The sequence below is a fragment of the Prinia subflava genome, chromosome Z (genome assembly GCF_021018805.1).
Source record: "Prinia subflava isolate CZ2003 ecotype Zambia chromosome Z, Cam_Psub_1.2, whole genome shotgun sequence".
NCBI classification, from domain to species: domain Eukaryota; kingdom Metazoa; phylum Chordata; class Aves; order Passeriformes; family Cisticolidae; genus Prinia; species Prinia subflava.
Window position 1 is genome coordinate 30,600,514 of NC_086283.1, and position 60,948 is coordinate 30,661,461.

The 60,948-nt window shown below is 41.8% G+C and overlaps 3 protein-coding genes across 7 annotated transcripts in view; all 3 read right to left on the reverse strand.

The window, feature by feature from the left end:
* The window catches only part of TAL2 (TAL bHLH transcription factor 2), an 11,764-nt gene extending 9,183 nt beyond the window's left edge, over positions 1 to 2,581 (reverse strand). The window contains exon 1 of the mRNA XM_063422131.1: positions 2,173 to 2,581. The gene's annotated coding sequence lies outside the window, so the exon portion shown is untranslated. The remainder of the gene's footprint in view (positions 1 to 2,172) is intronic.
* Positions 2,582 to 19,173: 16,592 nt separating this feature from the next.
* Positions 19,174 to 33,772, reverse strand: FKTN (fukutin). Of its 3 annotated transcripts, none has more exons than XM_063422661.1 (9): positions 33,548 to 33,772; positions 32,643 to 32,702; positions 30,533 to 30,736; positions 28,768 to 29,045; positions 27,905 to 28,037; positions 26,143 to 26,272; positions 24,889 to 25,022; positions 24,543 to 24,657; positions 19,174 to 20,869 (listed from the first exon to the last, which is right to left on the reverse strand). In XM_063422661.1, the coding sequence occupies exons 1-9, from the start codon at positions 33,650 to 33,652 to the stop codon at positions 20,748 to 20,750; spliced, it is 1,281 nt and encodes a 426-aa protein (XP_063278731.1). In that variant the 5' UTR covers positions 33,653 to 33,772; the 3' UTR covers positions 19,174 to 20,747. The 3 variants fall into 3 exon arrangements, with proteins under 3 accessions (XP_063278731.1, XP_063278730.1, XP_063278732.1); XM_063422660.1 differs by having other exon boundaries at positions 24,530 to 24,657; positions 33,548 to 33,765; XM_063422662.1 differs by lacking the exon at positions 27,905 to 28,037 and having other exon boundaries at positions 24,530 to 24,657; positions 26,143 to 26,285.
* A 111-nt stretch (positions 33,773 to 33,883) lies between these two features.
* FSD1L (fibronectin type III and SPRY domain containing 1 like) lies at positions 33,884 to 60,168 on the reverse strand. 3 transcript variants are annotated; one of them, XM_063422352.1, is made up of 15 exons: positions 60,047 to 60,118; positions 57,019 to 57,083; positions 55,507 to 55,602; positions 54,484 to 54,615; positions 53,842 to 53,943; positions 51,358 to 51,380; positions 48,255 to 48,376; positions 46,485 to 46,694; positions 46,038 to 46,136; positions 44,617 to 44,743; positions 42,899 to 42,931; positions 39,683 to 39,780; positions 39,010 to 39,261; positions 38,588 to 38,676; positions 33,884 to 37,207 (listed from the first exon to the last, which is right to left on the reverse strand). In XM_063422352.1, exons 2-15 carry the CDS (start codon positions 57,019 to 57,021, stop codon positions 37,091 to 37,093), a joined length of 1,503 nt encoding a protein of 500 aa, XP_063278422.1. In that variant the 5' UTR covers positions 57,022 to 57,083; positions 60,047 to 60,118; the 3' UTR covers positions 33,884 to 37,090. The 3 variants fall into 3 exon arrangements, with proteins under 3 accessions (XP_063278422.1, XP_063278420.1, XP_063278421.1); XM_063422350.1 differs by lacking the exon at positions 57,019 to 57,083 and having other exon boundaries at positions 60,047 to 60,168; XM_063422351.1 differs by lacking the exons at positions 42,899 to 42,931; positions 57,019 to 57,083 and having other exon boundaries at positions 60,047 to 60,168.
* Between the last annotated feature and the right edge of the window lie 780 nt (positions 60,169 to 60,948).

Sequence of the window (60,948 nt, forward strand, 5' to 3'; positions counted from 1 at the left end):
CCAGTGTGCAAAACCCTGTTCCACACTGATATTTCTCACACCTCGTTGAATCACTCATTCCTGCCTCCCCCTCTCTGCCACAAAAAGGCAGGAGGGCAGCTGTGAATAGCAGAAGATGTTTGCCCTGGCAGTGCATGTAGGGAAGTCCACATCCTCCTTCCTGGAAGGAGGGAGCTAAGTGAGGAGTGGGACCAAATGCTGAATGTCTTCCAGCTCAGCAGAGGGCAGTCTGCAGCAGCTCACGCTGTTAGAGCAGTTGTTGGGAGCAGAAAGGGGAAAATCCAGGTCTGCGAAGGACATTTGCATCATGGGGAATGTAGATATTTATTATGTTTGAACATTGCCCCCCAAACAATATTTGCTTTTACATTCTATCCAGGTCTGCTCTGAGGCTGCTGGCAAATCTGTGACTGCAGCCAAAGTAAGACTGAAGGTCCGATCACATCAAGTGCCAAGGAGTGTCTTCCTGTCAAAGCTCAAACCAGGTGCTGACCGCCTTGTGCCTGCTGTGCCTCAGACCAGAGGTCACCTTGAGCACAGAGGAACGTGGCCACCACGGCAAAATGTAGCTTCTGAAAGTGAGATACAAACCACTACAGGACAAGGAGCACAACCCCATTTTCCCTTGAATGCCTTGCCACCAACCTCTGTGCGGCTGCTCCTGAAAGAAACAGCAGCACAAAGATCATCCTTGCCTCAACCACCTGCATTTAGTCCACAAATTTCCTGCCTGGCATGCTGGCTCTGTGGGCACTTCATTTCTGGGATCACCTGCTCATATCACAACTACCATAAAGATTTATATAAACAGGCAGTAAAAACAAGCTGCATTTATTTTAGTGCGGGTTTTTTTTTTTTCCAGTTGGTTAGTATTGCAGTTGTTTATTTGCCTTTTTGCTTTTTTTGCTTTTGCACCTTTTTTTTGTGTGTCTGTGTCTGTGTCTGTGTCTGTGTCTGTGTCTGTGTCTGTGTCTGTGTCTGTGTCTGTGTCTGTGTCTGTGTCTGTGTCTGTGTCTGTGTCTGTCTGAAATAATGCAGAAGTGCATGGCGGAAAAAGATTCTGAAAATGAAATATTGTCCTGTAGTGTAACAAGGAAATCAGGAAGGATAGAGACAGCTCCTTCAAAAAATATGCATGTTTTGCTTTTTGTTAACTTTCTTAGGCAAATAGTTTCATGCAGAAGGCTACCCCCCCTGGAAATAGAAATGTGTTTTATATTGGCAGTTTCAGAAGTTTTTTCATAAATCTGAGAGTTACTGATATTTAACAGGACAAGTGAATTTTATTTAAAAAGTGCTAAGCTTTTCCTCCTAAGTGCACTGTTGAACTGAGGAAAATTCAAATACCTATGTATTTTACATCTGCATCAGCTATAACACAGATGATCAGTACAGTATGGGGATATTTTTAAATATGTGAGGATTGGAATTTAAAACTGATTCCTTACACCTTTTACCTGTTGATATTGTCAGTGAATTCACTGTGTGAATGTGATTCACTGTGTCAGTGAATCACACAGTCTAGTGAATAATTAATACTTGACTGTTTGTGCTTTTGCAAGGAATTTGTTTTAAATATCAAACAGCATTGGAGAATTCACTTAAGTTTTAGTTCTGAACTCAGGGAATCTGTGATGCTCTGTGTAATCCTTTTGCACCAGTGAATAACTCTGATTTACAGTGGTTTGAAGTGCTATAAATGAGTTTGCCTAGTGTGTAATTATACAGCTGTAAAAAATCTAGGAATGGTTAAAAATAGTGATTATATTATCATTTTTGTTTCCTTCACATCTCACCACCAACATTTGTCTCAAAAGCAGTAAAACTAATGAATATTTTTTTCTGGTAAGGTTGACTCACTGAGTTTCTGAGAATACTAGGAATTTGGAAAGAGACAGTACAAACTGTCTCTTCACTTGATGAAGTGCAGCCATCTGTAAGTGGCAGTTTGTCAGATGAGATTCCTTACTCTTAAACATTTGATGACTAGAACCAGAGGTGCCACAATAAGAAATGAAAATCCAGTGAATTGATAAAACGCCACTGCAGAAATCCCTTCCTTTTAGGATATTCCCTGCTCAGAGGGGAAATTTTGTCTTTCCTAAGAAAGTTGCGAGATAAGCCCAAAAGAGAGGAGGATAGCTGTAAAGAGAAGAGGCCATTGTCACTTACTTTTCTGTACTTGTGCCTCTGGAAGCCTGGTCAGGGGGCGAAGAGGCAGCAAAATCAAGCGCTTCCTGTGATTCTTTCCCGACTGCTTTTCCAGTGGTTGGCCACAGAGCTTGCTCTTACCGGAGTCAGCCTAGCGCAGGTCCCGGCTGCCTCATTTATAGAGTTGCAGGTCCTTTGTCTGGCGCGTGTCACCACTAGTCCTGGCAATCCAGGCAGCTTGTTTTGCATCTCCCAGGAGATTCTGTCTTGCCTTTTCTCTGCTCACCACATGCCCCCTGCCTTTTTCTGGGGCTGGTGTGAGGTGGTAGCTGGATCCCTCCTTACTAGCTTTTGTCACTTAGCTCAGCCTCTGGCGAGGTCAGGTGAACTTTGCAGGAAAGGATTGAATCAGCATTAGCAATAATCTAATATTCCCTTCTTTTTCCTCTTCTGTTTGGAGAGAATTTTTTTCCCGTCTTACTTATTTATCCAGCTCTGAGCTTGTCAGTGTTTCCAGAGACCGAGATGGCTCTTTCAGAAGCCCTCTTTAGCATGGCTCAGAACTGAGGAACAGGCTGGTGTATTTATTGCACTCCTAAGCAGGAGGAAGCTTCTGCTCTGCTCTAACAGGATGTGAGGTGTAGCTGGGGGTGGGGGCGGGGGGGGGGTGGGGTGGGGGGCGAGGTGAACATGAGCAGGCATGAGGATCCTGCACTCCCTTCTTTAGTGGAAGCTCCCTCTTCGAGTCATGGCTGGCACCTTCTGCTGTTAGAGGACAGCAACAGCTGCTCCTGTCCCAGTGCTGCCCCAAACCCTGGCTGCCCCTCTGCCTCACTCTGTGTGATAATAGGAGGCTAGAGGTGTGAATTCACATATTTTTCCAGCCTGCCCTTGGCTTCAGGGCCCAGGTAGTGTACTGAAGGTTTAACTTATTCTTTTACAGAAAAGATGAGTCAACACCATACCCCCGTGGCTAAAACGTATGGGCAGTGAAGCACAGAGTTCTTTCTCCATTGCTGGAGTGTCCCCAAAGCTTCCTCTCTGCTCAAAGACAATAGGCAAGCATGGTAACATCTGAGTGCAAAAGCCCAAAACCTGCAGAACAACCCCACCCCAGTCATGTGTCTATGGCCATGACAGAGACTGGCCCATCCAGCCTCACCCTTGCCTTGGGTAACCACTCATTTACAAGTCAAACACTGGCACAGGCTGCCCAGAGAGGTGGTGGGTGCCTCATCCGTGGAAAGAGGCCACTTTGGATGGGGCACTGAAAACCTGATCTAATTGAAGATATTGCTCAGTGCAGGGATGTTGGACCACATCGCTTTTAAATATTCTTTCCAACCCAAACCAGTCTTTGTTTCTATGAAAATAATCATAAAATTGCCCCAGACACAGGCCAACTAGCTTTTCTGCAATCATACAGATCCTTTAGGACCCGTCCAATCCTTTTTGCTCCTCCATCCACTTCTCCATTAAGTAATGGGAGTTTGCTTTGGATGAACATAAAAGCAAGCAGGGAAAACAAGAACAAGATACCTGCTTATGCCCTGGAGCAACAGGAAATATCCTGGGGATACAAAGGAGAAAAAGGGGTGGGGAAGGAGAAGCCCCAGCTCATCACCCTGCTTTCATGGGACAGGAAAACTTCTGCACGCAGGATAAGCAGCTTTAGGCACACTCCCCCACTTCCTTTTGCCAAGTCCCAGGAAAGTTCAGCTGTTACCCAGACCAGCTTACCCCAAACTGTAAGATGGCTCAGCAGTACTCACCTTTTGTTTTTTTAAAAGCGCTGAGAATGTTTCAGCTAATAAGATTGCCCCATAAATATGAATAAGCCAGCAGTGGAATGATGCAGTTGCTCTCCAGAGAGAATGCGTCTGGGATCCCCGCTGGGGCAGAGCTGTTCCCTGCAGAACTCGACTGAAGGTTCAGCCCTTTCACACGGTAAATTAACACTGGCACTACAGCCTGAAAGCTGTGTCAACCGCTTCATTTAGCACAAGTGTTATGTTAACTAAAGTCCCTATTCCAGAGAGGCCTTTGGCCTCACAGAAGCCTAATTTCCATGTAATTTACATTGGAGAGTTGGAGAGTGCCCCTCCTCTCTGTTACTTCCTCCAACCTATTATGTACCCAAAACCTGTCCTGAGGTGGTCCAGCCAGCAGGCAGCAGTAGGGAAGGGGGCTTGTAGGTCCAGAAAGGGGAAGGAACTGAGGCTCTTGATCCCTAACTGCTTGGATACTTCACTGCCTAGAGCTTTCAAATCCTGTCCAGACAAAGCACTATAAAATACATAATCAGCAAAGCTTCTTTCCTTGCAGGGAGAGGGGTAGGATGGACTGCTTTTCATTCCCATTTGTACATCCATGCGGGAGAGGTTGCAAACATGACAGGACTTCATCCTGCACTGCTGGAGCGCACCAGGACCCACTGACAAGCACTGGGCAGGAGATCCCAGGTGCAGAGCCAGCACTGAGAATGCTGATGAGATGGCACAGGGTTGCTGACTTTTACATCAGCTTCAAAGGTCTTTTTTACCCTGTCAAAATGCTCTGAAGGGGTTGTACATCAGAGTCTGCTTCACTGTGTCTTTATTAAGCTTCCTATTGAGCTGTGATTACTTGGCACCCATGAACCACACCAGTCTCATTCATCTTCCTCTCCATACTTGTCAGTGACCTGGCAGCAGGGTGAACACATTACCAATCCATCTCTGCAGTCCTGGCATTACTTTTCCACAGGCCAACCCATAGTTGCCAGGATAGTATAGCTCAGCCAAGAACAAGAGCTGTGGAAGCAACATTGCACCCTGGGCTTGCTCCTCCTCACAAAGATCTGTGCTGGGATACATCATAACAGTTTCCCTGGAGTCTGGGGCAATTCTTTACCTGCAGCGGGTCTGGTTTTCAGCAGCCACCTGTTACCAGTTCATGAAAATTGAAGGGGACACAAAATGTATTCTGTAAGGTGCGGCATTAGCAGGTCACTTCAGCCACCTCATCTCTGCACCACAGGCACCAGGAACTGCTTAACCTGGATGAAGCAGCAGACTGAATGCTCTGCTTTATGCAACTGCCCTTCCACGTGTGACTCTGTGAAATGGGACATTTGAGAGCTGGCCACTTTGAAGAGGTCAAGAACATATGAGTGGCTGCAAAGTGTGAACATCTCAAAACCAGGTTTCATTTTGAAATTCTGCATGCCAGGATTAAATTTCCAGCCCCTGAAACAAACTAGGGGCATAACCCTCACTGTTCCTCTTCCTTAAAAGGAAGAAAATCTGTTTCTGGCTCGAGGGCCTGTGTAGTATACCACCAGGAGCAAAAGGCTTTAGCCTGCTCCACAACTTCCAGGGCCAAGAGAAGCCTCTCCAAAGCAGAGTGATGGTCAGATGGGCAAACAAATGTGTAGAGTTCCCACAGGGACAGACCTCAAACTCTATCTTTCTTTAGCAAAATTGTTACTTGCAAGTGACCAGGATATAGCAGAGAATCCTGCCTAAATATGAGCAGAGATTTCAAAGGATGGGCCTGGATTCAAGTAATTTTTTCTGTTTTGTGAGGTGACCCAGGTGAGCCTGATGAAAACAGCATACACAGAATGATGGGCAGGAAAAGGACATTGTGAGGCTACAAACACACAGCTGTGTTATTACTGTGAGTTCAGAGCTCTGCTATACATAAGGGAACAATAAGAAACAATTACGCACATCTGGGCTTCTACCCTTTAGAATCATGATTTAGATTAATAGATTTTGAGTATATTAAGCTGGAGGAGGCTGCTTGAGGTTCAGAATAGCAGCTGCATGCAGACTGTTGAAATACTAAACTTTCATCATCTGAAGCTTTTTTGTAGCATTTTGAATCTCTTATTAGTGTTAACAAAACACATCAGGAGATGCTTTAAATTCTGGCCACACTTTCTGGCTTAATTCCAGAAGTCAAAAGTCTTCTCCTTTTTAACGCTGAAACTTGCTGATAGTATTGAAGAAAATGTTTAGCCACAGAATAAAGAGACTGAAAACCTAATGTGCCTATAAATCTTCTCACTAGGAGCAAGGGGAGAGACAAACAGCTCCTTTTCCACTTGACACAGATGCACCTCAATATTAAAAGTTCTTGGAAATCACCTAAAATAGAGGAAAACAAGTCAGGCATCTGAAAGGATAAGCAGCTGCCATTTTCAGGGGCTCGCAGTGTGGAGCTCAGCCAGGTTGCATGCAGCAATAAGGCAACTACATCAGCACCACTCAAAAAAGAGATTCAAAGAAATGTGAAGCTGAGTTTAAGAAAATCTTTCTTATCAGACTAAAAGCCCCTAAGGGTCTTTGCCATAGGTGTGCTTTCTACAACAAATGTTGTGGGGAGAATATATGATGCTTGTATCCCCAGTCATCTGTTCTGTCTATGCTGGTTATTAAGTTCTGCACCTTTAAGACTGGTTCCAAGACTGAAGGGGCAGGGAGAGATGAAATGAAGAGTTTGTTTTCAGAAATTGCACTTGCTCTTCTGAATCCTTCACACAGACTGTGTTATCTGCAGTATGGACAGACATTTCTCTGTAGCTTTTTAGTTAGGTTTTTTTGCTAGCTGAAGCAGAGAAGTTCCCGGGATTTTTTTTTTTTTTTTTTTTTCTTTTTTTTCTTTTTTTTCTTTTTTTTTTTTTTTTTTCCTTGGAACTGATTCAGCCTGCTCTGGTCTGGAAACCCAGAAAAACACTGGAAGCTCACACCTGTGGCCTACTGGGTCCTGGGATATGCTTTCCAGTGCAGGAAGGACTGATAAAAGACTGAGCGAGCCGAGCTACACCTCACGGCAAGGACTTTCTGAATTTGTCATCTCTACAGACAGCAAGAGGTTTTATTGTTTAATATTATTCATTTTTGATGCTGGTGAATACTTTGCTTGTTAAATAAACAGATTTTTTCCACTTTTCTCAAAGGAAAATTTTCCAAACCAGTTGGGGGTGGGGCCGTTTGAATCTGCTTTCTAGAGGGACCACATTAGGAGGTTTCTTCCCAAATATGCCCTAAACCAGGACAACAAACTTACAGTTAATGACAAAATGTTGTCAAGAGACCAAGAGTTTTAATTTCCGGTATGACTTCAGGCAAAACCCTCAACTCCCAGCCATGCGGATTTGATGTATTTGGGATCTCCAGGATTTTACACAGTCTGGCAAATCCTCTTCCTTCATGTACAAGTCTTTGGAACCATGGAGGTTATTCTTTGAGGTGAACTCTTGTAAGAAAGGAGAGAAATTGCTCTGAATCCTTCAACATCTCTTAGTGCAGGTTGCTGCCTTGGAATGGCCGAGATTCAAATCCTTGAAGGAGATCCCGGGTTTGTTGTTTGGGCCTGCTTCTCTTGAGCACTCCAATGAAGCAGCCTGTCAGGAGTTTATTATGATTACACAGTTCATTTCATATTGAAAATCAATGTACTCACTATTCTAACTCTTAAAGGTAGCTTTCTTCCTTCACTTTTAAAGTTACTCCATCCTATTAATTTGCTGAATTATGAATATATGCCCATATTTCTTGCCTTGATGGTGGAGAGATGGTATAATTTCAAATTTCCTTTTCAATGGCTTTGTTTCCATTGTTTTTAAGTACTTTCTGAGCATTTCTTATCAATTTTGATCAATACTTTTTTTAAGAATTTCTGTATTTCAGATGTTCAGCTGATGCAAAAGGATGAATTTTCATCAGTTACTGCAGAACAGTGCTGACTTGCAGCATACAGAAATTACTCCATTACTCTTTTAATTCACCTGTATTCCATCTCATGACCATGCTAAAATACCCCTTTACTTTCCTCTGCCTCTACAGAAGCCAACAACAGACAGAAAGGAAAACAATTTTTAGATGAGATTCCTCCAGGTGCAATGTAAGATGTGTATCTTATCACCAGCATTTTTGAAATAATTTTTCAAGATCGGACAGAAGCTCCTAATAGTTTGGACCAGGGTTTTCATTTTCCCTACCTGGTCATGAATATTGTTTCTGCAGAGTTCATATCCCAGTCTCTCACACCACAGCACAGGGAAGCAGCTCCATTGACACTAGAGAAGTCCTTTGTGTACACATCAGTGTGTCCTCACCCTACCTGTGTCTGTCACCTGAGCCCTTGAAACCCTGAATGTGCCCTGTGACCTGCTGTACCCATCAAACCTGCAGGGTATGAACCCTGTTTGTACAAATTTTAAACAGCCCTTGAGACATCTTTGCCTACCCTGGGTGAACAAGACATAAATATTAGGATGTGTGTTCAACGACAGACAAGGACTGGGGAGTGAATTCTCTTGGCATCTGTGAGTACCAAAAGCCCAGTGCAAAGCCCTTATTGTACCTGCTATAACAGAGGCAGCCTCATCCTTGTCACAAACAACTTGCATTCATCCAGGAGGACCTTACCCACAAATGTAGCTCAGTTTGGTTTTCTGGGTCATTTTCAGTGGGCACACAATGAATTAACAAGCTCTCAGTTTCTCTGTTTTAGTTGCAACTAACCTCCCTTGCCTTCTCCAGCTTTCTAGTCCAGTTGGTAAAAAAAATACCATCAGCTCTCCCTGGATGAAAAATGTGGCAGCCTCAGAGACCAAATGAGAACCATAAGCCACTTGATGAGCAATGGTCAAATTTGAGGAAGGTGCTGGTGGGAGTGCCTGGGTTCCTGACCTGTGTTTCAAGAAGACACAAGCCTGTACCAAACCCAGAGCCAGAGGAGGTGATTACCTTGCCTTCACTAAAACACAGGAGCAGGTTTGGGCCAAGACAAGTCCAGGCTTTGCAGGCACAGATTATTTTTGGTAAGCTGTACCTTCCTTCAGTTCAGTTACTGTGCTCATGGGCCAAGTCCAGGCTGGTGACAGCATCTCTCAACAAAACCTTTTTTGAGATGCTGGGCTTTCCACTGTGAATAAATGAGCTCATAACACATCACAAATGCAAAGTAACAGGCAGGAATCACAGAATAAGCTGCGTTGGAAGGGACCCTCAAGGATCATCAGCCCAACACCTGGCGCTGCACAGCACCATTCCCACGAGTTTCACTATGTGCCTTAGAGCATTGTCCAAACACTTCTGGTCTCTGCTCCAAGGAGTTTGAGGATGCTCTTCCAGCAACCAGAGGTACCATCCTGGTGTGGTCTCCAGGAAGGCACCAGCATTTTCCTCCCCAGCTCAATACCAGGGCACTCTTCAGGCACAGGCAGCATCCACTCCTGACCTTTCATTTGCTGGTGTCTTCCACAGCTTCGCCAGTGCAGAATGCCTGCCTGCCTGCATGGAAACAAAGCCCTGCTCCCCTGCCCTCATCCCAGCACCTTCTGCCCACCCCTTTCAGCAGTGCTGCCTTTTTGCAGTTTAAATGTTCCTTTTTAGAGTGCCTTTTATTTCCAGCTTGGAGAGCAGGGGGACAAGAGATGGGATAGGGATGCTGAAGTAGTAATTTACATAATCTGATTAACAGAGGATTATCATGGCTGCTGAACAGCCTTAGTGTGCTTGAGCTAAAACCCTTACTATTCATTGCTCTCACCACCCTGCAGGGCGGCTGCACCTGCAGCACCAGCTAATACTCTCTTGGGGACTTCAAGGAAGGAGAAAAGCAGAGGCATATTTTTATTATTATCTGGGGGAGGGTTGAGGAGTTGCAGCTCCTTGTGTGCAGCCCCTAATTGATATGTCTGCATTAGTCACTACGAAGATGAAATAAAAGCTGAGCCAGTTGGCATTATCAGGAACAGCCATCACTTTTGGAAAGGGCCATCTTGTGTGGCTCCTCCCAGGTTCCCTGTGGCCAGCAGTGGGGCCCATCCTGATCTGCCATGAAAGGAGCTGTGTAGAAGGGTCCTGCACATGCAAGGACTTAAAGCACAGTTTCACCTGTGCCTCGCTCAGCTGGCACCAAACCAGGCCCAACCCTTGCTCTAGGACCTCTAGAATCATCAAGGCCAACAATTAACTGCAAAATCTACCATGAAACATGCCCCTAAGTGCCTAATCTATGTGTCTCTTATATCTCTCCAGGGGTGGTGATTCTACCATTTCCCTATGTAGCCTGTTCCAGTGTTTGACAAAGCTCTCAGAGGAGAAGCTTTTTCCTGATATCCAATCTAAATCTCCTCTGGCACAACTTAAGGCTATTTCCTCTTGTCCTGTAACCTGGGAGAGGAGATCAATCCCCACCTTGCTACTGACCTCCTTCCAGTTAACTGAGAGAAAAATAAGGTACTTTCACCCCAAACCTTATTTTCTCCAGGCTAAATTATTCCAGTCATAGTGTAGAGCAGCAAATTCTCCTGTAACAATTCAGCAGGAAGGCTGAAAAAAAACCAACCTGAAAGGACAGATAAATGCCATAGCTCCTTGAACACAATACAAAATTCAGCACCACATAAGGTCATCAACTGGGGCTGAGTCCAGCTGTCCCAGAAGGAATGGGAGATGGCTGAAATTCAGGTCCTGGTAAGACAAAATGAATTCAACACCTGCCAGATTCAACAGAAAGAGGTCTGCACCCCAAGCATCCACTCATGACGAAGGGTTGAAACTCCAAACGGAGAAACATGTGAACACGAAAATGAAAAGAACTGGGGACACAGAGATCTTCAGCTCAGGAGAAAAAACAGATAGTGTGAGCTGGACCCTCCCACACACATTCACATCAAAACCAGGGAACAAGGAAGCATTTGGATATTTTCTTCCCCCATTATACAGAGGAACATCTCTAAGGCGGGCAGCTATAAAAGGTTTTAGAACACTCCAAGGATACTACAACAGGACTTCCTAAAAGAAAAGAGACACGATTAAATTTAATCCCCCTCCCCCAGTAGAAATGCTGCAATATAATCACCCAAAACTAATTGTGAGTCTTTGTTTCCAGGAACACACTCCATCCTCACAGCAAGGTCTAGAGATGCTTTACATATTCACTTGTGATTCAGACTGCTGCATTTGTCTCTGAAGACCTGCCTGACAGCTGCCATTCACAGACACCACCTAAATAGATTTATGGCTCAGTGTATCTTCCTTACTTCTACCCACAGTGTGAATGAACAATGGAACACAGTGGCCTGGTAAAACAGGAAGGTTGCAGAGTGTGATGAAGTCATCCTGCCTGTTTGCTCATCCAAATTTTCCTCCTCTTCTTAATCAAGAGTGAGAAATGCTTCTGACTTTGAGGTAAAAAGCACAAGAACAAAGGCTGAGAAGCAGCCACGAGGGGACACACTGAGTGTGCACAGCCATCACCATTGAGTGGGTTGGTTTTTTTCAGGGAGCTGTGACACAGAGAAATGTCCTTTTACTCTTGAACCCTCAGTGCTGCCTGGAAAAAATGACCCATTCCAGCTGCTGGCTGACCTGCCAGGCTGGACAGCAATTGCACCTGTGGGATGACCAATGAGGTGTCCAAGGTGTCCATGGCAGTGGTATCTCCATGCTCCTCTCCATGGCAAAGGTATCACCATGATATTTCCATGCTTTGGTGTAATTAATATTGCTGGGTTTAGGAGTTAAGTAGTATCTGCAGAAAGGGATAACACTGCATCCTGGGGTACACAAGCTCTCCTGCTTTGAGAAAGATTATCTCTGTTGCTAAACTAATCCTTCATGCTGGCACCTTCCCAGATGTCAAGAGGAATGAGGAATCAAGAGCAACCCCACTAGAATTTCTCTGTGCCACATGCTGTGGGCAACCTGCTTCCTACAGAGCCTTATTTTTCTGTACAGCTGTAGCTCTGTGATTGTTGCACCTAGACCCTTGTCTCCTGATCAGAAAAGCATTCAAAATGCCAAGACAAAATAGATGTGAAAGTAACTTGTACATGTTGGTAGGTAAATGTCAGGCCCCTTCTTCACTTGGTCTTGTTACTTCAGTACAGGAATTGAAGGGCTAGGGACCTGGTGCAGATCATCTGGCATCTCACTGTGTCCCAGCAAAGGAGAACACTTCCACAAATCACAGAGAAAGCAGAGATAACAGCATCATCTGTTTACTCCATCGTGTGTTCTCAGAGAGGGACTTTTATATATATTCTCCAGAGGCTCAGCAGCCAGAAGAAAAACATTTCCTCACAGCTGCTATTACCTTTTTTCCATGCTTCCGTCTCCAGAGAAAGCAGCAGAGCTATTTAGCTGCCATCCATTCCCCAGGCACACAAACTTGACCCACACAAGGCACAGAAAACACACAGACAGGATAAACAGAATGACAGAAAAAAATCTTCTCCTGAGCAGTGGGGATATTTCTCACAATAAATCTTCAACATACAAATAGCAGCAGCTCCTCCCCAGCAGACAGCAGGAAAAGTTATAGAGCAAAAATCATGCCAAGGGAACACGTTCAAATGTCAGGGTCTAGGTCTGCTCACAGTGGTGAGAGGGAGGGATGCATCTTGTGAAGAGGTTGTGCTGCTCCAGCATTAGGTGTCAGCTTAAACATTGACAGTTCTCAAAAGGGTGCAACAAACCAGGGGCTCTTCCCTTTCTCCCAGCCCTGCCCCTGGGCCCCTCCTGGCTGACTCCGGCTCCCTGTGCAGCTGAACAACTGTTTGGGAGCACAAGACAGCTCAGCTCTGGGGACCTGCGTTATTTATGAGTTTGGAAATCAGAGCCGTTCGTTTCACTGCCAGTAAATGGCAGTGATTGCAAGGAGGCGGGGTGGGGGGAGAGGTTTGTGTGCAGCTCTTCATTCTCTATTCCCTGTGAAAAGGGAATCACTCCAGCTAACTGGCCCATGGAGATAAGGATTTCAGACAATCTGCATTAGCCTGATAAGCCAGGTTTGCATTTCATAAAGATTGTTTGTTAAGAACCTCAGTAAAATAAAATACAGTCAGAAGGGCTTATCAGCACAACTCATTTCCACTCCCACCACTCTGCCTGTCAGCACTGACATTTTTCCCCCTATAAATTAAGGTCCCTGCTTGTGTCCCAGGTCTTGGGATGGAACTCAGACTGGGGAGCAGTGGGGGAGGGCTGGGAAGGACAAGGAAGAATAGCGTGGAACCTCCCAGCTGCGATTGATCACTGTTAGAGCCGTGGTCTTGATCCACAGTGTGTGGGAGGGCAGAAGTGCCCACCTGGTGGTGGTTTGGATTTGCCCTTTCCAGTGCAAACCAGAGCAGCTGGGCTAGCATCAGCAGCCTTCCATCTTTGCACCAAGGAAGGATCAGAAGAGGAAAAAGAAGTTTATACACATTTCCCTCTATTTCATGTTTTCCCACTTCCTCACATAAAAAACCATGGCCCCTAACATGTAAAGTTAAGGACTCCCAAGTCTCTGTCAGTTTTCTCTCTTCCCTCTTCAAACAGGCCATAGTCAGGCATTTTCCTATAAAACAGTCTTGATGAATCACAGAATACTATTAGAACAGCCTCTGGTGCTCATCCTTTCCCCCTCTTCTTTTCCCAGCACCTGCAGTGTTTGCAGGGAACACACCAAGGCCATTCTGTTTGGACAGTGCTGCCTTTCCAGGAGCTGGATGCTCATTTCTGCACAGACCCGGGGCATTATTCAGGAATCACACTAATTTGGATTCAGAAAATCCTTTTCCAGTCCCCTTTGGATGAAGAGTCTCAGAGAAAGGCAGCCACACAAAAACAGCAAACAAGGCCTTTCATGGTTTAACAGCCAGCACAATTACAAAGTCACCTAACCTGTATCATTTGTTGTTTCCAGCTGCCATTGCTGCACACGTTTTTACTAGGATTTTTTGGCAGAAAGACCTTAGCAAGACAGAAAGCATCCTGGTAGGGCTTTGCATTTCTACCTTGGTCCTTGCTAATGCTGAGTAATGCAACGATTAGTTCCTCAGGTAAGGACGACTCTCTCTCACACCTTTTAAGGATTCTAACCCTCAGCATGAGCGCCACCGACCATCACAGAAGTTGCATTAGCCCCATTTCAAACAGGTTCCTCCTTTTCAGGCCAATTTGTAGTTGAAATCAGGGCTTTGCCCAGTGGCAAAGCCTCATATAACTTCAGTAGAAATTCTCATGAAACTCTCTTGCCTCAAAAAGTGAGATGGCACATGTAGCAGTTTGGTCACCATTCTGGCCAAAATCCAAAGTACCCATCTCCAGGCTTCAACCACTCTCATGCCAGCCTGCCACATGAGACATTCATAAGGACTGGATAACAATCAGAGAGTTTCAGAAGTGATATTGGGAAGGATCAGAAGATCTGGTGGTCAAAGAACAGGTAACAATATTTTCTGGGTTTTTCCTTGTCTTGTTCACAGGAGAAATTGTGGACCTTTCCTCAGAGGTTAGAAATCTATACTGTACTGCAGGGAAAGGAAGGTCCATGAAGGGGCAGCAGATTAATTGGCTGACTTCATTAACTGTTTGCTGCAAAGTGGCTGTAAAAGACCAGCAAGGAAGAGGCTAATGATGGTCTCAGTACATTGACCTCAGAAACAGCTTTATCTCAACAAGAAAGAACGGGCACTTTTTCTGATCAAACTTCCAAATGCATTACAGAGACATCATTAACTCAGAGAAGTGGCTGCAGCAGAGAACCAGGGGCTTAAGGCATCAGCAGTGCCAGGAAGACATCACAGGTGGCTACAGGCAGCACATCGAGGGTGTTTGATGGAGATGGGTTCCAAACACCTTCACTGGTGGTGTTCCTGTGCTTCCAGGCATGTTGGAGATACGGAGATTGAGTTTACCATTAATAAATCTGTAGATGCCACCAAGATGAGTGAGAGCATGCATCCCCCAGAGGGCAGGAGGGCTCTGCAGAGGGGTGTGGACAGGCTGGATCCATGGGATGAGGCCAGTGGGGTGAGTTACAACCAGGGGAGGTGCTGGGTCCTGCCCTTGGGTCACAACAACCCCCTGCAACCCCAGGCTGGGAGAAAAGTGGCTGGAAAGCTGGGAAAGGCCCAGGAGGTGCTGGTGACAGCAGCTCGACATGAGCCCAGGGGTGCCCAGATGGCCAAGAAGGCCAATGGCCCCTGGGCTGTCCCTGCCGTGGTGTGGCAGCAGGAGCAGGGCAGTGACCATCCCTGTGCTGGCACTGCTGAGGGATCACCTCGAATCCTGGGGGCTGCTCTGGGCCCCTCATGGCAAGAAGGACATTGAGGGGCTGGAACATGTCCAGAGAAGGGAACGGAACTGGGGAAGGGTCTGGAGCACCAGGAGAAGCTGAAGGAGTTGAGAAAGGGGCTCAGACTGGAGAAAAGGAGGCTCAGAGGGAATCTGGTGGCTCTGCACAACTCCTGGACAGGAGGGGACAGCTGGGGGAATCAGGCTCTGCTCCCAGGGAACAGGGACAGGATGAGAAGAAATATCCTAAAACTGTGCCAGGGGAGGTTTAGGTTGGACATTAAGAAGAATTTCTTCACAGAAAGGGTGATAAGACATTGGAATGGGCTGCCCAGGGAGGTGGTGAAGTCACCTGGAGGTGTTTAAGGAAAGACTGGATGTGGCACTCAGTACTCTGCTCTGTCTGACAGAGTAGTGATCAGTCACAGTTTGGACTTGATGATCCCAGACATCTTTCCCAACCTGCTTGGTTCTCTTATATGTATTTATGAGGATCACAACACCACCCAAGAACACCTCCAAGTGAAGCCAAAAGCCTTACTGACATCCTTTTCCCTGTCTGTGCTGGGTCTTAGTCACAGAAACAGATTTTTCTTTCCAAGCACAGAGCAGGACACCTTGTTTTGGAGAAGTGGAGCCTACATTGTTACTGCTACAGAGAATGTCAGACCCTGGGGGCAAGAAGGCATGCTCCAAAGAAAAAACACCTCATTTTCTTCCAAATAATGGAGGAAAACCCACTGCACCGCTTAAATGATGGGGGTAGAGAGGTATAATCTGCTCTCCTCTTACCCCCACGGAAGGATGGGGAGAAGAATCAGGGGAAAACAACCCATAAAACTCATGGGTTGAGATAAGAACAGGTCAATAACTGAAAGCAAAGTAAAATACTAACAATGCTGATAACAACAACAACCACAATAATAATAACAATAATAATGAGAGAAAACAAACCCCAAAAGAAAGTGGTGGACAGTACAATTTGTTCATCACCCATAGATTGATGCCCATCCCACCTCCAGCAGTCATCAGCCTCCCAGCCAACTCCCCTCAATTTATGCCCAGAGCATGATATTCTCTGAAACTCTTGGATTGTTCAGCTCACATGCCCCAATGGCTTCTTATGCACATGTCCACTGGTACAGCAGACCAGAAACTGAAACATCCTTGATTTAAGGTATGCATTACATAGCAACAGCTAAAACACAGGTGTGTTATCAACATTTATTCTCATAGTGAATCCAAAATCACAGCAACACACCAGCTTTCGAGAAGAACATTAACTCTCTCCCAGCTGAAAGCATGACAATAAAGAAAATGTTTACCAGGGAATAAGACAACAGATGTCTGGTCAGTCACAGAGGGACCCCTCTCCATGATACAAATGTATCTTGGCGTCCTAAAATAAAATAATTACAACAAACAAACAACAACCAAACAAACTCCACCAAAATCCAACAGCGTGGCCTGGCTCCTGTCTTTACTGGCTGTTCTCTATTTAATCTTCTCTTCCTGTCAACGTTTGTTCAGAAATTCCTCTTCCAGTGCAGCTGGAAAAGGTTGTTACCAACAACAGGCAACCAAGCCTGAATAGTGACAATGTGAGATGATTACAGGAGGCCAAAGAGCAAGAACACAGATTTTTCAACAGAAAATGCTCCTGCTGCCCCAACCAGCTCCTGAGACGCTGCTCTGGACAGTGGCAGTGATAAAGAAGGACTAGTGTCTACTCAAGAAGAGAGGCCACACAGTTCAACTGTAGCTCCTCGTGAAAGCTGCTTTGCTCAGGAGTTTTGACTTTTCTGACAGGAAGTGGATGGGTGAAAGGCACTGTAATTATTTGTTCTATGTCAAAGAGAGCCACTTGGCTTTATCCTTGTTTTGAAGTGGAAGGAAAAGAAATGGCTGAGCTGAGGAAACAATGCTATTAAGCAAGATTATCAGCTGGTGTAAATCGTCTACTAGTGCCACTTTACACAAACAACTGATGTCTTTACCAAATCAGTGAGCACAAGTGCCAGGCAGGCTTTAATGTCCTTGCATATTGTTTCTCAAGTTAAGTTCCCTTGTTCTGTTCTGCAATTCATGGTATGATAGAAACACATCAAGAGGAAGAAAGCAAGCCTGAGCAGTGAGGCAGCTGCTCCTGAGCTTCCTGAACTGCTGTGTGAACTCAGAGAATTCTCCTGCTGGGTAAAGGACAGAACCACATCCTTGGGAGCCACTGCACTGTGACAAGCCAGTCCTTGGACAGAAGATGTCTGTGCTGTTATGCATCTCGTTCATCTGTGCAAAACACACAACTACTGTGGGCAGTGCCAAGCAGAGACTGGTTTTCTCTTGAGCTGACAGACTTCAGACTTCTAGAGAAGTCTGAAGCATTGCTTCATTTGCTAAAGCAGCAAATGATGCAAGCTGTTTAACACCAGCAACCATCATCTCCCAGGCTCTGCTTCAACAGCAAGGGAGTAACAAGATCGGCTCCTACTTTTTCATCTGGACAGCAGAAAAAGACTCACCTGTACTTCCAGGATCCTCTGCTGCCTGCATCACCACAGTTTTGCCCATCTTCTGTGTCTGAGGTTAAAACAGCATTGTAGTGGAACAGACATGAGCCCTTCTGTCCAATATTGCTCCTGGACAGGTGAAAAGCATCAGCATCTCCCTCAGACCCTCCCTGCCCTGTGCAGCCAAGCATTGTCCATCCCACAATTGTTCTGCAGCCTCAGTCTGGCCCAGACATACACTTTTTGGAAGAGCTGCATTTACCCATCTGTTACAAACCATCACATTTTTTCAAGTGTTCAAGATGCTGCAGTTCTCTCTCATTTCCAGTGGCAATTCACCATCACTCCTAGTGTGAGCTCGTGTCTGATTCCAGAAACAGATTCCAGAAATTTCTTAAGCTCATACACAAATGATGATTCCAATTTCCACTTTGTAAAAGCAGAAAGTAGTGGAATACTACAGAATCATGAGGAATAGGAACACTCTCCAGTGGAAAGATCATATTAACTATAGCTAGTCCTTAACTACAGTTAGCGTTGGTTGGTATTTGCCTGATGTGATCTCAGAGACCCCTCAAGTCACAGGTTTTACACATTTCCACATGTTAAATACTGCAGTTTCTGTGCAGGTGGATCAATTTGCATTCTTCACATTTAATTCTATTTCCTACCACCCACAGAAAGGGAGCGCACACATCCCTCCTTTTTCTTGTAACCATCTCTTATGGCTCTTGAAAACAGCTTTTTATGGTCCTTTCTCTTTGGGCAATGCTATTTCTTCAGTCTTTCCTTGCCATTATTCTGGAGCTTTGAACACTTTTCTGTCTTTAACAGCTGCACAAAAATAATGTGGAAAACTTTGTTTGCTACAGGGAAGCCAAGGGACTTCACATCTAGTTGCTTAAGACCATTAGGAGAATTTAGGAATTACCCTCCTCCTTAGATAAGCACTTCTTTAATGAAGGCAGTTAGTGAGTTAAGAAGGTAACACAGAATTAAGAATCCATTTCAGATGAGGCAGTTAAGGAGAACCTAGGAGGAAGCACACCTCAATCTGGCTGTTTCTGTGGGAACGACAAGGCTTCAGCCTCATGATGTGCATTTGAAGAGCAGCAGTTTCATGATGTTCACACCACTCCTGGGGACCCAATCTGTATCCAAGCAGGAAATCTGTGGCCAGAGCACTGCACTAAGAGTGATAGGAGATGTGCAATATGCAATCTGTTCGTGCAGCTGAAGGATCCTTTCGCCTGCATGTGGGCATCTGCTTTATTCAGAGTATCTTTGTTGTATTCCAGTATCTTTATTAAAAAATAAATGCTCAAAGACAGGTGGTCAACAAGCAGTGTATGAAATACTTCAGGATTTTCCTCTGTGTATTGTGTCATGGTAACTGCAATGAAGTGTGTTAAATGCTGCCCAAGATGACAAACAAAGGACGAAACAACATCTCAAGTTGCAAATTAGACTCTCCTTTTAATCAGTGTTAAATACACAATTTTATCTCCTGAAGAGAAAACATTTCAACCTGAAGAATTGATATACCTTACAGGTATAATCAACTATTCAAGACATCCTCCTTTTCAGGGACATGCTTTTTTTTTATTAGTTTTTTCATCTACAAAGTCAAAAATTTGACAGATTATAATTTGCTGAGAGGATCTTTTCCTTTACCCTTAAACATTTATCACAACTGAGAAACTCACAGGCTTACTGCGTGTTATTATACCAAGAAGTTCAGGACAACAGAGTTATGAACATGAAAACCACACAGACATTTGCTTGTTTTCCATTTTAAGGAAAATGTACAAAAAAAATTCTACCTGAGAAATTACCCTTTATGATGTCATAGTTACTTTAGCAAGTGAATGGTGTTAGCAGAATTTTACATCTCTCTCTTCTTAACTAGGCAGAGCAAACAAAGTTACCATCCAATTCAAGAGCCAGCCTGACAAGTTGTTGTCAGAAGCTGAATCATTTACTCCAGTGTTTGAGTGGCAGGAGAAACTGAAACTGAGGGGACTGGCAGGATTGCTGCTGCAAATTTGATGGAACAGTTGGTATTTGTACACATTTCTCCTTTCCCTTAGAGAGAAGCCTCTGTTCTGTGAAACAGAAAACTGTGAATAATCCCCATTTCTATCTACTTGCAGGAAAGCAGGCATAGCTGTAATTTCCTAAAAATGCACTCAAACCTTTTACAGGGAGAACATAAGGACTAGGACATTAAAGTCAGAATTTTATTTGTTTTCATGAGGGAGCCATCCCAGCAGCATGCACCTTCACATTCTTAAAGAAGAAAAGGACAAATTGAAAAATGTCATATTGTGAATAGTTTCTCTTTCCATTCACCTAGTGTGACACCATTTCCAGATACCTCCTAGATGTAAAGTAGATGGTCACACAGGCTCTGTGACACAGAAACATTCCACTCCCAAGAGCAACCCATTGCTTATGGTAGGGATGCACCAGTCTCAAATCAAGCACATTTGAGGAACTCATAACTCTGGTGTTTTGAAGTTAAACAGTCACACAATCTCCTTTGAAAAAAGAGGAACTTCTCTTTTTTTCCCATCCTAACCTTCTTTCAAGCTTGAGAATTGAACAGTGAAGGTTTTGATGATCTCAAAAATGTCAAAGCCACCTGGGCACTGCTTAAACAGTCAACTGTCCATAAGTCCACTGCCATCCTCTCTACTCCCTTTGTGCAGCTTTTATTTTAGCTTCCCTTCCCTCCAGTTGCTTTTCATCTTCTCCTTTAATCACTTGGAAAAAGCACAGTGAAGGTGAAGGAATTACCTGTTAAACAAAGGGAAGGAAATGTTCCTTAAGAAACACATGGGGCATTACAAAGGGAACGGATGTCGATGCCTTGAGCACTGGGAAATGACAGACTGACAGTACTGGGGACAGGCTCCGTCAGCAGCCAGGGGTCAGTAGATTTGGATGACATTGTCCCATTCATCAATAGGCCAGACTCCATTGTCCTGCACGTTGAAGGGTGAGCTCTTCCAGTCCCACATCTTCACAGGCACCTTCCACTCTGGGCCGTAGTTGGCCTCCACATACTGCAAGGTTTCACAGGGCACATGGACCTTGAGTTCCACAAATTCAGTCCAGCACAAAGTAAACTTGGGAAAGAGATACCTGTGCCAGAACAAAAGAACATGGTCACTGGCAGAAGGCTAGAACATACTTCTAGCAACAGGAGAAAGCAAGCAACTGCAGCAAGTGGCTTTGTTATATTTACACTGCTTTTTCTCTTACACACTGGATAAGGGTGCTATCAACAGTAACTGGTGAACATTTGCTTCATGTGCTTAGGAAGGAGCATTCCTAAATCTTGTTTGTATTCACGTCATTCTGCCACCTATAGGTTAGTCCCTGCCTTTGCTTTGCCTGTTACAAGCCGGATTTAACAGCTACCCCATTTTAGAAAGGTGAGGTTAATACATGCTTACAGCAGTGATAAATTTCAGTTTGACCAGAATGACATACTGTGGAAGTGTGACAGTCGAGGTGTTGAACAATACCAAAGTCTACCCACTATTCCTGCAGAGGATCACTCCCACTTCTGAAGTTCTGAAGGCTTCCACACACAGACACAGAAAAAAAAAGGAGTGATCCTAAAATTCCTTTTCAAACCGTAAGCACTTCATCCTTTTAAAAAAGGTTTGTACCTTTGTAAGATGAACATGAACTGCCCCCTCCATCTTCTTGCAAGCATGAAGTTAATTTTATTGCTAAGCTGTCAGCAAAGAATATGAGAAACTAAAACAATTTTGCTTTATGTCTTAAATGGAGGGAAAGAACAAAGTGATCAAGCATTTTTGGATATATATCCAGAGACTGCTTGTCCTGGGGTGACAGGACGTTTTCATGCTTTGTATCCCAAATCGTGTGTTTCTGTTCCCATGTTCTCAGTTTGTTTTGTCTATAGCTGAGCCCCTCCCCCGGCTGCTTGTTTTTGGCTTGCTTGCTGCTTAGCTTAGGCTCGCTTTGCTGGCTTTGCTTTCTTGCTTTCTGCTTTTTTGCTTGCTTTTTGCCATTTTTCTGCTCTTGTTTTTCCTCTTCTTTCCTTCCTCCCCTTCCCTGAAGACATTGGACCTGCTTCGGGCCCTGATTTCGGGAACGTCAAGGGACCCCTCCCCCCCGGAGTCTGCACCTGAAAGAAGCTTTGGCACCCTCCCCAGCAGAGACTGCTCACCCTCTCTTGGACTGGTGAAAACACTTGTTGTCATCTCGGACTGTTTTTCTTGTGTTGGGGAGTGTTTTTTTGTTGTTTCTTAATAAACAAGTTTTTTCCACTTTTCCTCTGAGGAAATTCCTCCCGAACCCGGTGGTGGGGGAGGGAGTTGTGGAGATTTTCCCCTAATTTGTCCTAAACCAGGACACTGCTGATTCAACTAAACTCTTACACAAAGTCCTCTTTGTTAAAAACCTACAGAATAAACTCATTTTAAAAGGATTAAAGCAAACAGTGTGGATTTGATTCCCAGATTCAGTTTTTGTAGATACTCATTTTCTGCTGGAGAATGTAACTGTCCAGTATTAAATTTGCAAAAAAACAAGAAGTCTCAATTGCTGGAACTCCAAGGCAATATCAGAAGGATGCACATGCTTGTGTCAGGAATGCTGAGGAAGTGTTTGGGCACTTGGAAATGCAAACCACACAGCCAGACTATGAGGGTTAGAAACCAGCTCTCCAAGGAAACAGAGGCTAAAAATTACTATGAGAAATATTTTAGGGACTCAATGAGAAATGCTTTAGTTCTCTACCCTCTAATTTAGATGTATAGACAGTATTCCTGTGCAAATATTTAGCTTTATGACGAAAACACCTTCTACCTTTCAGTTTTAATCTTAGAAGAGAACGTCTACCCTTCTCTGTGATGACCTAGGAGCAATCAACATCTCTTCTGACACTATAATTCCTTTAAAATTGTTAGAGTGGATTTAGAATTCAGCATGAGCAAACAATCACTTCTCTTCTGACTGATCTCCTCACTTTTGCCTCCCTCCAAAATTCTGACAGGGCTGAATACTAAGCAAAATTGAGGGTCATTCTGGTGTTGTACATATTCGGATTAAGCATGCCAAGTGCTCTCACATCTCACACTAACAAAAGCTGGATCTCTTTTCGAGGATGTATTTGGAATAATACATGTCTGGAATTACCTGGCTAAGAATTCTGAACAGCTACAGTTCTGATATGGCTGAGGGCCTTTATAGCGGTAAATAAGCAGTTTTCCTGGTCCTTTTCTGTGTGTACTAAACTAAGAAATACCAGCTCGGAATTAGAGGTTGGCTTCATTAAGGTGCTATGCCTAAGCAAAGCTATTACTGAACTAGAAAGGTACGTTTGGAACTTGTAATAGGCTACTACCAAAAATAAGTACAAGGCTACAAGAACAGGAAAGAGCTTTGTGGAAGATGGAGTTCCCAAAGAGCTGTAATATCCAAGGATAAGGAAGCTGGAGTGCAGCACAGGGTCCCATCTACCCCCTATTCTCATGCCTTGGACCAGTCATTATGAAAAAAAACAGGGTAAAAACATCTCTCAGGTATCCAAGGTTTGATAGAATTTTGAAGGAGCAGCATCAACTCCATTGGCATGGAAACAGCTCCTGCAATTTAAATGCAAGAGGAGCACAAAGGAAGGGAATTTGTTGGTCAGTTTGCTTTTCAGAATGCACCACACATGAAAACTGGAACTGCTGCTGTATTCAAAAAAAACCCAAAAAAGCCAAAAAAACCAAACCAAACCAAACAAACAAACAAACAAACCAACCAAAAAAAACACCCCACCAACCAACCAAAAAAAAAAACCCTAACAACTTTGCTACACAGCACATTTTCTGTGGGGTTATTCCAAAAGCTCTTTCTTTAGTCTATTTCTAAATGGGGCTTTTGAAGCTGGTTATCAAAATATCTTTCCCAGTCTTTATCACTTCAGAATAAAGATAACTAAGATAAGGATTTGGACATTATCTCCAACTGGATGACAGTGCTCACTGAATTCCCATTACTAAATGCAAACAAGTACATTTCTGGCAAAATGTTAAAGGTAACGCAATCCTATAGAAGTCTACAAGGTTTTCAACTACTCTGCAGCTATCTCCTTCTGAGTGAAGATATGTGATTGAAAGAAATAAATCTAATTATCAAAACATATATTCAGTTTGCTGGGTTGATTGGGACGCCTGTTTCCTGATTTAATACTGAAAAGTGTGAAACAAGAAACACAGGATCCTATTCAAAATTCCATTTTCAGAACATGAACAGTAAGGCCTGCAGGAATTGTCTGTTGCTGTCACAACACTGCTGTCAACCCACTATTCCAAACTGCTGTCTCAAAATAAATTGTGGGCTTTTCTGTGCAAGGACAGTTGAGACTTTTTGCCATAATATTTCCTCATCAAGACACATGCCTAAGAATTAATCTTCTACTACAAAATTAGGTTGTGCATTAAACACTGTTTTAGAGACTTTTTCTTTTCTTGTGTGTTTATGTAACTGAGAGCCTGTCACAGTCAGATAAGATCTGCTTGATACATAATATACCGGCCCTGCTTTTGATTTCACATGAGATCTGACATTTACTCTCTAGTAAGGCATAGGACTATTCTCTCTCTGCCTCACTGGTCTCAGAATGTACAATCTCCTCGTATTCACCTTTGACATCCACATTTCCACAAAGAGCACAGACTTTTCCAGGCAACAGCACACAAAATGCCATCAGTAAACACTAGCTTTCAACTAGCTGTTCAATTTCTTTCCTGCCAGTGGTAAAAATCCAGCTCTTACTTAAATTTCTTGCCTGATTTGGCCTGAGTTCCCCCATTCCATATGTGATCATCCTCTTCATAGAAGAAAAAAATATCAAGTTTTACATCATCTTCTCCCTGAAAAGAGAGTTCCAAGCTGTCTTCCACCTGGAAGACAAAAATGCTCATTGTATATACATAAAAATACAAAGCAACTTATGTCAGCAGAAAACAAATTAATTTTCACCAGCTATACAGCATGACTTCTATTCTAACTGAAGAAAACACAGTAACGCTACATTATTTTTAAACTTTTTAATAAAGTTCTGCAACTGAAGTCAAAATTATGAATCTACAGAAACACACACATGAAGTAAAAAATGTTCATTTGCCATGTACCTTGCCAAATTTGTGCTTCAGTGGCAACCCCGCATTCTGAAAAGCTGGAATGATATCTGCTTTGTAGTCTCTTATAAAGATTCCCAAATCCACATCTTTGCTATGAGGAATGACGTTGCACTGCCTATACCAGCCTTGGGTGGGGGGGTGGGGGGGTGGGAAATAAAACAGAAAAATCCCAAACTAGTTAATTCAGGAACATGAATTCAACAAAACTAAAGCAACACAAAAATGAGCTGTCCTAAGGTCACCAGGCAAAAGTCTTTGACTGAGACCATAAAAAAGATTTCAGCCTTTTTTAGTATGGGATGAACCACATGAAAGGAAACAAGTATTAGTGTACTTATAGTCATCTCTCTCCTTTCAGAAAGCCAAGAATGTGAGAGAAAGCATAGATAAAATATATTCAATTTCCTAATTTAAATGCATTTATATTTAAAAAATTAAAAGTCTTTATGTGGGCCCAAATCTAATCAGCAATTAACAGCTACAGGGCCACAGCTGTGCTTCTGATTTGCAACTATTGTTTTATACTGCATCCAAGATGTTAATCACCTTTCAATCACAACAGCAAAGCAGAAAGACAAGAAGTGGGACATCCTTTTGTCAGTTTCATTAAGGCATCCTTTAGTAACTGTTCATTCAGAAAATTATATTCCCTAGGATTAAATAAATGCAAAGCAAATGTGCACACATGAATTTTCACCAAGTGTTTCAGTAACCAAAGAATCCTCACCAGTGATGATATTTCTACCTTCAGTAGAACTGAAAATTTTGCATTACCTACTCTAATGGACTGTCATTTTATCAAAAGTTTGTTTGGAAAGAAAATAAATTAATGTAAACTGTGTTTCAGAAGTCAGTGACAAGCATCTAATTGCATGGGAAGAAAAACAGGGTTAGAGTGTACTTGGACAGCAGAAATATGTGCTCATCAGTGCATTTTCCAGCTGGCACTTCAGTGAATTCCAAGTCACACAAATTAGGGAACTGTTGACTACTTCCTAGCAGGGATGAACTCAACACAGGTAATTGCTAACAACACTAAATGCTTCACTGGAAATTTGCCCAGCATCTCCACAGCTCAGGTTTCTAAAGAAAAAGCAATTTTTCAGAAGCCAGAAGGCCTATTGCAATACAGGTATTACCTTCCAACCCAGTATGTTTGGCCTCTGCTGACATCACAAGAAATGGAGGATGAAGTGTTTAAAGGTTCAGGTGAGTTTGAAAATGCAACACAATACAAATTTTTACCGAGACATGTTCCACTACTCAGCCAGAACTTGACTCCCAAGTTATTCAGTATCAGCGCAGCCAAATGAAGCAAGGATTTTGCCTTTTTCCTGAATTCCACTGCGTCAAGAGAGGCATCATCAGGATACAGCTGGAAGGCAAGACTAAGCAAGTTACTGTCAGAGAGCAAATTTCTCCCTTCATTTTTCCAGTGTCCTAGGGAAAAACAACCTTAAAATTTTTACTTAACTAATACCTGGGCTAATATCTGTTTTTATCTATACAGTCCATTTTCAGAACATGCACTGGAATGACAAATTGAAATTAAAACTCTGAATCATCAATCTTCTTTTATTTCCTAACCATCAGAATGAAAATTCACAGTAGGCTAGAATAAGAAAATATGTATTAGACACTGATTTTCAGCACCTATGGCAGCAACATGGGTGAGCCCTTTTTCTTAAGTCCATTCCCATAATCCAAGGTGAAAACAGGACAGAATCAGTCCCTGCCAGCACATCAAGGCTTTTCCAGCCTCCAGAACTCCATGATTAATTTATTTGGCGCCACCAAGTGTCAGAATTGGATGTTGAGTTTAAAGAAGAACTGCCAAGAAGGAGAAACAGAGCGAATACACAAATATTCCAGACAGAACCTTGGCAAGGTCTGCCATCCATGCAAAGCCAAAACCAACACGGGAGGCTGGGCAAACATTACCAGTTCTAACAAAGGAACAACCACTCGGCTTTGTTATGGATTTCTTCAAGAGCTCTTGGGCAACAAGCAGCCAAAATGAACTTTTCAAAACAGGTGCCAGCTGCCTCAGTAAAAATAAAAGCTCCAGCAAAATCCAATAAACACTTAGAGCCACATTTTCTCTGCCTGTGGTGATTTCTGCCTGGAGACTGAAGTGCATTATATTTTTCTGTCTTCCACATATGAAGGGACAACACACTGATGCCCTTGTGATCCTCCTGTTACCCAAATAAGGATCTACAGCCTACTAGAGTGAACAGGAGTGGTCCTCCCTTTCCCCAATACCTTAATGACTGAAGACTGGAGCCTCCACTGTCCTTTTTCCTCTTTCCATGAACTCAGAGATGGCTCAGATTCAGTGGCCTGACTCCAGTGGCCTGACTCTGACTTTGCAGTCTTAACTTTGAACTCTTGATCACTTTACAAGTTATGTCATTTCCAAGTTAGGAAAAAATGCTCCCCACACTGCAGCAGAGACTTTTCTATCTGCTATATCAAGTAGCAAAATTCTAAAAATGATGCTCTGAACAGTGTTGAAAACATTAACTTACACAGTCAGAAAAGCAATTCAATCAGTCACTTTGGAAAATGACCATTTCAAATAAGCCAAATGAGGAACATGGAACTGCAGGAAGTTGTTCAAAAAACATAAAATTAAACACTTCTCAAAATTTTGAGGACTGCCACAAGGAAGGTTTTCAGCTACGCAGATACACAAGATCTTAGTTTTATTTACATGAGATCCATTTAACAGTAAGGGTGTGTAAGAACTATGGATATGCTGGTTCCCTCTTGGAAAAAAATGTGCTCACAAGTGAAAAAACAGAAAGACATGATCTTCAGGTAAAGTTTTGATTTCATTACCACTTAGTAAGCCCTGTGGAATGAGAATCAAAGATTGTATTTATCCTTGTGCATGTGAATAGTCTCATTAAGGTCAAAAAAACCCAGTGGATTGTTCTTAGGTTTGGGTCAATCAGTGAAAACACACATTTCATCTCTGAGACACCACCTGATAACCACTAACCTGAAAGAAAGCCCGAGCTTCTCTGTACCTACATTCAAGAAATCTAGAGTGGGACATCTCGTCTAGGAAACTGGACGGATTTTTTGGAATTTGAACTTTCAAGTCATCAATAGAAACAAGCAGAAGTTCTGGCCTGCATGGAAAGACAGATAATATATCACCCTATTTACTTCTTTTACAAACCACATGGCATTTTTTCTTTTAACTCACGTTATAATCTTAATGAACACTACTGGCAGTGATCCAAATACAGCCAAAACAAATTATAAATGAAAAAAGCAACAAGGACTTCACTAAAATTACCCATACATCTCAAAACTTTGTTTAAAAAGAATTCCTACACCTCCAAACCCCAAGTTAGTTTGTAAGATCACTGATTCCTTTACTGACTCATGACTTGAATTTGTTCAGAGCTGTTGCTCAGTGCATTTTAAAATTCAGACTATTTGGTTGTCTAAGTACGGCATGCACTTAGGAATGAAATATCCTCTGTACTTTGAGGCTATATGCTTTTAAAAATTAAAAACCTTCATAATGATTGAAGTGGGGTTATGTAACAGTTTACATAGTTTACTTCAAACATTTAGGCATGTAACTCATACAGATTCCATGTTTTAAAAGGATGAAAGAATGGGGTCAAATTAAAGGAAAAAGTTCAACAGATTTATTTTGACATGTGAAATGTCTCAATGTTTTTCAAATTTTCTCAGAAACAATGTTCTCAAAGCCTGCACTTTGGGGTCTGAATCATACCTGAGCTGAATTTCAGAACCTGATTACAGGAAAGAGAGTAGTTTTGCACACAGAGAAAGTAATTTTGAGAGTGCCATGATGGCTTTCTCCTTTCCCTGTTCTAAACTTACTTTTCGTATGCCCCAGGATAGCGACCGAAGTGGAGTTTCCGGAAAGGCACAAACTTTCTGTCCATGTGTTGCTTGAGTCTCAGGGGTCCATGCCACAGGAAGTTGCCACTCCTCTCATAGAAGACCACCAGGTGAATGGCATGGGATGCCAGTTTGAATATGTAGTGCAAGGGAATTTCCCCCCCAGACAGGTCATCCATTCCATCCAAGCGGGGGTCCTTGTTTATAATCTTCAGCCACTGGAACCCCATCTTCTCAGCAGTTCTAAAAAGGCCCACCTGAAAATGAGGGAGACAGGAAGCAGAGCATGCCAAAGATTAGAGAAACCAAAATTGAGAGCTAAATGCCTATTATTAACTCACACCATTCCCTATTTTCATTTTTTAATCAGACTTAAGCAAAATGAATCAAAAATCTCTAGGAGCTTGAAGACCAGCAGTCATAGGCAATCCTAACCACTTTCTTTCCTTGTCTTGAATTTTATCCTTCAAACTACAAAATAAAACAACAAATAAATGTTGAAAGCCATGCTTGGATTAAGTTTGTTTCTTGCCATAGTATCCTACCCTGCACACTCAAACTATTCTCTAAAACTGTTCTGCCAAATTTGGTGTTCCTAAGTCCTTGAACAACAACACCACCAACATAAAATAAATAAAAAAATAAAACAAATAAAAACAATTACTCCAAAACCTTCTTTTGTGAAGCAAATAAAAATCTCACCAAACACTGAACACTGCACTCAAATGACAGGCTTTCATATGTCCACAAACAAAGGGAATTAAATTCTGGCTGGATTTTAAAAAACCAAGCCAATCAGCATCTAAAGAGCCTTTCAATTTTCCCCCTTGAAATGTATTGAATAAGCATATCAGCTTCTCCTCTGAATGATACAGAAATTATCACTGAGACACAAAGCAATAGGAAATGGATTTATCTCAGTGTGCTGCTACACAACTTTACTCTAAGTTTCTCGAATTCCTTCACGTCTATGGGTAAAACAGCTGCCTGATCAGGCCCAGAGTGACACCTCTCTTCAGTCAAGTTCTTCAGTGAAATAGTAACTGCCATTTCAGTGTCTCCTGCTTTAAAAAAAAAAAAAAAAAAAAAAAAAGAAAAGAAAAGAAAAGCTGTTTGCCACAGGTAAATTTAGTCTGTAAAAAATAATCTAGTAAATATTTCTGGATTACACTTAATTGATGAAATAACTTTGGATTTATTTTTGTCCTTCATCATATGCTAGACCTCTATTTTTAACACAGCCAATAAAAAATGTCCTAAAACCACAGAGAAGCAGAGATACCAACACATTAAGTGAAATGGTATTAAGTATAAGGATGTGCTAAAAGAAATTTAAACCAGCAGACTATAGTAATTTTTCCAGACTTTTCACATCAATACCTGCATTTCCTTCTTGATAAATGCCCAGACTCCAGATTTATAACAGCTGCACCTACATTACATGCTCAAGGTTCTTCTCCTTCCTTTCTAACAGACCTTTTTTTTTTTCCTTTTGGCATATACTCTGACTACCACAGGGTTTTTTTAATATTGCAGACAGCTTCTAAAAAGCTTTAGGTATAAATTACTCCCAATGTATCCAGGCGAGTAAATGGGCAACTTTTGGTTTAAAACAAAATTTCCTTTGCCTACAATGTTACCACCACATGAATTCTGATACAAACATGCCAGCGTTAAGTAGCAGCATCAAAGAACAGCTGTATGCATTAAAATACACAAATGTGAACTGAAAACATGCACTTACTTCATGTTTCCATGTTTTGTCCAGTAGTGCAAAGGTAGTGAAGTCTCTTGGAGCACAGAAGTATTTGCATTCTGGGCTAGAGCCATCAGGAGAGCTTCTGATTTGCTCAATGTCTTTATCAACCAGCCTCAGAATTAAAGGATCGATCAAATATACTGGAATATTATGACTGGATATTAATCCAAGGAACTTCCTAACCACATGCTGTTTAACAGAGGACAGAAACACAATCTTTGCATTAAAACTCTTTGACAGAAAGAACCCCCAACCCACTGAAACAAAGAAATCTTATCTCCCAGTACATCCTCTGAGTGTACACTTCACTTCCACAAACAGTTGTGAGATGGAGTGAGAAGGTGGGATGCAAGTGCCACAGAATTTGGATTGGTAGTCTGGTCTACCCAGGGCACTCAACATCGCATAAGGAGTTAAAAGCTGCAGCAAGAATGTTCTGGGCCTTATGCAAGGAGTTAGTAACTTGATTCAGTGGGCAACATTAACCAAGCACATCTAAATGCCCATGGCACACAGAAAACATTTACAGCAGCCACAGTCACCCTGCTACTTAAATGTATTCACCTCTAACATTGAAATTTAATGACTTTAAAGTTCTGGCTTCAGAGAGATGTGAAAACACAAGGGACAGGATGGGGGCCAACAATGTTTTGGCAGCAGCATCACCTGTGTGGTATGGGCAGAAGCAAGGCTACCCTCCAAGAGGTTTCAGCTACACAGAACTCAAAAGTAAGTGATGTGCTTGTATTACTTCTGTGACTAAAACCGGCACACCAGACTGATGAACAAAAAAAGGAAAAAAATCTGCTAAAGTACCTACTTCCCCTTTCCCAGCCCATCACTTCCGCAGGAAAACAGATGTTTTCAGCTGAAATTTAAATCAGTTTTTAAAAACCAAACATAAATAATAGGAGAAAGACATGGCCTTGATGTTAAGTCATCAAAAGAAATGTGTTCAAATGTAGTATTTTGGCCACATCATTGCAGTGACTCCGAGGAAAATCAAAAGTGCAGTATGGGGCTGGATCACAGGGCATCCTTTGTCACTAATGATCTCAGAAGAGCAAGTTAAACCTTTAAGAGAGCTCTGCCCACAGACGGGAAGTTCCCTGTGGCTATGACACCTCACATCTGGTAGGCTGCTCCAGTGGGTGTCACCTCCAAGAATAGCAAGGCGCTCCTGGCACAAGCAAGCCATCCACAGAACAGTTGGTTTGGATTTTTTCCAGGGACAGTTCTTAACCAGAGCACCTTCCCTTTTGCTCAGCAGAAACTAGACCTTTAAATGGCCATTCTGCTAATTAGCAACATTATCATGTTGCATCCAAACTGAAAGGCAGCCAGCTCCCAGCACATCCTTCTCCTTAACCATCTGTGCTGTTTTTCCACTGGGAGATCAGTTAACAAAAAGTCTTGTGTAAAACTGTTTCCAAACAAATCCTAACTATAAGTAAGATCGGAGACCTTCTGATTCTCCAGGGTGGGTGTTTTGGTTTTATTCAGTCTTACAAGCCTGAAGCAAGACACAACAAATATCCTATTTCAAGCACCTAACAGCACTCCTACGACTGGTCAGGACAGCTGGAAGCAGCAGCTGGTGAATGCAGAAATTGACATTTTCCTGCTTGTGAAGAGCTTTACAACCCAGCCACAAGCAGGTAACACAACAGTGGCCAGCAGGTTAAATATCTGGAGTGGGTGAAGGAGGACTGTGTGACTCAGGACCTTCTCAGACCAACAAAGAAGTTGCATGGCAAACCAGCCAATCTGTTCAACACTCAGCCAGAAAGGACTCTAAACTCTGGATCAACATTTCTGTATCAGAAAGAACAAGTGTTGCTTCCTGAAACAGTAACAACACATCTAAGCACTACCTTGGCAAAGGCTGTGAAGCTGTAACTGTTTCTCAATTTTACTTCATATTGCTCTTTTGATACTCTCTTTACTGAGCAAAGTTACAAAGTGTATTTCTTCATCCTCCAAAACAGACAAAGTGCCCAGTGAAGAGTGAGGAGAACAGGACCCAGAATTCGCATTTCTAAGTGAGTTCTGAGACTTGTGAAAGAGCTGCATGAACCGGTGCCACTGTACATACCCATCTAGTGCTGTCTTGGCCTGACTGGCTTCCTCTGACTTTGGAAAAAGCTGCTCCATTCTATTAAAAAAAAAGAAAAAAAAAAAAAAAAAAAAGAAAAAAAAAAAAAAAAAAGGAGGGCAAGGGAGGAAAAAAGAGGAAAAAAAAAAGTTTCAATTAAACCCCTGCTTTTTAAACATGACATTCAGGGGCATTTATCTACTTTATGGTTGGGGTTATGCCTCTTGTCACTCAGCTACAGCACTTAATGTAGAATCATAAACAATTGCTGTAGCTTAATTATATTTAGAAGGACAACCCAAGCCTCGGACCTCCAGACATGCAAGGATTGAGTGGGGAGGCCTCGGGTTTCCAAGCCAATGTGGCAGCAAATGTAAAATAGGAGGATGACAAACCCTGTCAGGCAAATACCACAGGGGAAAAGGCAGCAGGTCTGTGCCTCAGTCTTTCCAGGTGTAATCCTACACAATTCAGTTTTAAAGGGAGCATGTTAATATGAGAAGTCAAGGCAGCTTGTGGCTCAGCTTTTGGCTTTTCAAAAGCACAAAGAACTTCTCAGCTGTTGTTTAAAAATCAGAAATGGTGAGAAAGAAGCTGAAGGTTGCAGCACCACCTGTCACTGAGCAACAAGTGCTCAGGGTTAAAAGCCGTGGCGGCTCAAAGCTGCGGGCATCATTCCCTCCGGAAAAAGATGGCCCTGCCTGACACAGTGACTTAGACGCCAGGCTGGGAACTCAAACCCGTACCACTACCAGAGGATATCGGCCTGGGCTCCCCGCCCGCCCCACGCCCACCGTGCAGGCACTCCGAGGCGCTCCAGGAAATTCCGGGGGCGGGATTAAGGCCCACACAGCGCTCGGCCGAGAAACGCAGCCAGGCGCCGGGCCGCGCGCTCCCTCTCTCACCTTCTGCGACAGGTAGAACTTGTAATAGCACAGCTGGAAAAGCAGGAAAATCAGGCTGGTCAGCGACAGAAGAGCCAGGACCACGTTCCTGTTGATTTTCTGCATCAGCCCCGGGCGCTCCGGGAGCCGCTGCCCGGCCGCCCGCACGGGGATGCGGCTTCAGGCCGGAAAGCGCCGCCGCAAAGCGCCGCCCGCTATCGTAAAAGGCCCACCTCCACCCCCGCTGTCGTAAACGTCCTACACGGGGGTCTCACCCACTCCGACCCCCCCCCCCGCCCCACTCTCCCCAAGTCCCCCCAAACGAGGCGGCGGTAAAACGACAAAGCGAAAGACACACAGGGTTGCAGATTTCTGTATTAGTACAAAACATCGCGTCACACACGGACGGCACCTCCCCCCCTCCCCTCCATGCCGGGGGTCTCAGGGCAGGGATGCCGCGGTGCGGCCCAGGGATGGTCGCGACCGCCCGAAACTGCTGCGAAGGCAACCCACGACCAGGCTGGCCCTGCCACAGGACACTCAAAAACAGCGACTCTGGGGCACGACATCAACACAAGTCACGGTCAGCGTCCATCCACCACCCCGTAGTCCTCAAAATAAAAACACGGACAAGCCCAACACACTCCCTGGTGGCTCCCCTGGCCTTCGTCTGAAACGTGGGGAGGGGCAAGGAAACAGGATTTGTACAGTAACCTCTCCTTTTCCTGCATTTCTAATAAATAAACCTGCCACTTCTGTCCTGCCTGTTTGATATTTGAGGAAGCATTTATATCCCCTGGATGGTTGTGTTGTTGTTTTGTTTAATTTTTCTGTCTGACACTGACATTCCTAGCTGCACTTAGCACAGTTCTCCTTATTTTTCCACAGGACAAAGGCAGCTACCCTCATGTGATTTATTAGTACCTCAAGGAAAACCTTTAGCTCCTCAAAAGTCAGTCTTTCGTAGTTAAAAACTTCACGATACCAGCAGTCACTACTTAAAAAGAAAAAAAAAAAAATTAAGCATCTCCTTTTGGTCATAGAGCAGAAGACTCCTGTTTAGCCATCATGCAGTATCAGCTCCAGAGTAATTAACAGTAAATAAGCCTGGTGGATTGAACTACAGACCTTCGAAAAATCTAATCCACTGCCATGAGCCACTCCTTTCCAAATCCCTCAAAAGTGGATTCACAAAGAAAAAAGGTAACTCCACGGGCTCCACGCATCCCAGCTGCAGGCACAAACCCTACGCCAACTGCAACAAAAAGCATCACTGGGAGCAGTGTGGTGTCGCTCATCTCCCTGTGATGATGGGTACTGGAGAGACACTAGTTCAGAAAAAACAGTCTAAAAAAAAATCTAAAGTGCTTAAGGCAATTCTTCATATCCCCATTTACTAAAAACAATTGGACTAAATATTAGCAGCAAAAATTTGACATCTGTGCAAACTACTATATAACAAATCCATCATTTTAAGATTAAAAAGTCACATGTTAAGGTTTACCCAGGCCATCAGTTAAACCAAAGCCTGCAAGTCACAAGTTACAGTATGAAACACTCCCAAGCTTTCCTCTAACTAACTGTTAAAAGAAAAATTACATTTTTACATCGGTGCATATCAAGTTCACCTTGCAGGTTACACTACAACTTGCTAAAAAGGAAAAAACAAAAAACCCCAAATCCACAAAATACCCCAACACCACCCCCACAAAAAACAAAAACACACCATCACAAAAAATCACCCCAACAACTTTGTAATTTAAATGCTCTTATAGTGGGCTGGAAAATACTCATGGTTCTCACTACACATTAGCTGGTTGTAAACATCTCCTTTCTTTCCACAAAGGGAAATTTGATGAGGAACTGCAGCTGAACACCCAAGATCAAGACAGGTAGATAGATGGTGATAAGTAGGTGCCAGTCTGTCCTGGTGTCTGTCCACCACAGCCCCGGACTAGAACTGGCTGCAAAACTGAGTTTGTAGCAATTTATCCCCAAGAACTCCTAGTCAGGTGTCCATTGCAGTAAAATGAAAAGAGAAAAGATTATACAGAGTATTTGCATAATGGTAACATCTGCAGATAAAGTGTGAAACAGATTCAGATACTGTTGACCAAGAACCACATCACTTCTGAATATCTTTGTCCCAAAGCCCAAGCAATAGAACAGGCAGAAGAAGGTACAGTTAAACTGGGAACTATTTTGTACTTTCCTCTGTAAAATGAGATTACAAATTCACAATGCAAATAATGAGGACATGCTCAAGTTCCAGACAAAATAAACATTTAGGGCTCAGCCAACCTGTCAACTTCATGATTCCTCAAGAAAAATAACACTTTCAAGAACAGGTAATTACATTTCCTTGTTAATTTTAACTTTCCACTGAACATCGTAGCCAGTCTATTAGAAGGTGTCTCAAGGAATTTCTCCTTCTTTTGAGAAATTGTGATGGACAGAAAGCCATTGGTAATACTTAGGTTTAACACAATTAGATGTTCATGGTTTTATGAGCTAAAGGATACATGAAAGGAAAAATTGTTCTGTCCCAGCAGCAAATGAGCCAAATCATTATGGACCATGAATTTATAAAAGTTTTCAGGTGATACCAGAAAATCTTCAGTTAGGAAATACCTGATTCAAGAGTGTACCTGGAAACTATTTATAGGCTCCTGGCTTGATTAGAGAGAGGAAAGCAGATTTTAAAAGCCTATAATAACCTAGTAATTACCACTGACAAGCTGGGATTTTCCACAAAGAATATAACATGACTTTTTTCTTTTTTTAGCCCTCCCATTACTATGAATCATTTGACTACTGTTTTACTAGGCTTGCAAATAGGAGTCAAGGCAACAGAACATCTGTACATAATTTTCTAATGTAATTACAATGCAATTAATGTAATAGTGACAAAAGGGAGCCAGTATTGATATACATGGTTTTAAAAATGACTTACCCGTGGAAAATAGGAAGATTTTACACCACTGGGGGAAATAATCAGAGCCTGCTCTTACTGTTTCCTCATACTGGGCCTAAACATTCTTATAATATTGTTCTGAAACCATGCTGCTGTGGTACTTTGCCAGGCTACACCAGCAAAACAAATTATCAAGCAAATCATGCTGTTTTCAACACACATCTTGGAAATCACAACTTCTAATGGGAAGCCCAGTAGTAATTAAATACATAGTTAAGTAATTCACATTAGGAGAGCTAAAAAATGGTATTTGCTATACTCTTCATAGAAGAATAGTATTTGTAACAAAACAAATACTGAAGTCCGTAACAAAATGTTTGAATACAGTATTAGAAAAGTACATAGTTACAGCTCTTGGTTTCTTTTTTTTTTTTTTTAAATAGGCAACAGTTCAGCTTTCTGACATTTTTCTGGATTCTCAGTACTGGTTCCTAATGCTTTAGCCCCAAACTTTTCCACTATCAGTACCCAGGCCCTAAACAGCAGAAGGTAGCAAACCCAATAAAATCCAATGCTCACAAGCTTCTGTGAGTAGTAGTTACACAGAAAAACAAAAAACATTCAGCAGTAGAAGTGTTGAACAGACATTACTAGGCATTATTTAGGCTGCTTGTTGAACCACCCAATCCATTTTCACTCTTCTGAAGAGTTTTCACAGCACTTGGCACCTGCAATCCAGTACTCACTGTGAGCCCACCACACCATATCTGGGGAAAAAAACCAAAAAAGTCTGCATTATGAACCGAACACATCTCTCTCCTCCCATCCCACAATTAACTAGCACAAACAGCTGTGTGTCTTCTGTCACAGTACTCTATAAAACATTCTAATCAGAGAGATGCTAATTTTTAAGTCCATAATGTCTAAGATGTGTCACATACTATGCTTCATAACTGAGTTTATAACTAAGACTTAGTACTCAAATCACTTGCTCCTAACTAGAAAAATTCTTTGAAGGCCAATGTGCCAGCAGCAAATAGAGTGACAATGAAAAGCAACTCTCTCACTGCTCTCACTGTGCCTGAAAGAAGCACTTATTTTTGCCATGTCATGCTAAAATTATGTCAGCATAAACACATTAAAAAAAAAATTCAGAAGCTTCAGGGGCATAGATGACAGTGACTGCTATTCTACACATGAAAGAATGCTGTATTTTCTTGTTTGTAAATAGGTTTGAGAGCTGTAATTAAGTAGTTTGTAATTTTCAGATGTCCTGTTCAGTCAGTAAGGCTGTTGTCATTTTGTGAGGGGCTGGCTGTGTGACATGCAGAGGGACAGCTGGAATTTTAGCAAGCAACTGTTTCCCTAGATGACGTGGGAACTGAATTTACGTTATACATTACAGTCTTTGCTGTGCTAGGGAATGGCTAACACAAGTATTCCAATAGTTCTGAAGCTACTCTTTTTCCTCTGTGCTGAAAAGCATCAGTAAGGTAAACAAGCAGCCATGAAGAAATCTAGATCTGTTAAAATCCCAGGCCTACACACCCTGCTAAAGCGTGATGCACTTGATGGCACCTTACAACTCAGCCGAGGCCTCCCACTTTAGCTAAAGAAATTACTTAAATCATTAAAGGAAAACTGAGAGTAACTAATCCTTCTCCAGTGTATTCTGGGAAAGGTTTGAGCCTTTACACTGCAGAAAGTTGTCGCCAATTGGCTTAGAACAACAAAAAAGGTTATGCAGGCCATTGAACTGACTGGCAAGAAAATTGCATTGCACTTTTAAAGATGTGAAAGCTTTTTCCACTGGAAAGCATCAGGTTCTGTCCCATGACACCTACTCTGATGGCTCAGAGCATCCTGGACTCCATCAGTTTGGATCAGTTATTGCAGGAGGCTCATCAGCCACCGCAATGTGCTGTTAATTTCCAATACACAAAGTTAGTGACTTCTGTTTACATAGCTGAGACATCCAGTTGCAGAGTTCTGCTGGGGTGCCACTATAAGCACCACACAAAATCCAAAGTTACACACTTTTAAAAATTACTAGTCAATCAAACCAAGTGCTTGCAGTTTCCTTCTTAAAAAAAAAAAATTAAAACTGAATTCGGTGCTAGAAACCATAAGATTTTATAGATACTAACCATGAAGCCAGGTAGCAATGGTTGGGTAAACTTTGCTCTGAAGGTGTGTAACAATGCCTTTGAACTTGCATTATAAAATGAGAGCTGACCTGAGAGAGAGAGAGAACAAGTTGAAACTCAGCTGAAACACAGATTAAGCTAAGATGATGTTGCTGTCTAACTTGTACAAAAAAATTATTCTTTTCCAGAAAGCATCAAGTGCAGTCCACAAGAGTGAAATTTCACCATTTTCACTCAATTTCAGTAGCTCTGTCACACAGATAAACTCACGTCATCTGACATGACAAGCACTTAGGGTCTGCATTGTCATGCAAGACTGGAGCAGTCTGGAAGTAATGCAATTCTTCAGCCTTAGTTGGACTGCTCCAGCTCAAAAGAAATACTAACTAAATTTTTACTAAATATTCTAGGGTGTAATTTACCTCCATCAAAGTCGCAGTATACTCCTATTCTGTCTGGGACAGGGATATCTAGAGTCTTTGCTTTATTGTTATGCTTTGCTGAGAATGTGGTTTGCAGCCAATTGTTGATATGGATGCACCAGCTGGAATTAGTCTTTCCCAGCTGGTCAAACTTCCCCGGGTTTCTGTACGTCACTCCCACGCTGTAGGATTTGCAGTCCTTCTGGGCTTTCACTTCCCAGTAATGCTGCCCACTTTCAACAGCAGTGTCTCCTACCAACAGAAATACAATTACAACTGAGTGTAGTTAATTACAATTGAGTGTACCTTACAGTGCTGCCTTCCTAATAGGCACCAGTGATGTCTTCTCTATTTAAGGCAAAGAAATCTTAACTATAAGGTGTAAGAAAATTGTACAGTAGAATATAAATACAAAATGGAATAATGAGACTGTATTTACCTACACTCATTACAAGATACATTTAACACCAATTTATGCTTAAAAGCAGTGCGTGTCAGTCATTAAGAGCTTTGTCATACATAGCAGAGTTGAAGACACACAATTCTGGTGTTATATGGGAAAACTGCTCCGGGCAGGACAATGTTGAGTACAGAGCCTTGAACAATCACAATCTTTCCCTCTAATTCTTGCCTGATCTGTCCTTTCCTAGTGGAGCAAACAAGTTCAGCTCACCCAACACTGTGTAGGATTCACCAGCAAAGCGATCCCGGCTACTTCTCACTGAGGCTCTTGGGCTGTTAGTGGATCTCTTTGGAGATGCTGTGTTGCTTCTAAAGGAGAGATCAACCATTCAAAACTTGGGCATAGCCACAGAAAAGCACACTCAAGTGTCTCTGAGTCCATCAGGTCCAAGAGACACACACAAACACTCTTGAAATGACACATCAGTTGGTGCCTCTAGCAGCATGCATGCATAATGGTTGAGAGGGAAGAGGTGCAGAAGACAACATACAGAATGATGTAAAAAACCAGGTTCAGAGGCAGCTGTAAACAGAAACAGGGAGGGGAAAAAGCAGATGTGTGGCACATTGTTTGAATGAAACACTTCAGAACAGAGAATATTCTAATGAGCAATCAGTTGTATAAGAGAATAATTTTAACCTAATGAGGTTTTCAAACTTTTTTTAAACTCAGTTAGGCCCTCAGAAATAATTACCAATAAGTTAACCATTAAACGGAGTGAGGGCTATTTGCAGTATTCCTCAGTAGAAAGAGAATCACATCTGATTACTACTTCAAAGGCAATCAGTAGCAAAGAATTGTAACCTCTCAGAAACAGCTGTACAGATTACAGCTTAATTTCATTGACAAAAACCCCCAAAAAGTACTGTTGGTCTCTGAAATACACTTGAGAAGTCAATTTCTCATCCTCTGGAGTCTATCACACATTAGCCTTGGAAGGAATACCACCTACAGAAGAGTTTTCTCTCCAAATTCTCCTTCAGCTACCATTTGGTAAAGCTACTTTTATGTCCATTAATACAGTGAAGTTCAGCTTGTCTTTTTCCAATTTATTCATCATTCTCAGAAACCATTCCAGAAAGGGTTACCACATGTCCCTTTTTCCTAACAGCACCATGAAAATAATCACACAGGAATCAAATGCCAAGTGATACTAACCTGCCAGATAAAAGTACGCTAAAATCTAGTTCATGACCAAGTTTATTTTATTCCATTTACAGAAGTCTACAAAAAAATTACTGATGAAAAAGCTGTTTACTTGAGCATCACTATTTAGCATGTAACAGAAGACAACTATGCTTCTAAATTGCTCACAAGAGATACATGAAGGAAGTAAGTGTAAATTGTGCAGGTACACCACATCAAGTGCTTTTGGATTTTGTAAATATGGGGGATACTGCAGTTTACTTACCAAAGGAAAAAGTTAGCAAGTGATAGCATGGAAAAAAAAACAACAAACCCAAGAATTAAAGCATCATTTCAGAGGGAGGCACTCTGCAGATTCTATCCTGCTTCATGTGCATCAGACATCATCCACTCACATTCCCAACAAATGCTGCTGAAAATTTTCTATTAGGCCTAGTACAAGTGGGTTATGCAGAAAGCAATGTAGCAAGGTGGCCATTTAGAGAATCACAACAAGAAAAATGCAGGCACTTCGCTAGAATTTTCTCAAGGTTAAGAAAGCATTAAAAGCTTCTTGGTATCATTCACTTTGTTCAAGTCTGTAAATGGCCATTGCATGTGCTTTGTCCTATCAAAATTTAATAGCCTTTATCAGTTTGGAAAATTACATTGACCATATGACATAAAAGCTACAAAAAAACTCAGTTGCTCAGGCTTTTTTTCCTCCACACTGCTTACATCTCCCTTCCAACAGAAGGCAGCAAATTTCATAACAGGAGGTCAGTTTTGTGCCTGTTTTCCAGTGGAGCAAAGTCCTTATTAGCCAGTAACTGATATATTTCTTCCAATATTCAGTGGCCAGATATTCTTGTCTCATGGTTTAGGATTGTTGCCTACAGCACTGCAATTAGTCCCCATTTCCTCATCCATTTCAGAATATACTCCACACAAGATGTATTCTCTTCTGGAGAAGAAAAGTCAGGGAAGGAGATCAGAAATTATTGTCAGGCTTTTTTCTGGTCTAATAAATGGAAGATATTAAGAATTTTGTTGCCATTTGTGTATTTCCGACTCTTAAAAACTGCACATTTTTTGTTGAAAGTAACTATACTACCATTTTTTCCCCTACGTTCCATGAAGTCAGCTCCAAATTTCCACTCTAACGCAGACATCTCACAGATGTTTTTAGGTGGAAACAAAAGCCTCCTACAAGAACAAAGCTCATCTAAATCCTATGTTAGAAAAGGTCAGTCTGAGATGCAAAACTGAACATGTGGCCAAGTCCTTCTACCAAAGCACAGTAAAGAACTAGGGAAGTTCTCAACTAGCAGCTACAAAGAGAGACCAAGGTATAAAATTCCCTGAGCTGAGCAAGTAGGAGCATCTCCATGAGTTTTAAAACTTAGCACAAATTGCTGTAATTTGTGTAGTAGAACAACTGAAACTGAATGACTTTTAAGAGGTTATTTTGCTTTTTATATAAGTTTTTCTTTACTTCTGATTTTAAATCAGAGACAGATCCACCTGATCGATCAAGGAGTAAAACCTGTAAGAATTTAGAATCCTCGGGATTTCTTTTGGTCCTACAATTTCTAAACCAGAAAAAGAGAGCAAGAGATTAAAAATGGGAAAAATAATTCCTCAAAAAGACGTTTCACTAGAAAAACAATGAAAAAATGTGACATTGAAAAACCACAACTGCACAAAGAAAAGAATATTTTACCTACCTTTACATCTCAAAAAAATTTCTCATTCAAACAATTGGTTCTGCAGTTGGAACGACCATGAAGATTTTAAAATAAGCTTCACCCTCTTTAAACACGTAAAAGCACTTACTTTTTACCCTCTGATGTTTAGTAACAGCTACAGCACAAGTTCAGTACCAAAGAGGTTTTTGAGATTCAAAATTAAGAATAAAAAATTATTTTAAAGTTCTCAGGAAATATTTACCACATTTGTAAAAAATGTGCCGAAGGGTTAAGAAAGCATCAATATATCTGTAAATAACAGGGATCTTTGGATCAATATTAAAACACATGATTCCTTCCCAACCATTGCAAATCAGGTTTCATACACATTAGGATGAATCCTTCCAGAAAGACTCTTTTCCAGGCACTGGAGAATATATGCATAATCTCTATGAATCCAAATTGAACTGCAAAATAACTTCTAAATGCACATGTACACTCTTACTGATAAAGGCTATTAGATTTGTTTCTCATGACATCAAGCAAAGGAAAGTAGCACATATTCCCAACAAAACTAGGTGCTAGATCCTAGGAATAAGAGGTATATTATCACCTTCTATTGCTCTTCAGCAGAGGATTCTGGCCACTGTCGATAGAAATAAGTAGTCATTAGTTCTCTTACTACAGTAAATTATCCCCATTTTTAAAATGCCAATAGAAGTTATTCTATCATGCTTCTGGCAATATATGCCTGTGGAGAATGTATTTGTTCATAAATCATCTCAAACTGTGAATATGGAAAGCAGACCATGGCTGAGGTAGTAGACAGTTGTGTAGACCCATTCCCACAGAGTATCTCCAAAGCCCAAGAGGAGAGGTACAGACAGGAAGTGGGGCCATGGGGCTCTGTACAGATCCAGCTGAACACCAGCAGGCTCACAGCCCTCCAGGTGAGGGAAATCCACACAGCAGGACAGGCTGAAGGACACCCAAGGGAAGACCAGCTCTGCATAAAAGCTACTGAGAGTTTGTGAAGCAGAAGCTGACAACAACAGTGCCCTGTGCCCTCGTGGCAGAGGTGGACAGCCACAGTTAGCCTGTAGCCCAACACAGTGAAGAGGAGCCCAAGGCAAGTGACCTCTCTCTCTTGGCAGCTGTCAAACTGACCCGGAAGCCCCCCTGTGTCCAGGTCTGAGCTTCTTGAATTTACACCCTCACATATCAGAGCACATCTGTGGAGAGCCAACACCACAGTTAAGGGTCTGGGGCACAGAAAGACAATTGCATTTGCTCAGCCTGAGGAAGACAAGAACCAATTGCTGTCTTTAATGAGGTAACAGGAAGAGGAGCAGAGAAGATCAAGCCAGGCTGTCCTCAGTCCCACTGATGGGGTGAGAAGCCTCTGGGAGTCACTGCACCACAGGGAATTTCAGTCAGGTACCAGGATATTCATCTTCTCCCATAAAAGTGGCCTGGAACAGAGGGCTAGCAAGTTAACACATTCTTCATCCAAACATTCTTCATCCTTGGATATATTCAACGCTCAGCCAGAGTAGACAGAGTTAAGTATTCTTCCAACTGTGTTTATCCAGTGACTCAGAATAGCAGACATCTAACAATCTACCAAGAGCTCTACTGAAGTTAAGTGCTTCTCCTGGATGAAAGCAGTATGTTTAGAGCTGCTACATCCACAACAGTTATGCTTCATTATCCATTACCTTTTGCTGTCTATTTTGTTTTATTGGTACCTTTTCCCCTCCAAAGAGCGCTTAAGATAAATTCAGACACCACCTATATATAGTACCAATTTTACTTAACCTTTTCTTTCTCAAGAGGGCAAGGCAGTCGATTCTTTCCTTATTTTTTTATGGTAGAAATGCTGCCTATTCACCAGAACTGACCTGCAACACTAGTAAACATAGAATTACATCAGCTGGTTGTTCACATTTACCTTATCTACTGTCCTGGGCCTGTGTGGCAAGGTTTTGGGGCCAGGAGAAGAAGAAATCAGAGAACAGGTGGTTGGGCACCTGGTGGGTAGCCAAGGTCAGTCCACCACACCTACACTTTAGCTCAGTACACTAAAGATAACCTAACAAATGCATTTTTAAAATAATTATTATTTTACAATTATGACATAATTCTAGCCTCTACATCAGTGTGACAGAGGAAGAAAAAATTTAAAAATTAAAATTTCTTCCAGAAAAGCATTTCTGAATGAAAATTCCTTTCATGTCCCAATGTCCCCAAGTGCTTTAATTCCCCCCTGCCCTCTTCCTTTAACTGCCAGATGAGATATGCCAGACACTTACATGTGTCAAAAGTTCTTACCTGTTTTTATTTTCCTTCCCTTTTATTTTTTCTTGGCCTTTGCCTCCAGTAGGATCCCATTCCACATAGGCATCTTCAACTTTCAAGTTCAGATGAGATGAAGTACTGTCCAAACTGAACAAAAATGCTGATCAAGACAAAACAGAAAACAGTGAACTGTGAATATGGTTATTCACAGAAAATGATAGAAGCAGTAGTGAAATTGTTTCAGAGTTTTATTTGAGCATAATGGAAACACCAGCTTCTCAGTCTGACACTTGGAATCAAAGAAACTAACACAACAGGCTGAATTTCCTAAATGTATTTACAGACTGTTTTATAAATGTCCTAATACCATCAGATATTGCAGTCTGACCCTAAAAGAACACACACGTGAGAGTTCAGAGCTCAAAAATGCATAAGTAATCAACAGTCAGGTTAAGCAGATAAATGAGCAATCTGATTTTCTCTGGGTTGATTATTAAAGAAATTGAACTAAGTGTTCACCTAGGAATAACGAAAATAATATGGGAAGCATGGTAACTGCCCAGATAATCAAAACCACAATTACTTTTCTGGTACTAGACTGGAGAATTATGTGGCTATTAAACAGGTACTATGTCTCTGACAATTACTGTTCCTTAAGGATATTAAAATAATTACAGAAAAGTTACTAGGATGCCCATCAGCTCATTCAAAGTGTATACAGCTTTATTCTTATGAAACAACATTCAAAAGAAATAGGATTTATACTTATATAAATGTATACAGTTGATAACAGTCATTTTGCCCTTTACACCAGAGATGGATATAAATCAAACCTCAGGATTGCTCTCTCATCTCAATAGCTAAGATTTGTGTTCTATCACAAAACATCCCTTCCAAGAAATTTCTCTTTCAGTTTATTTATGAAATTATGTTAGGAAGCCACTCTAACAATTCTCAGATCAAATGCCTTCTAATATCACAACTACACACCTTCAGGAATTTGAAGTTGCCAACTTTTAAAATATTGACAGTGATTAGAAACTGCAGCTACAAAGTCAAGAAAACCCTTTCCAGCAACTTCTGGTTACAGAATGCTGCATGTGCTACTAATAACAGAATAATCACACCAACTATTTAGATGCCCAAAGAGTCATCCACAACATCCATCCTTCTTGCTGTATTTTGGCATCATGCAGCAGCACATGGGACTGTCACTCTACAGTTCAAGGCAATCAATGCCAAGCTTTTGGAGAAAGTGACATTAACTGCCCCATTTTTTCAGGGTCTGAATGCCAAAATGGCAGCTTTGTGCCAATAAGCTTCTTAATCCTTTACAGTTGTTTCCCCTTCCACATCAAAGCAGGCTGAACATAACAGGTTCACAAATGAAGGCAGATAAGTTTAAGTGCAGGATTTTCACCACAGATAATGTTTAAAAGTTTTTCAAATTTTACCTTTGGTTTCCAGAGTCACAGGGTCAGAGTATTCACCTGCCACAGCTTTGTTGCAAGCTTGTACTCTAAGGTTCATGTATTTTGTATCAAATTTCAGACCTAAAAAGTGAATGTTTAGAAATCTGAAATTGTGTTGATTACTGACAACTCCTACAACACTAAGAACTAGCCCCATGTAGCTGTCTTTCATTTATCTCAATCTTCAAAAAACCATGTTTGAATACTTGAATACATGTTTGAAATAAAGCTCATGGTGTGAGCTTTATTTAATACATAATTTTTGACAAAACCTCAAAGTCAAAATAAAAGACAGAACTGTTATTGTACAAAGCACTGATGTGATATAATGGCAGCTTCATTACATGCAGAAAAACGGGCATTTTACAAAACTTCCATGCATAGAGTTATGTCAATATTCTTGGGTTTGAAGTATAAAAAAACCTTTACCTGATAATGTGTATTGAGTAGCTTTAATGTAGTCAACCAGCTCCCAGTGCTGTTCCCCTTTTAGTCGAGGGTGCCCATCAAAGTTGGTTTTCCTATACTCCAGCACAAAATGATCAATTCTGCTGTCCTCTTCAGGCATTCTCCACGATACTGTTATGCAGTTGTCAGCAACCAGACATGCTGCTACGTCTATCTCTGGAGCTTTAGGGACTGCAGAAAAACAAGCACACAGGTCAGTTTGAAGAAGAGAAGGTTGGAGTATGGTGGACTTAAAATTATGAACATACATTTGGAATAAACCCTATACAGAAAGAACATCAAGAAGGAAACTTCTGTTCCTGTGTCTGTGGAAGGTAAGTTCAGCACCCCTCATACAGCATCATTTATATTTATTTCCATCACTACAGACACTAATATTTTCTACTAGCTTCTATTTAGTTACCCAGTTTTCTTTTCACCTCTTTGTCTTGAAAGGAGGGGGAAAGAGTTCCTAAGCACCACTAAAGACTTAAGTTTTGTTTATAGGCAGCAGAATTCTACTTCCATGAAATCAAACAACACTTAAGCCCGTGGGAAAAAAGTTCCAAAAAAGAAGGCATTTACATACTATTTGTAAAGTCTAAAGGACATGCAAGGAAGACTTTTGCTGCAGGAAACGACAAAGGAGTTTCATTGTTTTCAGTTTGAGCTTTTGATGTATGAGTAATTTGGAAGTATGGCACTACAGTAGAAAAAGCAAGATTGATACCCAGACAATCAATTTTCAAGAGACCCAATTAAAATTCATATATATTTGTCAAGAAAAAATGTATAAGACTCATACTAAATAATACCTTTATCTAGATACAAAACTTTGTTCACAATTGCTAGATCTTTACACTCCCATTACTGTTAAACAGGTGCACTGTGAAATGCAGGGCAGTGATTGAAACCCAGAGTCCAAGACTAGAAGGTGAATTTCTGCCTGGACACTGCCAGCTGACCACTAGGAATAACAGTGGTCATTTACTACACCTGCTGCCACATACTGTATCTGCAACACACAGGGCAGAAATGAAAACTGATGCTGCCAAGTCCTTAAAAGATTTGGATTCATGACCTAGAGATGAAACAACTTAACATCCCTGCCAACAGTGTTCTTGTCAATATATTCTCAGTAACAGCCAAGGGCAAATTGCTTTAAATAGGAAAGCAATAGGATTTAAAAGGCATGAAAGAGACACGCTGGTCTAATGCACCCAAGTTTACTGTCAAACAGGAATAGATGGATTAATACATATTCTGTAATATGGTAGTATCACTGTAGTAGTAGACTGTCCCTCTCCTGTATTTCAGACCATTTCACCACTCTTATAAGCAATGTGTAAGTTTACAGTTCCACCCATAACACTCCTGCACATGAGCAGGACTTCGGTGTGTCACTCTGGATCAAGCTGGCATGGACAGTCCTAAGAAACCTCAGGTAACTTCACAGAGTACAGAGGAACTGACAACTCATGAAAAAACATGGTCCAGAAGACTCACTCTAACTTCTGAGATCAATACTGTATTCCAAAATGCTGTCCTGGGTAGAAATTAACACAATAAAACTAGAAACCTCTCATCCTCAAGGTATTTAATTTAACATACAATTAGGAAGAATGACTTTAGGTACTATGAAAAATTTGCTTACTAGGTTACAAGAGAAGCAATTTCCTTTTGTTTGATTGGTTTAACTATAGCAAGCTGTTCGAGTAGCAACAAATTAAAAATAATGGATACAGTTGTTACCTGGCAAAAACTTCACAGCTTGGAGCATACGTTTTTCCAGGGCGAAGTCCACCATCATGTGAGTCATACTGTCACTGACTTTTGGTTTCAGAGAGAGGCGGAATGCTGAAGCCATTGTGACACTGAAGCCAAAAAAGCAGCATTAGCAAACTGTATTTCACATTCTCAAGTCCTATATCCCATTTTCCAGAAAAGCAATCAGACAATCTGTATCACTGACGTCAAACCACAGATCAACAATTAGAACATTTTTCTAACACATAACTGTTTACCATTTAGCACACTCAAAATAGAAAGTTTTGCTAATGTGACTGTCTCAGAATAATGGTGTGAGCTACCAGTTATTCCTTATTACTAAGTAAATAAATACTAATGAGGTGACTAAAGATGAGTTTAAAACTTTTTACTAGTGACAAAAAACCTGGATAAGAAACAAAAACTTCACACCACTTGACATAAATTCAGCAAGTATGGAAAGTCTGAAGTACTGCAGACTCAGGATCATGTTTAGACATTTCCAAACAGCAATTAACACACTGACTATGCTGATTTTATATTTATCTATTACCTTATCAGGGGATGAAGACTTTTTTTCAAGCTGCAGATTACAACATGCAAGCACTAGATCAGTTTCACAAAATACACTAAATACTGAAGAACCTTAATTCAACAAAGGAAATGCAGGGTCCCGTACCTCGACAGGAATATCCCAAAACATGAGCACAGGCCAGGGTGATCTGCTGGCAGACAGCTCTGCAGAGAAGGACCTGGAGCTCCTGGGGGACAAACAGCTGTCCCTGAGCCAGCAGAGTGTCCTGGGGACAAGGAGGCCAATGGCATCCTGGAGTACACTCAGAAGCGCATTGCCAGAAGGTCAGGGAGGGATCCTGTCCCTCTGCCCAGCCCTGCGAGGCACCTCTGGACTGCTGTGTCCGGCTCTGGGCTCCTCAGGGCAGGAGGGACACAGAGCTCCTGGAGTGGGTCCAGCAAAGGCTGTGGAGGTGAAGAAGGGTCTGGACCATCTCCCTCATGAGGAAAGGCTGAGGGAGCTGGGGCTGTTCAGCCTCAAGAGGAGCCCCAGCTGAGAGGCGCCCTCAGCCCTCTCTGTCGCTTGTCTGCAGGGAGGGCTCAGAGCAAGGCCCGGGCTCAGAGCAGGGCCCAGCAGTGGCACCAGAACAACAGGTGGGAACGGATGCATGGGAAGTCCCACCTGAACATGAGGAAGAACTTCTTCCTTGTGCAGTGACCAAGCACTGAACAGATTGCCCAGAGAGGCTGTGGAGTCTCCCTCACTGGAGATATTCCAGAGCCTGGATGCAATCCTCTGGCCACATGCTCTGGGATGACCCTTCCGGAGCAGGTAGATGGGAGCAGATGACCCACTGTGGTCCCTTCCAACCTGACCCATCCTGGGATTCTGTGGAGCACAACTTAGATTTCCACTCCTGAAATCTTAACTGAGTACTACCATGAACGATCTCAAGACATTTTTGTATTCCAACTACACCACCAAAAAAAAACCCCAGAAAGAGGTTCTCATGTCATTCTTGAACTCTGAAGACACCAGACCATGAAGCAGATTTTGAGTAACATCAATTCAGAGAGCACAGAGATCCCAACTCCTCCTTTAAAAAAGAAAATTCTCAACTACAAAGTAATACATATGCCACAAAAGTCAGCTACCAAGACCTGAATCCATTTTACAGCCATTGATACTGGGTGTGGCACCTTTAGAACACCTAATGCATATCCCCTCCTGCATTCCACCAGTATGCAAGAAAGACTGTATGCTAACCACAGATACATCAAAGAACACTGAAAACCAAAAAATTGTGGTACTGGGCATGGAGGAGGAAATGTTAAGTTTAATATTAAAGATACATACAAGTCAGGAGTGATGAGCTTTGCAGTTTTGGGATATGAAACAATTATGAGACTGAGCTGAACATCATGAGACAATTCAATTGATTTCCCAAGACAGAGCTCACGTTCTGAAATTTAGCATGAGCTGCCTAGCACATCACTGCTCAGCCAGATGGGTAGAGAAAATCTCTCCTTAAGGAAGAATAATCCTCTGATTAGCAGCAAGAGAACAGCAGGGAACAGTGGGCTTCAGACAGCTTTTTAACTTCTGCTCAGAAACCGGTCTTAGACAGAGAAGCACAAAGGATTTGGTAATAACTTCAAGAAACAAAAGAAAGATGCTTATTACTGACAAAAAATACCAAAGAGTCCTATCATTGACACAATCCACTCTCCCTCTGACCTGTTAAGGATACTAAACTTTACCTTTGGAAAACCAAAGACTAATTTGAACTATAACAATTACTCATTTTACATAGAAGTTGAGAGACTTTAGTAAATCAGAGCCTTCACTGAAAAACCTGTAAACTGAAAGCCAACCTCTTTGGTCCACAAAAGCAACAACATCCTGTGAGCTGCTTCTCAAAATATTATGTACGTCACAGTTTTTATGAACCAGGTCATAATCTTGGAATAGAGTTAACATTCTTCCAAGTGAAGAAAAATGCCCTTAGCATTGATTTTGAAACATCAAAGTTTGGTTTTTAAACAACTGTTCACAGAAAAACTGACAGAAATAATAATTTCATGGTCATTACTGTCAGCAGAAGTATTTCAGCAGCTACAAAACTTTTTATATTCTGAAGGAAAATTAGCTAGCAAAAGTCTTTAAGTATTTGAAAAAAAAAAACCCCAACAAGATTCTCTTACAACTCAAAGGGGCATGGTCAGCTTAAAACATCATTAAACTTCAGCCATGAGGTAGTAATAATAAGCTTATTAACAATAATAATTAATGACAGACATATATATTCAAAGACATAATTACAGCAGCAGCTGATGCAGAGTTTTACTTCCCTGCATCAAAAAACCATCTTTTTATTTAAAGTTATAAAAAGCCAGGAAAAACACTACATGAGCAACACAGAAGTTTTTAGTTCCCTCGCAGAAGTTGTGATAACAAACATTAGAAAAGAGTCAATGAATTTGATGAAAGCTGACCATGGCCCTTTCACGGTAAATGCATTTTCAAGCACACAATTAATTCAAAGACACAAAAGTGATATTTTTTGTACTGTACCTATCTTTGATCTGTCTGGCAGCCTTGATGCATGTCAGAGAGAAGAGAGAGAAAGTAGTTAGTACTTCCATGCAAGTATCAATGGCAGTAACATGCAAGAAGGTCGGGTACAACCTCTGCTGCATTGCTCAGATTTGAAGTTCAAAATTAGTTTAACATTTTCCTCAAAATAAACTGTCCTTTGAAGCATGTTAATAGCATGGGTTAGCACAACAACACTGTAACATCTGGGAAAAAAACCCCAACGATTTCCAGAACCACACCAAACCAATTCAAATTACCCAGCTTTCTGAGTATGACTTTGGATTTTCAGATTTCTCTTAATGAGTTAGAGTTACTTTCCATGACTTTTTAAAAGAGCTACAGGTCCAAGCCAACAAAATTTAACTACCATGGTATTTTCTGTGAAAGTAAGAAGTGCTCATTAGTGGCATGTAACTATGCCTGACTTGCTGAATTACACACCACAGGACACATGCCCTGATAAATAAGAAAAAAACAGGACTTAATTCTAACTTTTCCTCTCAAAGTTAGGAAGTGCTGCTGGGAAAGTGTAATAAAAGACTCTCTCTGTATGTCAGCATTCAAAAATGACAGCAAGTAGTTCTTCTCAAATAATAACACTGAAGCAAATGCACAAGTGAAAACATTTAAAAGTTAAACATCAACTGGCAGGTGAAGAGACAAAAATCTCTCTTCTTCACCAAAAGGAGCTGCAAACTTAAGACAAAAGATTACTGTTGAAGTAGTGAGGGCTTGGTTGTGTCTATTGAAGCCTTGCTTCAACACTGCTCCTTGATCCAGTTGCCCATTCAGCTGAATTATTTTTCCTTTCAGAGAGACAAGAATCATTAGGCAACTTCCCAGGTTGAAGTCAAAAGCAGAGAATTTCCCAATTTTTCACTAAATACAAATCACACTGAAAAAAATAAATAGGAAATCAGACTGTCTCTGCTCCAAAACTGATTACGTATTCCTAAAGTGGGAAGCAGAAAAAAACCAAACCAAGTGTTTAGAAATAATTTAGCTTAAGAGGTAGCTTTGCTTTACCTCACAACAGTTATTGTAGGAACTACAGACAGATTTTCATGACACTAAACAGAGATACTTCACATCTACATCCTTGGGTTTAATCTCCATGTCTTGTAAAATATGAGGTAGCCAGGACTCAACATCTGCAAGATAGTCCCAGCTTAACTTCACTGACTTTAGCTTGTTTCCAGGCTACTGACAGAGAAGGATCAGCCCATCTCAGAGAAGCTGCCCATCCTACCTAAACACTGAACCCTTCTGCAATATGCCACTCATGTTCTTTTGAATTCCAGGTGAATTAACTCTGAAAATAAAGTCACAAAAAATAACACAGGAAAAAAATTAAAAATAATCTTATGCTAGTTGCTCCTGAGCTGATTTACTGGAGTATCCAAAGCAAACTTGCGAATATACAAGAGTCAAGGCTAGAGCTGCCCCTTCAAGAACACTTGCTATTCCTACCACCAGAGTACCAGAATTAGCTGCCCAATAGCCAAGGCAGTATTACCCTAAAATGTCATCCCCGAATGCACAAGTGTAATACCAGTATCAAATCCTACATATTAGAGCTCACTGAATTGGATTTCAGTATCTTAATCTTCAGACTCCAAATCTAAAGAAGTTTCCCCTTAGCAAATGCTCAGACAGCTTCCCTTAGTGTATTTCATTGGGAAAAAAGCATTAGAGAGATCTGAAATAGAACAACTTCCAAGAAAGTCAAAGCTGCATTTTGCAAAGAGTTTAAGAGCCAACTTAATTTTCTGCCACAAGGCAGAAAGGACAACTCCAGCTGAAGAAAAATACTGTTTAGGAATTGTTGCTTTTTGAGGCAAATAAATCAAAGCTGACACTCAGAAAGCACCACAGCACACAAACATGCAGCCAAAAGATAAAACTGACACAGGAAGACAGCTTTCCTTCTCACTCTTTTAAACTGACTTTGTTCCCATTAAAATGTAGAGAAAAAAAATAATTGAGCCTTGGATTTAGCATGGCTGATCCCACTGGTACCACCAGGATTACTGTAGCAAGCATTAGTGTACTGATTCAGTGGATATGTGGAATTGCAGAACTTAAGGGAAATTGTTCCCTTAATTTACAATTGTATTCTTCCAGTTAGATACAAGTTATTTCACCCTCCCTTTCTGGGGTCATCCCTGCAAGTTTGCTTAACAATGACAGTTGTCCAGGAGAAGGCAGCATATTCCCTCCCCGTCACCACAAATAAGAAAAAAACTAACTTGCTCTACCAGAAATTGCATAAAAATTCAAGACTACACTGTTTAACTTGGCTTTTCAGCAGAGCATTAACTGTACTTTTATATGCCTGTCTATCCTCACTCGAAGAGCACCTGGGAAGTTTGCCGTGTCCAGGAGAATAACGCAAAGGGTATTTCAGATCAAGACAGATGTCAACACCTGCCTCACACACATCCAGTCAATGTTTTCTACCTCTAAGAGCTCCACGGGGTTCTTTATGTTCAGCGACTGTACAGCAAGTTCCAGCAGCTCTTCTGAGCTCTCCAGGGCATGGCTGCACTGGCTCAGCTGATCCTGGAGCAAAAAGAGAAAGAATAATGTGATGTATTCCCATTAAGACAGCAACTTGTGAGGCACAAGTCCTAGGAACTACATTGATTTGTCATGCATTTCTGACAACTTATTCCCTTATATAACCAAGGCCTCTGACAACGTCCTAACTTCACTGTGCTTGACAAGTACACAGTGATAACTTGGCACATCCCACAGCTCCAAGGGGGGAAAAGCTGAAGTCTGACTTAAAAGCCAGACTTCATTGAATTTCATTTCAATGCCCTGTTTCCCCCAGCTTCAGGGCTTCATAAAGCACAGAAATAAATACTTATATTCACGTGCACTACAATTTTATTTTCAGTACCGCACTTCATCCCTGAATGACAGTGTGGCAATAGCCTCGAAAAAGGCAGTGACTTTACCAGCTCTGGAACTGTCACTAGACTATCCTGAAAATCAATATTTCTGTGAAACAAACGGGGATAGCATAACAGGAACAGAGGAAGTTTAAAAATGCTTCCAAGTAGCTGCAAAATTTTTCAGAAGGAGTTATTTATTTACCTGCAGAGCTTGAATTTTACGAGCCTCTTCTTGCTGAATAGTGTTGGTCATGCTCCCCTTCATCTCATGCAGTACAGAATACAGACCATCAAACTCCTCATCCAGCTCACTGATGGCATTGGAAGAGTTTACCTGAGAGGAGAATTGAAAATGCTGATCACACTGGAAATAATGCAAAGAAGTTGAAAGTCACATAATTACCCACACATTTTGCCAGGACCACTGGGTATCTTGTGACTGCTTCCCAGCTTATCAAAAAGGGAAAAAATATTAGGAATGATCGAGCAGTCTCCTAAGCAGACTCTACACCAGGACACCAAATGCTGCAATCTGTGGAAATTCCATGATACTCAAACTTGCACAAAACCAGCACACTCAACAACTTTATTCCATGCCAAAAGCCTTGATTTTCCTCACACTATTGTATATAGATTACTAGATGATTGGAAGGAGGAAGTTACTCAGTTCCAAATAGAAATATTTCATTTAATGCTAAAAACTGCACTCAAGAAGACCGTTTAAAGATCTGCTGGATAATTTCTGCAGCCAAGCTGTCTCAGCTTTAGGATGAAACAACTTTTGGCTGATTGACAGGCTGAAGGAACCTAAACCTCATCCTCATGCAGATGCTCTAACAACATCTAACTCTAAACTTGAGCCCAAGAATTTGAAACTGCTGAAAAGAGAGACTGTAGAATTTTCTCTCAAGTATCATTTTTCAGTGCACCAAACAGAATAGAAGTTTGAAAATACAGACTATTTCCCACTAATGGGAGTCTCAGATTAAATATTATCTTTCCCACACAAATGAAGTTCTACAAAATGTCTTCACACAAAATGCAGGACCACCATAGCTTTCATCTAGAGACAGACTTGGAAAAAAGAAAATGTTTTTCTATCTAGTTCCAACATGAAGATGTCTTTTGAACTAGATTCTTACAGCCCATCCTTTACAGTTTGAGACTAACAAAAGTGCAAAGGTGCCCCTCTCTCAGGTACAGCTATGAACCTTAAAATAAATACCTGAACATTTGCTATTGTATGGTTCAGCATGTCAATGAAGTTGTGAATTTCATCATTTTTGTTCACTAGAGTATTGACAATCCTTTGCAGAGTCTCCTAGAATTACAAAAACACATGAGAGAAGTTGTAGCATTGTTTTTTAAATCATCACCATTTCAACATGTGTGAAAATTCATCACAGACATTCCAGCTGCAGCAAATTCAGTTCTGACAGGATCAGGAAACGCATTTTCTCAGGACAGAGAAAGAATATTAAACTTCTAGGAAGCATTCCACCAAATTAAAGATCTCCAGGTGTTAGTATAAGAGAAATCAAGAATGTGCTTTAAGATACCCCACTGTTTCACATGTTTTTCTACATGAGTCACCTGCACCAAAATACCCACTGGCAACACAGCTTCTACAGGTGACAAAGCTGATGCTTGTGCAGCCAAAGAGAGAACCAATAAAGAAAATTTTAAAAGCTCGTTGAAGGAAACCCAGAGGAAAAGTTATTTCCTCATGTCAAAAGAAGCTAGTGTGAAATAACCACGCTGACAGTTTATTCCATATGCAAAATAAATCTGTAAGACTGATTTGTAAGCCTATTCTACAAGCATGAAAATATTTTGGGTGAGTAGTTTAAATTAAAAGTGACCTCAAAGAAGAAAGCTTTCTGACATCTGAGAAAGAAAATAGGGGTTATTTCAGAAATGTGCATCCCAGCTGTTCAAAAAGCAGCAGATTCAACTCACAAAACACATACCAAGCCAGCAAAACTATTGAAGTACATCAAAACTTATTTTATATTAAGGAAGACCACCAAGCCTAATTTTGTTGAACAGCTAGTCACCGACTCTAAGAATTTTACAACAACACATCAATACTTGGTACTTAATTTTAAGTCAAGTTGTATTGTTAAAGAATTTCAAGTCAAGTGGTATTGTTAAAGCATATCAGCATATGTAAGTAAAAATAAAAGATAAGATGAGGACTTAACTTGGAATCTTTTGTAATTTAACTCAGGCTGGCTGATAAGTTGTAGAAGCAAATCTAACTCTAAAAGACAGGCAAACACTGTCTTAATTAATAGCTTATTAATCAGTTGACCTAGAGTTTCAATTGCCCATCCTAATGTTGTTACTTGATAAAATTTAAGAAACCAGGACACAGAAAGATAATAAAATGCCCCTTGGAAACAGACAGACCACCAAAGGGATGTTGCAGAAGTCCCTCCCAGAAGCAATTCCTTAATCATTTACTACCTACATCACATTTGTTTGTTAAAAAGCAAGAAAAATGTTTTATCCTTTCACACTATCCACAGTGAACTCCAACATTACACCAGATTTAAAGAACTTCTCCACTAGTTCTAAGCTGTGCTCCTTCGTCTTTCTTCTGACCTCTTCCTGGGCAGCTTCCAACAAATCTGCAATGAGGTATTTATGGGCATTCCAGCCTCCTGCCTGTTTAATAGGGTCATATTAAGGAAGTTAAACCATGGGTAGAAAAAATAAATTTTAGTGCTTTTACCATAGTTGTTGATGGTGTTACACACAGAGGTAACAGAGCAGACAGCAGTGACTCAGGTCTAAACCCTAGGAGAACAGAAACAAGATCTTGGCCTCTGTCAGAAACACAGAAAATCTTGACCACTTCACTAGTGAACCTTCTCCTCGTCTGGTGAAATCTGAGCATATTTGAAGGCAATACTGTACACATCAGAATGCCAGATGAATAGCATTGTCCAGCCAGCTGCTTCTGCATTCACCACTGACCAGAGGCAATTGTTTTCACAAGCCAGATAGCCGGGAGTTAAGCCTTAGATCCTATGAGCACAACTGTCAATTTGGATGAACATGGAAAACTCACAATCCTCTTTCAGCATGGATCTTATAGCTTACTCAGCCACAACACATGGGGGAAAAGTGTTCTTGCATGTAGTGCTGAACAATGCTGCTTGGTTTTATAGCTACATCCTGGTTAAAATACCTACATGTGAGGAACATTTAAAAGCACTTTACACAGCCAAACACATGGCAGCAATTGCAAGCCAGCTGTTAAATGAGATTTTCATCTAAAGTTACATTTAGCTAACTAAATGCGGGTTAGTATGGCCCTTTTTAAGTAAGCTACCTATTTCTCTGTTAAGAAATTCAACCAAGTTTGGTGAAATTTTAATGAGTTTGAGTGTCCTTTAAAAGTATCTACCAACAGGACACAGAATTTTTCTAAAACACAAGCCATCAGAACAAAAACGACAGCTTTTAGAAACCACTATTTTATTCTACTTTCCAACATAATTTTCTCGTCACTAATACACTGTAAATAGATTTCCTTCCAGACGTATCATACACATCAAATTAAAAATATGCTGCAATGTTGTCATTTCTTCCTTTAAGGGGAATTTCCGAAAAGTCAGTGTAATTTCACGGAACAAAGAGTTCTAGAAAAATTATCAATATGAGCAGCAGATGAGGCCTACATTCTACATTAGTTTGGAGAAGAATTTCAACAGCACTAAGCTTAGTAAAGTTTATTGGTATTTCTGCACTACAGGACATTTAATTCTAATGACCACTAATGAATGTAACATTTCACAGAATTCTATTACAAGCAATTTTCTTTGAGCTTTCTCTCTGACCTCTATGTGAGGTCAGTTCAAATGGATTTTCAAAGCATTATGAAATGTTTATTACAGAGGTAATTCTTGCTGCTGTCAGTGAGCTTCATATGCTGCTCTTCTCTTTTCTGTTCTAATCTTACTCTATGAATCTAAGGCACTTTGCTGGGAGAAAAAAAACCCCAACAAAACAAAACAAAACAACCACCCCAAACATGCCACTAGTAAAGCAAGAGTGTGGATGAAGAGTAAGAAAGGATAGGAAAAAGAGAGGAGAGTCCTACAACATGTAGTTTGCCAAGTGGATAAAAACAGAACGCCACTGAATAGTGAGCAACTAACATGACATGGCACCTCTTGGAACAGATAGGCACGTCATAAAAACTAAATTTTGATAAATTAAACAATCATGGCAGTTCTGCATAAGAAGCCAGTTACAAAGCTGCTCAAGATCATACTGAAGGCTCATGAGCTGACTGCATGCAGAACAGCTTCTGAAGCAGTCTTGGGTCTAGAACAAAATCAGGAGACCTTATAACCTTCATATCCAGATCATATTTCAAGGAGGACACGCTTACTTAGCTTCCATTAATTTAAACTCCTGCACTTGCAACACAGTGAAGTTGCCAGAGTTTGAAGAACTTCATACAGTACAGGTGACATTACCATATTAACCCTTGGTAGAGAAAGTACTGTAAAATAAAAGACACATAGCAGTTTCACTGCTGTACTCAGAACCTCTAGAATTCAAATGTGATCAGTGACCCTACTCAAAAACATCCACCTATGGCACCCACAACAGGGGCAGTCCTCATTTACTCCTCTCCTAGAAGGACAACTCTCACATAGAGTAGGCAAAGGCAGACAGGCCGAAAGTTTCTACCAGAAGTGTACTTTTTATGCCATCTCACCTTCCAAAGCACACCTTCAAAGATATTCAAAGCTGCCTAGCATAAATAAGTTTTATGTAAAGTAAGTTACACAAAATTACATTATTTTGTGATTTAGGGTGTTGCTTGCTTAGGATGAAGAGCTGGATTTGCTGAAGCCTTGGGCTGTCAGCTGTGACCTCACAGCAAGTTCTGGTGTGGCTGGGTAGATTTAATTTCCTCAGTAATCTCCCAGTAACTCCTGTAGTGCTGGAGCTTGGCTTTAGCAAGAGAAAATTACACTGATCTATAAATTTCAAGCCATTATCAGCACCAAATTACTCAGGCCCCACATACACAAACACGTTCCCAAGCCGAGGAGAGCACAGTGTCCACAAAACACAGAAAGAGGAGCCATTCCGCAGTAATGGACTGGAAGCCAAGAGGCTGAGTCACAGCTTTTTGCAGGGGGTATCTGTTCAAGAAAGCCCCAACGCTTGGGTGGGCACATCTCTGCCCTTCAGTGAGTTCCCCGAGGGGTCTGATGGCAAGCAAAGGAAAGAGGGAATTACAGGGCAGCAACCACAGAAAAAAAAAAAAGGGGGGGGGGGGGGGGGGGAAGGAAAACAACAACAACAAAACGCCCAACAAAATCCTTTAACGCATTAGCTCCCTTCAACACTAGATTACATCAATGGCAAACAGAAGGGCTTATGCACGCACCATAATTACTTATGACAGAGTGTAAAAGCTCTACAACCGCTGGAGCACTTCATTCCAGAACCGCGGAATAGCCAGGGCTGGAAGGGATCAGTCCAACCCCCCTGGCAGAGCAGGCTCACCTGGAGCAGGTGACACCGGAACGTCTCCAGAAAGAGAGACACCTCCAGGAGGGAAGCGGACCCGGGATCCCCCAGAACTCCGCCAGCATCCCTTCCCCGAACCGCTGCCCTCCTGCACCGCCCCTCCACCCGCCGGCCCCTGTTCCCAGACCGAGCGTCGGGAAACGCCGGGGAATCGCTCCGCTGGCCCCCAGGCGGCCCGCAGTGCCTGCCCCGCGGGGACTCACCCGCTCCTCGTCCATGTTGGCGGGCGCGCTGCAGCAGGGCCGGCCGGACGCGCGGTGCCGGGATGCGGTCCGGTCACCACTGTCCCCGCGGGATAAGTGCCCGCGCCGCCCCGCCCCGCGCGCACCGGGCCTGCGCGCGCCTGCGCGCCCGCCGCCGCCCGGAGAGCGGGTTCGAGTCCCGGGCCTGGCGCGAGGATGCGCCGCGTTCCAGCGCTGGTCTGTTGGCTCCGAGACAGCATCTCCTCGGTCCATATACATATCTCCTATCCATATAAGCACCTCCAAACTCTTTCTGCGGGTACGCACTGACGTAACACCAGAACTTACACCTCAACTTTTCATCTGAGGATGGCAAGGTACTGATCAGCTCACCCACCGAAGTTCCTTTGAACCTTCTCCCGGTTTTTGTTGGAGAACCTACTTTTAACCTGGAGTCTCTGTGACTGCGGTGTAAGAGGACAATGCCGAGACTTTTTGGGTGCCTATTCCTTTCATCAAGTGTTATTTTCAGTTTAAACGAAAATTAAAAAAAAAAAGAATGGATGCATCCAACATATCGGCGATGACTGAGAGACGGGAAGACTGATTCGGTGATCAGAATGCGATTTTACTCAGGTTTCCCAAAAGCTTATATACTATTTCAAACAGGTTAATAATTTCCACTACAATAATCAGGTTAAAAATCACACTGAAAACTCATACATTTTACAACAATTCTTTGCTTACAGAAGCTGACTGAATCTTCTCTCTTCCCGTAAGCAGATTTAATCCCATCTCCTGTAATTTTCACAGTTCTGTTTGTTCCTGCCATGGCATCTTGGTTAGCAAACCAGCTATGCTAATCAAGTCTGTTTGACTCTCTGTCTTGTGTATTCCCATATCTCCCCCTCCTGTATCAACCA

What these genes read in the sequence shown, in the direction of transcription:
- FKTN (XM_063422660.1), bottom strand. Translation starts at nt 33,652, where the DNA reads ATGCAGAAAATCAACAGGAACGTGGTCCTGGCTCTTCTGTCGCTGACC. An exon ending in AAGCTCGGGCTTTCTTTCAG is followed by an intron (nt 26,273 to 27,904) that starts GTTAGTGGTTAT and finishes CTTGCCTTCCAG; the next exon opens with CTGTATCCTGATGATGCCTC. An exon ending in TGAAGCACAAATTTGGCAAG is followed by an intron (nt 24,658 to 24,888) that starts GTACATGGCAAA and finishes TTTGTCTTCCAG; the next exon opens with GTGGAAGACAGCTTGGAACT.
- FSD1L (XM_063422350.1), bottom strand. An exon ending in GGGAAGGAAAATAAAAACAG is followed by an intron (nt 42,932 to 44,616) that starts GTAAGAACTTTT and finishes TTCTATCGACAG; the next exon opens with TGGCCAGAATCCTCTGCTGA. An exon ending in ATACTGCGACTTTGATGGAG is followed by an intron (nt 38,677 to 39,009) that starts GTAAATTACACC and finishes TCTCTCTCTCAG; the next exon opens with GTCAGCTCTCATTTTATAAT.